The sequence below is a fragment of the Heterodontus francisci genome, chromosome 34 (assembly GCF_036365525.1).
Source record: "Heterodontus francisci isolate sHetFra1 chromosome 34, sHetFra1.hap1, whole genome shotgun sequence".
Classification (NCBI taxonomy): domain Eukaryota; kingdom Metazoa; phylum Chordata; class Chondrichthyes; order Heterodontiformes; family Heterodontidae; genus Heterodontus; species Heterodontus francisci.
The window spans coordinates 49,276,935-49,349,023 of record NC_090404.1 but is presented as its reverse complement, the minus strand read 5'-3'; the positions used below and the strand labels follow the sequence as shown (position 1 = coordinate 49,349,023).

The following is a 72,089-nucleotide window of genomic DNA, read 5'->3' as shown; positions in this document are numbered from 1 at the left end:
ATAAAAGGCTGTTAGCTAAATTTGAAGCACATTGAACTGAAAGCATTTTTTGCCCGGAGAGGAAATTGGCTGACAGGCAGGAGATACAGTGCAGGGATAATTTGTAGGTACTGTAATTGACAGTGTTGGACCAGTGCTGTCCTACAAGAATCTGTATTGGGACCTCAATAATTCACAGGATATATTCATGACTTAGATGATGCAACACCAGAGCCACGTATCCAAACGTGCCAATGACAGAAAGATAGGTTGTACTATGAGCACAGGAGTTGAGTAACATCATGAAGAGACACTGATCGATAAAACAAAATAATGAAACTGACAAACGGATTTTGATGTTGGCAAATGTGTGGTCACTCACTTTGACCTAAAGGGATAGAACAGGATGCTTTCTAAATGGAGAAAAGCTAGAAACAGCGGCAATCCAAGGAGATCTGGGGGTCCAGGTACACAGAGCAGTAAAATGGAATGACAGGGACAAAACGGCTAATGGAATGCTGCAATTAAAACAAAAAGTGCTGGAATATTCAACAGGTCTGGCAGCATCTGTGGAGAGAGAAGCTGGAATGGAATGCTGGCTTTTGTCTCCAGAGGACAAGGATACAATTGGGTAGAAATTATGTTTTAGCTATTCAAACGTCTGGTTGGATCACACTTAGGGTACTGTGAGATGTTCTGGGAAGGATATATTGACCTTGGAAGAAGTGCAGCATAGATTTACCAGAAAGATACCTGGGTTAAATTACGCTGAGTGATTATAAAAATTAGCGTATAGTTCCTTGAACTGTAAAGTTCTGATGCTAATTTTATCGAAGTGTTCAAGATATTAAGAGGAACAGGTAGGATAGATAGATACAGAGAAAATGTTCCGAAGGTTGGGAATGCTGGGATTAGGGGCCATAGTTTACAAATCAGAGCCAAATCATTTAGATGTGAATTTAGGAAACAAGTCTACACATGGTAGAAGTTTGCAACTCTGTTCTGCAAATGTTAACTGATTCTGAACCAATCATTAACTTTAGATTTGCCAGACATAGATTTTTGTTAATCATAGGCAGTAAGGAATATGGAGTAAAGGCAGGTATATGTAGTTAGATCAGAAATCAGGCATGATTTCATTGAATGACCTATAGGCTCGAGGGATTAACTTGTCGACTGATGTTCCTGTACTCCTATGTTCCTATGACTGTATTCACCATTGCACGACTGACCATTTTTCATTTCATTGAAATTTCAATTTCTTTTAATGCCTTTGCTTTCATTATGAACGTCTATATTTTGTTTCATTCAACTGAGACCATTGGTCTAGCACAGCTACTGGCATCAGTTCCCATCACTGCAGTATTAAATCTGAGACATTGGACCAAAAGAAACAAAGTCGGGCATGAGCCTCGAGCCTGTTTGGACATTCAATGAAACCATACCTGATCTGCTGATCCAACCCACACCCTACTCCTACAGCAAGTCTAATTTATTTTCTCTCTCTCCCACCTCTCTCTTACAGTTAATTGAGTGGCGCTGGTGATCCTGTCCCGAGGGAAGTGCGGTCTCTCCAGATGGATCACTCGGTATCTGCTGTCCATGGCTGTGACGGATTTGTTAGTAATGATCACTGCCGTGCTATTAAACCGGATTCCTGCTGTTTATATTCCAAAAAGCTTCTTGTCCATGACTCCACTGTGCCGTCTCATCATTACATTAATTTATGCATCCAGAGACAGCTCAGTTTGGTTGACGGTCACTTTTACCTTCGATCGATTTGTGGCCATTTGTTGCCACAAGTTGAAAACAAAATTCTGCACAGAGAAAGTGGCGGCCGTGATTATCGGAATGGTCTTTGAGCTTAGTTGTTTAATCAATATACCCTGGTGCTTTATACACGAACCAATATACATAATAAATAATGGCCCGTGGTATTGCAGACTGAAGCAAATCCGTTAAACTTCACCAATTTGGGCTGCTTTTCATTGGACTGACCGTATTTTAACTCCTTGTCTCCCATTCTTTCTGATTCTGTTTCTCGATGCTTTGACTGTCAGACACATTCTCGTGGCCAGTGGAGTCCGCAGAAGTTTCCGGGCCCAGATCAATGGAGAGAATCAGGGTGATCCAGAAATGCAAAACCGGAGAAAGTCCATCGTTTTACTCTTTGCCATCTCGGGCAGTTTCATACTGTTGAGGATGACGTATTTTGTCCAGTTCTTTTATGACAGGTTCACAAATGGTTATAAAATAAAAGGCTTCAGTGACCCCAAGTTTATTCTCCGAGAACATGCAAGCATGCTTCAACTTCTGAGCTGTTGCACAAACACATTTATTTATACAGTGACTCAGGGTAAATTCAGGGTAAAGTTGAAGCATATTTTGCAATATCCGCTGACTTGGATGAGGAAGTGGAAGGCTGGGTTAGCAAGTTTGCCGATGACACGAAGGTTGCTGCAGTTGTGGATAGTGTGGAAAGCTGTTGCAGGTTGCAACGGGATATTGACAGGATGCAGAGCTGGGCTGAGACGTGGCAGATGGAGTTCTACCTGGATAAGTGTGAAGTGATTCATTTTGGAAGGTCGAATTTGAATGCAGAATGCAGGCTTAAAGACAGGATTCTTGGTAGTGTGGAGGAACAGAGGGACCTTGGGGTCCATGTCCATAGATCGCTCAAAGTTGCCACCCAAGTTGATAGGGTTGTGAAGAAGGCGTATGGTGTGTTGGCTTTCATTGAGAGGGGGATTGAGTTTAAGAGCCGCAAGGTTATGCTGCAGCTCTATAAGGCCCTGGTTCGACCACACTTGGAATATTGTGTTCAGTTCTGGTCGCCTCATCATAGGAAGGATGTGGAAGCTTTAGAGAGTGTGAAGAGGTCATTTATCAGGATGCTGCCTGGACTGGAGGGCATGTCCTACGAAGAAAGATTGAGGGAGCGAGGGCTTTTCTCTTTGGAGCGAAGAAGGATGAGAGGTGACTTGATCGAGGGGTACAAGATGATGAGAGGCATAGATAGAGTGGATAGTCAGAGACTTTTTCCCAGAGTGGAAAGGGTTATCACCTGGGGGCATAATTTTAATGTGATTGGAGGAAGATTTCCGGGCGATGTCAGAGGTAGTTTCTTTACACAGATAGTGGTGGGTGCGTGGAATGCACTGCCAGCGGTGGCAGTAGAAGCAGATACATTAGGGGCATTTAAGCGACTCTTGGATAGGTACATGGATGATAGTAGAATGAAGGGTAGGTAGTTAGTTTGATCTCAGAGTAGGTTAAAGGTTCGGCACAACATCGTGGACCGAAGGGCCTGTACTGTGCTGTACTGTTCTATGTTCTATGCCAATGTTCTATGAATGTAACAGTAAAATTAGTTACATGATGAATATAATAAAGTCCAGAAATAATTATGTCCTTTCAGACTACTTTTAGCCTGCCTTACATTCAGAAAACAATGATTTCCACGACAATCTTACCAACAACCTGCTGTCAATGGATTAAATGTGAACAGGAGGCACGTTTTCGTTTTCTGGCCTGTCGAGAGAAATCGAGCGTCCCAATTTGCAGACAGACGACCTTCCTGCATCAAAGAGGAAATATCCCAATTGATCAACAGGTAAAGGTCCTTTACCAGAGTCAGAAAGAAATGTCTTACACCACCAATGGTGCAAACAGTGCAATTTACTGCTGAGCATCTGTCACTTGAGAAATGTTTTGCAGGCGTTGGCCTTATGTTTGTCCGTTGCATACGAGAATCTTCATGATCGCATCATATTCAAGTCTATCTCAGGCTATACCCCAGGATTATTGAATGAGTGTCATCAAACATTTTGTGGCAAGTATGTGTTTAATGTGGAAATATCGCTGCTAATTTTCTTCTGCTGATTTGATCATAGAGAGATGCAGCACTGAAACAGGCCATTTTGACCACCAAGTCTGTGCCAACCAACAACACCCATTTAAACTAGTCCTACATTAACCTCATAGTCCCTACCGACTCCCCACCCCCACCCCCCGTACTTATACGAGGGGCAATTTTCCTATCAACCTGCAAATCTCCAACTGTGGGAGGAAACCGACACACCCAGCGAAAACCCACACAGTCACAGGAACAACTTGTAAACTCCGCACAAGCAGTACCCAGAACCGAACCTGGGCCGCTAGAGTTGTGAGGTTGCTATGCTAACCACCGTACCACTGTGCCACTCAGTGCGACCCCACCCCCACCCCACCCCCTGTATCCTCTGCATCTTATTTGCTATGTCAGGGTTCATTTCTCTTGTATCTCTGGATAGCTCAACAACCCACAGGGCTGGAATTTATGGGCCCCCATGAGGCTTGCTCAGAGGTGGGCGGGGCCTATAAAATAGTTACATCTGGCGGGGAAGGAGGGCTGATCGTCACACATCTTCAAGCGATCTTGCTGCGGGTGGAATAGACCAAAAATGGCCTTCCCCCCATTGGTAAATTGAAGCCCATAAGTGGCATTGTACCAGTCATTTAACGGCCTTCCCCGCCGCCACTGAGAACGAACTAGCGGTTGGGACTGACTTTGCCTGCTGGAAGGTTACCCAGTAAATCAATGCGCTCTCCCTGTCGGCTTGGGGTGTGCCTTATCTGTGGACAATCTGTGGCCCACGCATGTCCCCAGCTGGGAAAAAGTGCAGCTCTCAGGACACTCCTCCCCCTGGGCTTTACGATCACCTCTCAAACCCAGCACCCTCCCCCTTGGCTGGATCCTTCCAGACTGGCCCCTGCGACCCCACGTCACTCAACTGAGGTATGAGGTTCCAGCGCTTGATCAAGGTCCAAGAACCAAAGCAATACCGGAAGTGGACACTGCTCCCTGTGACGTTGCCGATACTTCTGAGCTGCCAGCCCTGGGATTGGTCAGCTGCTCTTGAGGACTGGATCGTTCGTTTTCAAAGGGACGGGGATGCCAGCGTGGGACACTTAGGCTTGAAAACAATCTCGGATCACTGTTAAGGGGCAGGACGTGGCCGTGGGATGGTTCCTCCAGCGGTTCGGTATAGTTGTGGAAGCGCTGCCTCTTCCATAAAATCCAACCCATAGACTCTTAGAGTTATACAGCACAGGAACAGGCCCTTCAGCCCATCGTGTCTCTGCCAGCCATCAAGCACCTAACTATTCTAATCCCATTTATCAGCACTTGGCTCGTAGCCGTGTCTGCTATGACTTTTCAAGTGCTCATCTATACTTCTTAAATGTTGTGAGGTTTCCTGTCTCTACACCTCTTCAGGCAGTGCGTTCCAGATTCTAACCACCCTCTGGGTTAAACTTTTTCCCCTCAAATCCCTTCTAAAACTTCTGCTCCTTACCTTCAATCTATGCCCGCTGGTTATTGACACCTCTGCTAAGGGAAAATGTTTATTTCTGTCTGAGCTATCAATGCCCCTCATAATTTTGTATACCTCAATCATATTTCCCCTCAGCCTTCTCGGTCGAAGGAAAACAACGCCAGTTTTTTCAGTCTCATTTCATAGCTGAAATGCTCCAGCCCAGGCAACATATTCGTGAATCTGCTCTTCACCTTCCCCAGTGCAATCACATCCTTCCTATAGTGTGGTACCCAGGACTGTACACAGTACTCCAGCAGTGGCCTAACTAGCGTTTTATATCGCTCCATCATAATATCCCTGCTCTTATATTCTAATCCTCGGCTAATAAAGGCAAGTATGCCATTAACCTTCCTAACCACCTCATCAACCTGTTGTGCTGCCTTCAGTGATGTCGGAACAAGTACACCAAGGTCCCTCTGACGCTCTGTACTTCCCTGGGTTCGACCATCCATTGTATATTCCATTGTCTTGTTAGTCCTCCCAAAATGCATCACATCACTCTTCTCAGGATTAAATTCCATTTTCCACTGCTCCGCCCATCTTGGCAGCCCATCGAGATCGTCCTGAAATCTAAAGCTTTCCTCCTCACTCTTTAGCACACCACCAATTTTCATGTCATCTGCAAACTTAATGATCATACCACCTGTATTCACGTCTAAATCATTAATGTACAATTCAAACAGCAAGGATCCCAGCACCGATCCCTGCGCTACACCTCTGTTCACGAAAGCACTGCAATGCCCTGTTATTTAGCTTTATATGTGAGGTAAAGGTCTGCAAAGGAAACCGGACCGAGCCCAAATGCTGGAACCGGAAGCGCGACCCGATCCGAACCCGACACATGTCCTCCGATGCCGTCAGCGTCGGGACGGGTGGCAGGTCTTTACAGTGTACTGATGTACATGCCAGCTACGCGGCCCGACCCCGACGGGACCCGACTTTACTGGTCACAGGCTTCAAATCGCAAGTTGGGATTGATACAGGCTTCTGAGCAGGTAACGGGCACTGGGATCAGTTTGAGGCTCAGAAGAAAGCTAGAGCGAGATGGCAGACAGTGGGATTTGTTATAAATGGCTATGAGGAGAGGGCATGGTAATGAGATACTTTATGGATTTTAAAGGCCTATGGAGAGAGCATGGTGGCAGTCAGTTGATTTTTGAGATTGACACAAGACTGTGCAGAAAGGCTGCCAAAGTGATTTTCTTTGCATTGATGCCGATGGAGAGTGTGGAGTAGTGGAATTGGTTTGGGACTGGCACCGTGATATGAGAAAGAGCAGGGCAGCGTGATTAAACCTGGATTGGGAGAGAGCTACAGGGAGAGAAAAGGGCTGCGGAAATTGCTTTGCATGGATACAGGAATATGGGAGACAGTGGGTCTGTGGTCATTGTTTTGCATTTTTTCTATGAAACAAAAATAAATCCTGTTGTCCACTTTGGGATGTCCTGAGATCATACAGAAAAAGCTCGTTGTGGTAAATACTTGTTTTTCCAACTGAAGGATGATAGACAGAGGTGTTCCCAATGGTTAGGGCTCGGACTTGGATATTGGAAAACAGAGTAAAAGTTTGAAACATTCCCAAGACTTCCAAAACTTGGAGGTATGAAAAACAGTGAGGATGATACAAATAAACTGCAACAGGACATATATCGGTTAGCAGAACGGGCTAAGTGGCTGATTAAATTTAATACGGATAAATGTGAGGTAGTGCATTTTGACACATGGGATAGGCACTGTAGACTTCATGGCTCAGTTCCAAAAGTATGCAGGGACAGAAGGTCCTACGGTTTTATTTGCATAGATCTTTGAAGGTGGCAGGACATATTGAGGGAGTGGTTCGAAAAGCATATGGATCTTTGGCTTCATCAATAGAGGCATACAGGACAAAAGTAGAGAAGTTTTGCTGAACAATTCTACAGCTCTGGTTACTCCTTTAGCTATCCTATTAGCTGCAGCCCTTAAAAAGCTCTGCCATAATGATTTTCTTTACATAAATCTGTGTTGACTTTGTCCGCAATTATATTAGTATTATCTGAATGCCCTGATACCTGATTCCCAAAAATGGATTCCTGCATTCTCCCGAGAACTAATTGGTCTATAGTTTCCTGTTTCCTTTTTTCCTCTTTTTTGGACATGGTATTACATTTGCTTTCTTCCAGTTAGTAGGGCCCTTTATAAAATGTATGGAATTCCGGAAGGTCAGATCAAAAGCAATACAGGCAGCTGGACAAATCGACAGTACGGTTGGTAAAGTGTATGAGATCTTGGGCTTCATAGATAGGGGCAGTGTAGGCAAAAGCAGCGAAGTTATGCTGCACCTTTATAAAGCTCTAGTTAGGCTGCAACTGCAGAATTACACCCAGCTCTGTTCACCACCCTTTGGGAAGCATATGAGAGTCCTTGAGTGGGTGCAGAGATAATTTAACAGAAATATGCCAGGGATGGGGCGATTTTAGTTACAAGCTTATCATAGAAAATTTGCGGTTGATCCCCTTGGAATAAAAGAGATTGAGCGAAGATTTAATAGTGGAGTACAAGATTATGACAGGCTTCGCTAAGTTAGAAAAGGAAAACCGGTTCCCATAAACTAATAGTACAAGGTCCAGCGGACAAAGATTAAAGGCTTTGGGCAAGAGATGCAGGGGGATGTGAGGAAGAACGTCTTTTTTTTCACAGCGGGAGTTAATGGCTTCGAACTCGCTGCCCACAAGCGTGGTTGAAGCAGAGACAACCATTGACTTCAAAAGGAAATTAGATGGCTACCTAAAGGAAATAAACTTGCATGATGATTGAACAGGTGAGTGGGCCTGACCGTATAGGTCTGTGGAGAACTGACTTGGCCTCGAAATGTCTCTATGACTCTACTCTATGACCTGATGGATCCTTCGTATTGGTGGGAGACCAGTTGGACATTGATGGAGCGAAAGCCCTTCCTGTTCATGAAGGCTGCTTTGCAAGTGTCCTGATGGCAACATATGTACAGTTGATCAAACCATGCAGCGGGGAAATCCATCCATGGCGCCGAATCTTACAGCCCTCTCAGCCTGACTGTACAGATCATTGTTGACGACGATGAATTAGCTGGCCCTCCTGAACATGGCACTGGTGACCATCTTGATGACTCATTGAGTCATCTCCAGAAGATCCATGAAACTATCCTGAGGCATGAAAATTCAATGGTACGGTGACCTTCAGCACCACTGGTATAGGGTACCCACCATTGTCCATGAGCCTGGGCTCATCCTTCATCATGGTGAACAGCTCTGTGATGGGCTTCCTGGACGTCAGATTCTTTGGTGACACTGCTGCACTGACATGTGATAGTCATTGACTCTGGCACGATAGACCCCCTCTGGTGGTTACACCATTTTGATGACAGCAAGCTGTGACACTCTGTGCCCTCCTCCTACGTGCCCCACACGAGGGTGAGGCTCCTGATGGACTACAGGTTATTGCAGCTACTCTCTCTGTAGCAACTGCAACTTACAACTCTGATGCTTCTCCGCACCAGAGATTCCAAGCCCTTCTTCCCCAGACGCCCCAGGCCTCCCTAAACTTCCTACACTCCCAGGAGCGCCTCTTGAAGGTTAGCACTGTGAGACTGAAGCCATCATGCTTAAATATACTTTTGATCTTCTCCCAGCTATCCATGGCAGTGCCCACACTGTCCGACACTTCCCTTTGTACTAATGGCTGCCATCTGCAACTGGCCCTGACGTCCGTAACGCCTCATATTTCCTGACAACTGTCGAGGCTCTGAAGCCAATTAATCCCCGTGCAGCCCTTCCAAAATTCCATTTGGCCCATAACATTAACTAATTACCATATTTACCTCGATTTAATTAATTGCTTAATTACCTTGCCACCACCTTGAAGTGTCATACAGTCATACAGTCGTACAGCATAGACATAGGCCCTTCGGCCCACTGCGTCCATGCCGACCAGAATGCATATCTATACTGATCCCACCTGCCTGAATTAACTCCATATCCCTCTATGCCTTTCTCATTCAAGTACCTGTCCAGATGCCTCTTAAATGTTGCTACTGTTCCTGTCTCCACCACCTCCTCTGGCAGCTCATTCCAGATAGCCACTATTCTTTGTGTGAAAAATGTACCCCTTTGATCCCCTTTAAACCTCCTCCCTCTCACCTTAAATCTATGCCCTCCAGTTTTAGTCAACCCTACCATGGGAAAAACAGACTATCTACCCTATCTATGCCTCTCATAATCTTATATACCTTTATCATGACTCCTCTTTGCCTCCTTCGCTCCAGGGAAACCAGGCCCAGCATCTCCAATCTCTCTTCATAACTTTATAACTCAAGCCTCCAAACCAGGCAACATCCTTGTGAATCTTTTCTGAACCCTCTCGATCATACTCACATCTTTCCTGTAGTGCAGCGACCAGAACTGCACACAGTACTCCAAATGTGGCCCAACCAACGTTATGTACAACTGTAACATGACGTCCCAACTCTTGTACTCAATGTCTCGGCCAATGAAGGCAAGCATGCCATATGACTTATTCACCACCCTGTCTACCTGTGTTGCCACTTACAGGGAACTATGTACTTGCACCCCAAGGTCTCTCTGCTCAACAATACACCTCAGGGCCCTGCCATTCACTGTATCTGTCCTGCCCTGGATCATCTTCCCAAAATGCATCACTTCGCACTTGTCTGCGTGAAATTCCATTTGCCAATCCATTGCCCACTTTCCCGGTTGATCTATATCCTGTTGCAACCTTAGGCAACCTTCTTCACTGTCACTATACCACCAATTTTGGTGTCATCTGCAAACTTCCGAATCATGCCCCCTACATTCACATCCAAGTCATTAATATATATGACAAACAACAGAGGACCCAGCGCCAATCCCTGCAGCATACCACTTGCCACCGGCCTCCAATTTGAAAAACAAATCTCCACTGCGACCCTCTGCCTCCTGTCACCAAGCCAATTGTGTATCCAATTCTCTAGCTCACCCTAGATCCCATGTGTTCGAACCTGCCGGACCAGCCTACCATGCGGGACTTTGTCAAGGGCCTTTCAAAAGTCCATGTAGACACCGTCCGTTGCCCTGCCCTCGTCAATCCTCTTGGTCACCTCCTCAAAAAACTCAATCAAATTCGTGAGGCATGATTCCCCACGCACAAACCATGCTGACTCCCCTAATCAGCCCATGGCTTTCCAAATACATATAAATATTGTCTCTCAGAATCCCGTCCAATAACTTTCCCACCACTGATGTAAGGCTCACAGGCCTGTAGTTCCCTGGCATATCCCTGCTGCCCTGCTGAAATTAGGCACAACATTAGCTAACCTCTAATCTTCCAGGACCTCACCTGTGGCTAACGATGGTCCAAAACTCTTTGCCAGGGCCCCAGCAATGTCCTCCCTTGCTTCCCATAGCATCCAAGGATACACCTGGTCAGGCCCTGGGGATTTATCTACCTTAATGTGCTTCAAAACCTCCAACACCTCCTCCTTTGTAATGTTGATATGCTCCAGGATATCGGTGCTCCCTCACTTGAACCCATTAGCTTCCGTGACCTTCTCCAAGTTAAATACAGACGCGAAGGATTCATTTGAGACATCACCCATTTCCCTTCGCTCCACACATAGATTACCACACTGATACTTAACGGGATCTACTCTCTCCCGAGCTATCCTTTTACTCTTAATATACTTATAGAATCTTATAGGATTCCCCGTTATCTTTTCTGCCAGGGAAATCTCATGGCCCCTTTTCACCCTTCTAATTTCCTTCTTAAGTGTACTCCTACAACCGCTATACTTAGAGAGACTCGGTTGCTCCCAGCTGTCCATACCTGACATATGCCTTCTTCTTTGTCCTCAATATCCCTCGTCAGCCAAGGTTCCATAAACTTGCCAGCCTTGCCCATCAATATAACAGGAGCATGCCGGCCCTGAACTCTTCCTGTCTCACTTTTAAAAGTCTCCCACTTGCCAGACGTCCATTTCCCTATAGACAGCCTGTCACATTCAACTTTTGAGAGTTCCTGTCTGATGCCATTGAAATTAGCCTTCCCCCAATGTAGGACTTCAACTTGAGGATCAATCCTAACCTTTTCCACAGCTATAGAACATAGAACATTACAGCGCAGTACAGGCCCTTCGGCCCTCGATGTTGCGCCGACCTGTGAAACCATCTGACCTACACTATTCGATTTTCATCCATATGTCTATCCAATGACAACTTAAATGCCCTTAAAGTTGGCGAGTCTACTACTGTTGCAGGCAGGGCGTTCCACGCCCCTACTACTCTCTGAGGAAAGAAACTACCTCTCACATCTGTCCTATATCTATCACCCCTCAACGTAAAGCTATGTCCCCTCGTGTTTGCCATCACCATCCGAGGAAAAAGACTCTCACTATCCACCCTATCGAACCCTCTGATTATCTTATATGTCTCTATTAAGTCACCTCTCCTCCTCCTTCTCTCGAACGAAAACACCCTCAAGTCCCTCAGCCTTTCCTCGTAAGACCTTCCCTCCATACCAGGCAACATCCTAGTAAATCTCCTCTGCACCCTTTCCAAAGCTTCCACATCCTTCCTATAATGTGGTGACCAGAACTGCACGCAATACTCCAGGTGCGGCCGCACCAGAGTTTTGTACAGCTGCAGCATGACCTCGTGGCTCCGAAACTCGATCCCCCTACTAATAAAAGCTAACACACCATATGCCTTCTTAACAGCCCTATTAATCTGGGTGGCAACTTTCAGGGATTTATGTACCTGGACATCAAGATCTCTCTGCTCATCTACACTACCAAGAATCTTCCCATTAGTCCAGTACTCTGCATTCCTGTTACTCCTTCCAAAGTGAATCACCTCGCACTTTTCCGCATTAAACTCCATTTGCCATCTCTCAGCCAAGCTCTGCAGCCTATCTATGTCCCTCTGTACCCTACAACATCCTTCGGCACTATCCACAACTCCACCGACCTTCGTGTCATCCGCAAATTTACTAACCCACCCTTCTGCACCCTCATCCAGATCATTTATAAAAATGACAAACAGCAGTGGCCCCAAAACAGATCCTTGCGGTACGCTTGAAGCTAATAGAGTTATGGTCACTTTTGCCAAAGTTCTCCCCCACTGACACCTGCCCAGCTTCATTTCCTTAGAGGAGGTCGCGTGTAACCCCTTCTCTAGTTGGACCATCCCCATACTGCATCAGAAAACTATTCTGGACACACTTAACAAATTCTTCCCCATCTGATCCCTTAGCATTAGGGAGGTCCCATTCAATATTAGCAATGTTAAAATCACCTACTATTACAACCCTATAATTCCTACACCTATCTATGATTTCCTTACATATCTGCTCCTCCAATTCCCTCTGAATACTGGGGGCCTATAGTATAATCCCATCAAAGTGATCACCCCTTTCTTATTTCTAAATTCCAGCTGGATGGCCTCGCTGGACATTCCGGCCGGGATGTCCTCTCTAAGTCCTGCCGTGATATTCTCCATAATCAACTCCCCCTCCTCTCTTACCTCCACCACTGTCACTCCAGCAGCATCGGTAACCCGGAACATTGAGCTGCCAGTCCTGTCCATCCCTCAACCACGTTTCCATAATAGCTATAATATCGCACTCCCATGTACCGATCCATGCTCAGAGTTCATCTGCCTTATCTGTAAGCCTTCTTGGATTAAAGTAAATGAAGTTTAGCCGACAAGACCTTCCACGCTCTTCATCGGAGAGACTACTTCTTTGTCTCCCAGCCCCCTGCCAGACTAGTTTAAACCCTCCTGTGTATTACTATCAAACCTCCCCGAAACGATAGTTGTCCCCTTCCAGTTTAGATGCAACCTGTCCCTCTTGTACAGGTCACCTCTGCACCAGAAGAGATCACAATGATCCAAGTAGCTGAAGCCCTCCCGCTTACACTATCCCCTCAGCCACACATTCATTTGCCCTATCCTCATATTCCTACCCTAACTCGCACGTGGCACAGGGAGTAATCCTGAGATTAAAACCCGAGAGGTCTTGATTTTTAACCTTCTCCTAACTCCCTACATTCACTTTGCAGGACTTCATCCCTTTTCCTGGCTTTGTTGTTTGTACCAATATGGACCGCGACCTCTGGCTGCTCACCCTCCCTTTCAGAATGTCCTGCAGCCGCTCCGAGACATTCCTAACCCGAGCTCCAGGGAGGCAACATACCATCCTGGAGTAAAAACAAGAAATGCTGGAACCACTCAGCAGGTCTGGCAGCATCTGTGGAAAGAGAAGCAGAGTTAACGTTTCGGGTCACTGACCCTTCTTCGGAACTACTTCTGAAGAAGCGTCACTGACCCAACACGTTAACTCTGCTTCTCTTTCCACAGATGCTGCCAGGCCTGCTGAGTGGTTCCAGCATTTCTTGTTTTTATTTCAGATTTCAAGCATCCGCAGTATTTTGCTTTTATTATACCACCCTGGAGTCTCGTTTGCGGCCACAGAAGCGCCTATTTGCATGCCTTATGATAGAATTCCCTATCACTATATCTCTTACACCCCTTTTCTTCCCCGCTGTGCCACAGAACCCTGCGTGCTGTCACGAACTTGGCTGTTGCTGCTTTCTCCTGATAGGTCATCCCCTCAACAGTTTCCAAAGTGGTATATCTGTTTTGGACTGGGATGGCCACAGGGGACTCCTGCACTACCTGCCTGCGCCGACTGACCGTTTGGTGGTCAGCCATCACTTTTCTGTGATACTGATTTTCTTTCTATACCAGACGCCCTTCAGAAATTATGGAACTAAGGTCAAGACAACAGTTTTGAAGCTTTCCATCATTATTTTATTGGACGTCCCACCGCCTGGACCGTCTGCCACTCGGTAAGAAAATTCAGTCCCAAACTTCCGTTTTTCTCAGCATTAAATGTATTCAATGATGGAGAATCCACAACCATCTGATGTAAAGAATTGCAAAGATTAAGAACCCCTGGGTGAAGGAATGTCTCCTCATCTCAGTCCAAAATGATTAACCCCTTATTCTGCGACTTCCCCCATGTGTTTTAGATACTCTAGGTAGGGGAAACAATCTCTCACTGTCCACTTTCTCAAGCCCCTTAAGAGTCTTGCATGTGTCATTGAAATCACATCTCATTCTTCTAAACTCCAGGGAAAAGAGACCTAATTTAGTCAGCCTTTGATTCTAGATCAATCCCTCATCCTAAGGAACTAATGCAGTTAACCTTTGGTATACCGTCTGCAATACGAGTATATATTTCCTTTCATCTGGAGATAAATACTGCGCACAGTTCTCTAGGTATGGTCTTAGCAAGGTCCTGTACACTTGTAACAACGTCTTTTTATTCTTGTATTCTAATCTCAAACAATAAAGGTTATCATGCCATTTGCCTTCCTTCATTCTAACGTTGTGTGTTTTTGGTACAACATTTACAAGTTTCCCACCTTTAAAAACTATTCTGCTTTTCTATTTTTACTACCAAAGTGAACAACCTCTCATATCGCAACACTATACTTCATCTTTCACCTTGTCGCGCGCTCATTTAACCTGTTTATATCTATTTGAAGCCTCTTTATGCCCTCCTCACAGCTTGTATTCTCACCTAGCATTGTGAGAATAGCATCCTTAGATAGATTGGTTATTTTCTCTGGATGGGTAATCTCGACACGGGGTTACATTTTCAGCACAAGTGGCCGACCACTTGAGTGAAATTCCTTCACTCTCAATCTATTGAATTCTTCACTTAATAAGGTGATGGATGCTGCATCGTTTAACATATTTAAGACTGAATTTGACAGACGTTTGGTCTCTCAGAAAATCATGGGACATGGGGAGCGCGCAGAAAAGTGGAGTTGAGGCCGAAGATGAGCCATGCTCATATTGAATACTGCAGCAGGCTCTACAGGCCACATAGTCGACTCTTGCTCAAATTTCTTATGTTCTTACGTTCTTATGTTTATTGTGCAAGATCTTTGTATTAGCAGCCGATTGGAAGCAACCTTGGAACATCGATGGATACCAAACTGCAACCCAATGCTGTGCCCACATACCATCCAAGAAAAGGGGGAGCAGAACCGGGTGGAACTTGCTGCTGACCTATCTCAAGATTGACAACACAGTCTGACTTGCTCAAGAATGTTCAGAAAAAAAACTGATAGGAAGACTGGTATAAGCGGTTTTGGATCAAAACAAATACGTTTAAAGGCTTAAAACAACAGTTAAAACTGCTGTGAGAAAGAAACAAGCTGCATACTCTAGTTTAAAGAAAAAGGCAATTGGATTTTGTTTTCTGTTTCTGACCGTTGGGGAAGTATCATGCGAATGAAAGACTGAAATAGTCTGAATTCTGCTTTCTTTTCAGTGTCAGCATGGTTTTCTATTCTGTTCAACCTATTGTAATTATTAATGTGTATTGCTTTAGGTTTGTTGATTTCTCTTTATGTATATTGTTTTTCGAGTAAATAAGTCATATTTTTGGTATTGAACGGTTTAAAATTGTGGACTGGATTTTATTCCAGTGATAGGAGTCTCAGCGGTAGGCTGGAAGGCAACGGGACTCCCCGGTTCCACTCCCTCTGAGACCCTTGGGCCCCAAATTTATGCCCAGCCCAGAGCAGACGAGGAGCCTGAGGGGCTGGCGGGCAACATTCCTGTCACCTGCCTGCCCCCACTGTTATTTTACCAGTGGTGGCGGATTGGAAGGCAGCCTGCTCACCCTTAAGCCATTTCAGGCCAGTAGAGGGTCATTTACTGCGCACGTCGACACCAGACGAGGCCGCCTAGCATTGCCTCCTGGTCTCCTTGCGGGATGGGGGGGCACTCCTGATAGGGCACCCTGTGCCCAATGGGGGAACAGCGCAGGCTACCCCACTGCCTTACGTTACAATTATCACCTGCCTGCTGGGAATAGCCGATTGCCGTTGATCCCACTTAGTTTCTCGGAGGCTGAAGTCCATGATCCTTCTCTCTTTGGGTTCCCGCCCAGCAGTGGTCACTTGTCCCGGTGTCGCTGCTGGAACTGAGTAGCCTCTGGCACTCTGATTGGTCGGCTGCTCTTGGAGGAGCTACTTCATACCTCAGTGGGGCGAAACATCAAACTGCGTTAATTCAGAGATTGAGCCATGCCGAATAGCAGCATGGCCTGCATGCTGGGTCAAGCTGGCCTCACGGCCGCTTGCCAGCCAGTGGGTGTGGCCACCTACTCCACCTTAAATTCCAGCTGGAGGGTTCAGTGGCATTGTGTTTGACAGGCCATTGTTTCCAGGCCCGCCGAAAGGTCGGTGGGGGGCGTTTGTGAAGAAGTGTCTTCTTGGCGGGGGCAGTTATGGCTCCCTGCAGGCCCTCTACAGCTATGGATTCATACCTCCAAATGAGCCTCCCCAATCCCCACCCCACTTTACCTGACAGCATCTCCCAACAGCAGCAGACGCCTCCCCATTCAACAAAATTGAGGTGGAGAATGGAAGCAACCCGTAAGTGCCCATTCATTAGGCACTTAAGGACTTTAATTGGCCTGGGATGGGAAGACGAGAATGTGGCCGTCCCCGCCTAGTAAACATAGCAGGGAGCCAGCGTGGCATCAGAAACAGAGTCCCCTGACATTTCGTTTGCCCCCACCTCTCTGTCCACTTCTATGGGCAAGGCAGAATCCTGTGCCGTTGTCTTCCTTGGGCTTGAGACCTTGTAATGGAGCACAACATTTGCCAATTTTCGTTTACATTTCATTACAGGGATCAATATTTCCAACATGCATTGAAGCATGAATGGGTGGAGATGATTGTTGCATGTGTTCATTTCAATTTAGGATATCACAACCAATGTTGTGGAAAAATTGGATTGAATTTTGCATTGAAGAATTTAGTATGGAAGCTTCTCAGCTCATAGGCTGGAGGACGAACCATCCTCCTAAACTTTGGTCTACGTGTTGAAGCTTTAGTTTCACTGTAAATTCTAACCTTTTCTTCAGTTATTTTCAGTATTATAACAATAATTTCGAAAGGCGCCTGATGAAAGACCAAAAACAGTTATGATATCTTAGCATGAATAGAAGATTGGCAAAATAAAAGGAAACAGAGGCCAGAATTAAAGGGTCATTTTGAGATGGAAACGCAGGCTGTCGCGGGATGGGGGTGTGGGGGCGGTACGGGGGCTGGTGATGCGGGGGTGCATAAAATAGGGAGGGAAGACGGTGGAAAAGAAGTCTGCCCTCTCGTTGCCCGTTCTGGATTTTACTGTCCATGGCCATCACAGACGGTGGGCTTCGCACATCTACAATACCGGAAGGTAAATAAGGTAATAATGGGTCCAGTAGACTGCAATTTTATTTCATGTAACCGATTCCACGAATGGTGCGTGGACACTACGGGCCTGTAGGGCCTCACCTGATTAAAGGTGGCGGCAAGGGGGCGGGACATCTGTCGAAGCTTCCCTCGGAATCCAGCCGGCTGGATTTTACTCGGGAGATGGGGATCCTGACGGCACGCTGGAAGATGTCTGAAGACCTCGCCTTGGCCCTCCACCTGAACACGATTGCAATTCCACAGAGGGCAGTCACTTACCTGCCCACTGTCGAGGACACCATCCCTGAAGGATGAACTTCCACTTCCAGAGATGACGTATAATTGGAGGGTGGTTACTACAGCTCTTCAGAAAGAGAAGGCCTGTGGACTCAAGTGAGTGGGGTTGGGGTCGCAGTAGCCAGTCAAGCTTACCCCTGCAATGGGGTGAGGGGGATGCTGGTGAAGTTGGTGGTGTCCTGCCTGGTTGTTGCTATCACTGCTGGGGGGTTGGTGCGGTGGGGAGGGGGCGCCTCTGTGGGCCTTGGAATTTTCGAAATGAGGGAACCCACCAACTCCACTAGTAGGACTTTCACACATGGCAGCGTTTCCACTCGGCGGCAGAACCCTCCTTCTTCCACATGACGGCAGTGGAGGTGGGAAGAGGCCCTAACTGGGTACTTGGGGCCTCAATTTGCCAGGGACTGGACGTCTCCAGCGCAGGGATGAATCCTTGAGAACAAGAGCTACTCACTGAGGACATGGCTAGTGACACCTCCGAGGAATCCATGCACGAAATCAGAGGAGAGGTACAATCCCTGCTATAGGTCAAGACGAGGGATCATCAAGCTGGTCACTGATCTCTTGAAGATGTGATTTAGGTGCCTAGATCGATCCAGTGGAGATCTTCAATGTGCCCCAGCGAAGTCCTCGCATAATTTGGTGGCTTGCTGTGCACTTCTCCAAATGAAGCCACAGATGGGAGAGGCATTGACCAGTGAAGATATTGTGGGACACGATGAGAATGTGAAGAAGAATGATGCCCAGAGAGTGTCAGATGAAGGCCCCCAAGAAAAGCGCCATGAGATACACGCAATGCATTTAAATTTCATTTGTGCCTTACCACCTTCTGGAATAGCACCAATGAAGCCTCACAAATTTAAGCAGCCCTGTTGTCACCTCAGTCCTCTGCACTGCAGCGCCCAGGAGAACTGTGCAAAATGACAAGGACAAAGCTTTGCTCGCTTGGGGCATAGTCCCTCACTTCCATCCCATTGGGAGTTAGGGTTGAAATGAATTCCTTCCTTATTCCATTTAACACCACATACAACCCTATCCATATTAAATTCACATTCAACTGTGAACCCCTAAATGCATCTTCTAAAATATTTTCCAGGTGCTCTATTTGGTTCTCCCCATATGCTGTCAGCTGCGGTGGAGGCAGGCAGCTGACCTTGCTGGCCCCTGGCTTGGGATGAACTTGGCAGCCATTCTCTGGCTGCTTGAGACTGCAGGCCTCTGGCATACTGACAGGTGCAGGGACATCCCTCTGTTCTCGGAGATGATAAAGGTGAGGAGCTTTGGAGGTACTGTCCACTCCAGGAGTATCCTGAGAGGAGACCCAACATGCCTCAGCCAGCCACTCTGCCTCATCTTATAGGGCAGACATGTACCTTCCTAGTGACCTGACAGGGACGTTTGCCTGGTGGAGACTCCCGGTGACTCATCCACTCTCACCTGCCATTGCTACATGGAGTTAATTAACAATGTGATGTTGTAAGTTCTGCGTGCAGTTCTGGCAGCATCTGCTTGGTCTGCTGGATTGGCTTTCCATGACGGTCGCCAATCGCTGAATGCAGAAAACTAGATGCACAGCTGGCAGAGACAGTGCTGCATCCAAGGCCTGGATGAACTCCTCCATCGCCCATGCTTGGGTACACAAAGCCTGTGGCATCTCTGCCAAATGTTGCCTAAGCTATTGCTGAAGCTGCGGTATATCCCATGTTGCCAGCGAATCTGGAGGCATGTCATCAGCCTGGGGTCTTGTCTCATCTTGAGTTGCACGAGAAGGTCGAGACATTAAAGAGTTAATTTCCGGTTATCGCGACACGACAGCGACACTTTCTGAGCAGCTCCATTGATGCAGTGGTAACTGGCTGAGTGGTATGGTTCCGTTGCAGCAAAGGCACGCTTGTGCCCCAGGAAATGCTCACTCCCTTTCTTCGGTAAGCGCCCGTCTCGCCATGAACTATGGAGCAGCGCTTTGCTGCTTTGCCAGCTTGATGGCCTCCTCCTCCACCACGCTCTTTCCAATTGTATTCTGTCTTCTCCTGCGGCCACAATGATGAACAATGTTAGTCTCCAAGTGGAAACCGATATTGGTCATCGACAAGCAGCAGATGATGCGGGAACGCATATGCCTCTCGAGACACTGTGTGGGTTGATACAATGAGTGACGTGTGCCTGTTACAGAGATGTCGCCAAGCCTCAGGCAGCATGTCGTGCTGCCCTTCCCCAATGCACATAACTGGCTGGTTTACACCAAACGTTCCCTCTCAATCCGCCACGAGCAATGCCGAGACGATTCAGAATCTTTGGGATATTCACAGATGAGCGCATTCACCCGCTTCCTGCACTGGCTCCACGTTCTGGGAGCGACCTCCTGGCTGCTGAACTCTCTGCCACCCCGCCTCTAGCCAGCCTTACGTAGTCAGCCAGGCAGGTCAACTCCTTCCATCCTTGGGAAGAGGACCTCATGCCTTTCCCTTGCATCCAGGAGGAGAACATGTATGCAGGCATCACGAAAACGTGAGGCCGCCCAATCCCGTCCTTCAGCCACGGTCGCTGCAGGCTCACGTTCAATTCCTTACCTCTCAAGCATGATAAGCTCTAGAGTGGCATCTGGGACATCAGAGGCAGTAGAACGCGTCCAGTCGCGACAGAGTCAGGAGGATGTGTCCAGTGGCGGCAGAACGGATGCATCAGCTGCAGAGGCAACAGAAAGGATCCTGGAGCAACAGACGCAGCAAAACGGGTACTGGGGCATCTGAGGCACCCGAAAGGGCCCGGTGCCTGCGGAGGCAGCAGGATGGGTCATGGGGAAGCAGCGGCAGCAGACGGATTCCTGTGACAGCAGAGGCAGCAAATAAAAAAGGTCCTGGAGCCGCTGACGCAGCAGAAGGCTTCCAGAGGCAGGAGAGGCAGCAGCATACGTCATGGGGAAGATGTCAGCTGCCACTGCAGGCATCTGGCACTTGAGTGCACTGAACAAAGAACAAAGAACAGTACAGCACAGGAACAGGCAATTCGGCACTCCAAGCCTGCGCCGATCTTGATGCCTGCCTAAACTAACACCTGCTGCACTTCAGGGGCCCATATCCCTCTATTCCTTTCCTATTCATTTATTTGTCAAGATGTCTATGAAACCTCGCTCACGTATCTGCTTCCACCAGTTCCCCTGGCAGCAAGTTCCAGGTACTCACCACCCTCTGTGTAAAAAGCTTGCCTCGCACATCCGCTCTGAACTTTGCCCCTCGCAACTTAAACTTATGTCCCCTCGTTACTGACTCTATCACCCTGGGAAAAAGCTTCTGACTATCCACTCTGTCCATGCCGCTCATAACTTTGTAAAACTCTATCATGTCGCCCCTCCACCTCCATCGTTCCGGTGAAAACAATCCGAGTTTTTCCAACCTCTCCTCATAGCTAATGCCCTCCAGACCGGGCAACATCCTGGTAAACCTCCTCTGTACCCTCTCCAAAGCCTCCACGTCCTTCTGGTAGTGTGGCGACCAGAATTGCATGCAGTATTCTAAGTGTGGCCTAAATAAGGTTCTGGACAGCTGCAACATGACTTGCCAATTCTTATACTCTATGCCACGACCGATGAAGGCAAGCATTCCGTTTGCCTTTTTGACTACCTTATCCACCTGCGTTGCCACTTTCAGTGACCTTTGGACCTGTACGCCCTGATCTCTCTGTCTGTCAATACTCATAAGGGTTCTGCCATTTACTGTATACCTCCCAACTGCATTAGACCTTCCAAAATGCATTACCTCACATTTGTCCGGATTAAACTCCATCTGCCATTTCTCCGCCCAAGTCTCCAACCGATCTATATCCTGCTGTATCCTCTGACAATCCTCATCATTATCCGCAACTCCACCAACCTTTGTGTCGTCTGCAAACTTACTAATCTGGCCAGCTACATTTTCCTCCAAATCATTTATATATAGTACAAACAGCAAAGGTCCCAGCACTGATCTCTGTGGAACACCACGAGTCACATTCCTCCATTGAGAAAAACACACATCCACTGATAACCTCTGTCTTCTATGACCGAGCCAGTTCTGTATCCATCTTGCCAGCTCACCTCTGGTCCTGTGTGACTTCACCTTTTGTACCACCCATGTGGGACCGTGTCAAAGGCTTTACTAGAGTCCATATAGATAGCATCCGCTGCCCTTCCTTCATCAATCATCTTCGTCACTTCCTCAAAAAACTCAATCAAATTAGTAAGGCACGACCTCCCCTTCACAAAACCATGCTGTCTCTCGCTAATAAGTTTGTTTGTTTCCAAATGGGAGTAAATCCTGTCCCGAATTATCCTCTCTCATAGTTTCCTTACCACTGACGTAAGGCTCACCAGCCTATAATTTCCTGGATTATCCTTGCCACCCTTCTTAAACAAAGGAACAACACTGGCTATTCTCCAGTCCTCTGGGACCTCACCTGTAGGCAATAAGGATGCAAAGATTTCTGTCAAGGCCCCAGAAATTTATTCGCTCACCTCCCTCAGTATTCTGGGGTAGATCCCATCAGGCCCTGGGGACTTATCTACATTAATGCTTTGCAAGACACCCAACGCCTCCTCCTTTTTGATAATGATATGACTGAGACAATCTGCGCTCCCTTCCCTAGGCTCATCATCCACCAAGTCCTTCTCTGTGGTGAATACTGATGCAACGTACTCATTTAGCAACTCGCCCATTTCCTCTGGCTCCACACATAAATTCCCATCTCTGTCCTTGAGTGGGCCAACCCTTTCCCTTTTACCCTCTTGCTCTTTATATACGTATAAAAAGCCTTGGGTTTTGCCTTAATCCTGTTTGCCAATGACGTTTTATGACCCATTTTAGCCCTCCTAACTCCTTGCTTAAGTTCCTTTTTGCTGTCTTAATATTCCTCAAGTGCTTCACCCGTTCCGAGCCTTCCAGCCCTGACAAATGCTTCCTTTTTCTTTTTGACTAGGCTCACGATATCCCGCGTTATCCAAGCTTCCCGAAACTTGCCCAACTTGTCTTGCTTCCTCACAGGAACATGCTGGTCCTGGATTCTATTCAGCGGACGTTTGAAAGACTCCCACATGTCAGATGTTGATTTACCTTCAAACAGCCGCCCCCAATCTAAATTCTTCAATTCCTGCCGAATATTGTTATAATTAGCCTTCCCCAATTTAGCAACTTCACCCGAGGACTACTCTTATCCTAATCCACAGGCACCTTACAACTTATGGAATTGTGGTCCCCCATTGAAATTTGGACCACCTGGCCGGGTTCATTCCCCACTACCAGGTCCAGAATGGTCCCATCCCTGGTTGGACTATCTACATACTGTTTCAAGAAGCCCTCCTGGATGCTCCTCACAAATTCTTCCCCATCCAAGCCCCGAGCACTAAGTGAGTCCCAGTCAATATCGGGGAAGTTAAAATCACCCACCACCACAACCCTGTTACCTTTACATCTTTCCAAAATCTGTCTACATATCTGCTCCTCTACCTCCCGCTGGTTGTTGGGAGGCCTGTAGTAAATCCCCAACATCGTGACTGCACCCTTCCTATTCCTGTGCTCCACCCATATTGCCTCGCTGCATGACCCCACTGAGGTGTCCTCCCGCAGTACAGCTGTGATAGTCTCCTTAACCAGTAATGCAACTCCCCCACCCATTTTACATCCCCTCTCTATCCCGCCTGAAGCTTCTCAAGCCGGGAACATTTTTCTGCCAATCCTGCCCTTCCCTCAACCAAGTCTCTGTAATTGCAACAACATCATATTTCCAAGTGCTAATCCAAGCTCTAAGTTCATCTGCCTTACCTGTTATACATCTCGCATTGAAACAAATACACTGACCTTCCGTCTCCCTTTCTTTAATTGGCCACCCGCTGCACGAGGTGGTCGGCCAGCTCCATTTTGCTCACGCGATGACGGCACCTGCTTCCTGTGCTTCGGATGCCATCTGCCTATCCTGCCCCTGGGAGACCGCTTGGCGATGCTATGAAGATGGGCCCTCCAACTCCTGTACAAATCCGCACCCACCTCCCACCGCAACCCGTTGCAATACTTTGTGCTCCGTGTCTGTCATCCCGCATCAGGTGGGTACATAAAATCCAGGTGGCTCTGCAAAGAGATGTCGTTAGGTTAATTGAACTGGGAAAACATTGGCAGGCTCAGTATAATGCGGGAAAATGTGAGGTGAACCACTTTGGTTGGAAGAACAGAAAATAAGATTAATATTTAAATGGAAGGAGATTACAGAATACTGCAGTACAGAGGGACCTGGGCATTCTTTACTTGAATCACAAAAAAGTCAGCATGCAGGCACAACAAATAATAAGGAAGACCAATGGCCTTTCTTGCAAAGGGGATGCCATAAGAAAATTATAATAACAAAAGCAAAGTGCTGCAGAAGCTCGAAATCTGAAACAAAAAGAGAAATCTCTGGAAATACTCCGCAGGCCAGGCAGCATCTGATGGTAGAGAAGCAGAGTTAATGTTTCTGATTTGTGACCTTTCATCAGAACTGGCAAAGGTTGCAAATGTGATAGGTTTCAAGCAATTAAAGCAGGGGTGTAGGGAAGAGATGTGTGATCGAGCAGAGAGCAAGAGAGATTAAATGACAAAGGTGTCACGGAACAAAGGGATCGTTCTTGGCTCTGTTGGAAGACAACATATTAGTCCAGAGAGAGTGTTAATGGCAAAATAATGAACAGCTCTGTCCAAAAGCACAACATGAAAAACCAAGTTTAAAGCAGGCACATGGTTAATAACATAAAATGAAATAAAGTACAGTAATAAAAAGATCAGTCATGCTCTGAAATTGTTGATCTCAATGTGAAGTCCAGAAGGCGATCGAGTGCATAATTGGAAGGCGAGGTGCTGCTTCTCGAGTTTGCGTTGACGTTCACTGGAACAAGCCAAGGACAGAAATGTGGGCATGGGAGCAGGGTGATGAGTTGAAATGGCAAAGAACCGGAAGCTTGGGGCATGCTTGTAGACTGAGTGGAGATGCTCTACAAAGCAGTCACGCAATTTGTTTGGTCCCCCCAATGTAGAAGCGACCACATTGCAAACAGCAAATAGAGTTTATTATACTGGAGGAAGTGCAAGTAAATCGCTGATTCACCTGGAAGGAGTGTTTGCGGCCTTTCAAGGTGAGGAGAGAGGAGGTATAAGGGCAGGTATTAAACATCCTGCAATAGCATGGAAAGGTGCAGTGGGAAGGCGATGAGGTTTCTGAGGAAATGGAGGAGTGGATCAGGGTGTCACGGAATAAATTATCCCTTTGGAATGCAGACTGGAGAAGGTAGGGGGATATTTGTTTGGTCGTAGCATCACGCTGGAGCTGGTGGAAATGGTGGAGGATGATCCTTTGGATGTGTAGGCTGGTGGAGTAAAAGTAAAGGTAAGAGGAAGACTTTGAAAGGTAGGGGAAGGGCTGATGACAGAGTTGTGGGAAATGGGTCAGGCACAATTGATGGCCCTGTCAGTCTCATTGGGGATGGGGGTGGCGGGGGTATAGGACGAGGGGGGAATCCTCTTTTGAGGCAAATGACGACATACCAGAAGTGCTAAAATAAAAGCAAAATCCTGCAGATGCTGGAAGTCTGAAATAAAAACAAGAAATGCTGGAAGTACTCAGCAGGTCTGGCTATATCTGTGCAGGCAGAAGCATAGTTAAAGTTTCAGGCCAGTAATGCTTCATCAGAACCAGTTGTGGAAGATTGCACCATCTGAACAAATACATTGGACACAGAGAAACTGGAAGAGTGGAAGAACGGAGTCCTTTCAGGAAACAGGGTGTGAGGAAGTGTAGTCAAGCTGTCCATGGAGTCAGTGGGCTTACAATGAGCATTAGTGGGCAGCCTATCCCCACAGAAGTGGAGGAAGGGAAGCGGATTGTAGGAGATAGATTATGGAAATGTGAGGGAAGGGTGGAAACTCAAAGCAAAGTTGATTACGTTTTCCAGTCCGGGGCCAGAGCGAAAAACAGCACTGATATAATCATCAACGTACCAGAAAAAGAGTTGAGGAAGGGTGCCTGAGTAGGACTGGAACATGGAATGTTCGATATATCCCACAAAAAGGACAGGCATAGTGAGTACCCATGTGGGTACTAATATCAACAGCTTTTATTGGAAGAAAGTGATTTGGAGTTGTTGATGTTTTTCAATGAGCAAACAAGTTCAGAGGCAGAAGGGGATGCTGATGGATGGGGACTGATTATGCCTCTGTTTCTGGAAGAAGCAAAGAACTCTCAGACCGCCCTGGTGCTGGATGGAGGTACAGAGAGAATGAATGTCCCGAGAAAATCTTAAGCTTTTCTACAACTGTACAGTGCATTGGTAAGACCACACCTAGAGAACTGTGTACAGTTTTGATCACTTTATTTAAAATAATTTGCTTGCATTGGAGATAGTTCAGGAAAGGTACACCAGTTTGATTCATGGGATGAAGGGTGTATTCGCTAAAGGGTATAATGTGTCATTTTAATATTGTCCAGAAGCAATTCTATACATTTCATTGCATAAAAATGGTAAATTCGACGATACTAATCTGTCTGTTCAATGTCTGCAATTTAAATTAATGTTAATGTAACCAAATCTATTTGTTTAGTGACTGTACCTAATGTAACTGGTGATGTTAGCGAAGTTGTTTGTTCAGTGACTGTAGCTCGGATGAATGGTGATGTTATCTAATTGTGCCTCTGGGGGTTTAACATCGGGTATATTAGGGGATCCTTTGAATGGCGAACGGAGTGCATGTGGGATCCCAAACAGACATCACTGCTTCTCAGAAAAAAATGCATGCCCCACCCAAAGGCCTCGTGTATGCCATTTACTACACTGCCCTTGCAGTTTTTGCAATTCCAGGTAAGTATTGCAGCAGATTATGCATTGTCTAATTGAAAATTAGCCTTTCTTGCAAGGGGCTGGAGTACTAAAGCTCGGGTTAGATCACATCTAAAGCATTGCTTTCAGTTCTGGGCACTGCGCCCAAGGAAAGATTTATTGATCTTGGAGGGCCTGCAGCGAAGAAGCACTAGAATGACAACGGAGCTTTGAGGGTTAAAGTATTAGAACAGGTTAAATAAACGTGGTTTGTATTCCTAAGTGCGGAACGTTTCAGCGAATTTTATGGTAATCGAAGGATTTGATAGAGTAGATAGAGAGAGACTTTCATCTGTTGGGTGAGTCCATAACATAAGGGAAGAATCTTGCAATTATAACAAAGCCATTCAGGAAAGAAATGAGGAAACACTTCTTCAAACGTTGGCTAGTGTAAATATGGCACTCTGCCTCCCTGCGATCTGTTGAGACTAGGCCACTTGAAAATGTTAAAACTCTTATTGCTAGATTTTTCTTAAGGAACCGAGAAGGGAAAATTGAAAAAGAATGCATTTCAGCCTTGATTCATTTGAATGGTGGACGAGACAGGAGGGATAGCTAACTTCTGCACATATTTTCCTAACCTGTTTAGCACTTGTGAAACAAACAGTGAACTCCAACAGGCGTTATATTGCGTAAAATGTAGAAATACTGTCCATCTGTAAAAGGACAATTCCACCATTAAATTGCAGAGCCCTCAGGGATCATGGGTGGAAGGTGGGGACGTCCTTTTGGCATTTCAAATTTGAACAGATCCTGAGAAAATAAACGGACCAACATCAAAAGACATGGGCGTAGGAATGACATGGAATTAAGTTTTTGCATCAACATTTAGTTTATATGGGATTTGATAACAAATTAAATACGTTTCTGAGAATCCTGAATTATGTCAATCTTGGAAGAATTTCTCAAATGCATTAATTTTTGGCGGTTTTGATTAAGTAATTCATACATTCGTAATTGGTGAATTAAGTTAATACGTAATTAAATTGTGACATGGTTTTAAGGAAGGAACTTAGGAAGATAAGTTCTAGCTCAAAGTCTTGCTATTCATTCAGACTAATGAAACACCTGAATTGTTGGAAGTGGGATGGGCACCAGCGTAAAGAGTAGAAAAGAAGAATACGGTGCATCTGGATTGTGAGTGTCGGATACTACGAGAGAAGGAAATAGAAAAGAATAAGAAAGACTATGAGGAATGCAAAGACAAGTTTACAATTCATATATGTAAATGCGCAAAGTATGGTGAAAAAGGTTGGTGAGCGATAAGAACAAACAGTCACGTGGGAATATGATGTAGTGGCTAAACGGATACGTGACATAAAATGGTGAGGAGTGGGCTCTGAATAGTCAAGGATTCAATTGTTTCAAAGGATCGGGAAAGAACAAAACGGGAGGGATGTAGCAGTGCTGATTAGTCGCGTTGAAACAGATGCTGGCCTTGAGGGGGCAGTAACAGAATCCATTTGGTTCGCGTTGAGAAGCAAAATGAGGGATGATCACGCTACTGGGGATATTATATTGGTCTATACATAGAGAGAGATGGATGAGGAAATCTGTTGGGAAATCACAGAGACGTGCAAGAAATACAGAGTGCTGAAAGTTGGCACTTTAATTAGCACAATATCGATTGGGATAATAGTTGAATAAATGTTAAGGAGGGGGAGGAACTTCTGAAATATGTTTAGGAGAACTTGACCAGTATGTTCTCTGTCCAAAGAGGAAGAGGGCATTGCCGGATCCGTCGTTGGAGAATGAAGCCGGCTAAGTGGATTAAATGTATCTGGGGGACATTAGGGTAAGAGTGATCAAAATGTTTAGATTAGGAATGGAGAAGAACAAGGCACAATCACAAGTTGAAATTCTAACTTGAAAGAGGGCTAACTTCGATGGGATGAGAGGGAATCCAGGGAAGGTAAAATGGAACCAAAAGGTGACAGGAAAAAGATGTAACGGGCAATAGGTGCTTTTACGGAGGACATGCTTCAGCTACAGGATTTCTGCATTCCAACAAAGGCAGTGAGGTAAAGAAATCAAAGCTTGGGCGTCTTGGATGCCGAATGAGTTAAAGAATATAATGAAATAGAAGATGGTATATGATGCATGTCAGATGAATTCTTCAAGGAATAATCGGATCAAGTGCAGTAAGTTGAGAAAGAAAATGAAGAGGTAATGGATGGGGTAACAACTTATACACTGGAACGGCTGACTATGCTTTGAATGGATAAATCACTTGGCCCTGATGGCTTGCATCACAGTTTACCACAGGAAGTGGGCTGGAGACAGCGGCAGGGATTCCCATAATTGTCTAACCTTCCCTAGATATATTGTGCACTGTACCCAACTCGAGGGTAGAAGGCACCTATTCATTGGAACGAGTTATACCTCAATAGGACCGGCTTTAATGTCCTCATGAGCAGGTTCACTCGTGTCGTTGGGGAGGGTTTATATGAAATTGGCAGGGAAATGCGTGCTACCATATAGAAATAGCAACGAGGGATAATGTGCACAATGTAAGAGTGTTGGACAACACTAGAAAAGGGAATCATTCCATTTTAGACAGCATCAGACTGAGCAGAGAGACAAGGAATGGAAAGATAGGATTACAATGTGTGTATGTTAATGCAGAAGTTGTGGTGAATAGGATCGGCGATCTACAAGCACAAAACGAAGTTTGGGATAATGATGCAGTGACAATTGCGAAAATATGGCTTGAAATGCAGAGATACTGGAAATCTGAAATAAAAAACAGGAAGTGCTGAAAATACTCAACAGGTCGAGTGACATCTGTGGAGAGAGAAGCAGGGATAATATTTCAGGTCTGTAAGGCAAGACAAGTTCTTTACACAGAGGGTGGTGAGTGCCTGGAACCTGCTGCCAGGGGAGGTGGCGGAAGCAGGTACGATAGCGACGTTTAAGAGACATCTTGACAAATACATGAATAGGATGGGAATAGCGAGATATGGTCCCCGGAAGTGCAGTGCAGAAGGTTTTAGCTTTGGCAGGCATCAAGATCGGCGCAGGCTTGGAGGGCTGAATGTCGTGTTCCTGTGCTGTACTGTTCTTTGTTCTTTGTTTAACCTTTCATCAGAACAGGCAAGGGTGAGAAATATAAGAAGTTTTAAGCAAAGCAAGTGGGGGTGGGGAAAAGAGTACAAAGGGGAAGGTGTGTGATAGGACATAGGGCCAGAGATATTAACTGACAAGGGGGACTTGAGGCAAAGGCAAAGAGCGTGCACTAATGGTGTGATGAAGGAGAAAGCATTCGTGCAGAGAGGATGTTAAGAATAGATTAATGAACAGCCTCGCCAAAAGCACAAACCTAAAAAATAAGAATGATGAAACAAGACAAAACAAAATAAAAATAAAAGAGGACCTGTCATGCTCTGAAATCATTGAACTCAATGTTAATACTGGTAGGCTGTCGTGTGCCAACTCGGTAAATATGGTGCTGTTCCTCGAGCCTGCGTTGATGTTCACTGGAACACGGCAGCAAGCCCAGGACAGAGTCTGGCATGAGAGCAGGAGAGTGTGTTGAAATGACAAGTGACCAGAAGCTCGAGGTTATCTTTATGGACTGAGTGGATGTGTTCCACCAAGTGGTCACTCAATCTATGTTTGGTCTCCCCATTGTAGACGTGACCGCAGTGTGCGCAGCGAATGCAGTATACTAAATTGAAAGATGCACATGCAAATCGCTGCTTCACGTGAAAGGACTGTTTGGGGCCTGGGATAGTGAGGAGGAAGAAGGTAAAAGGGCAGGCATCACACCTCCTGCGATTGCATGGCAAGTTGCCATGAGAAGGGGACCAGGTGGTGGGATAATGGTGGAGTGGACTAGGGAGTCGTGGAGGGAATGATTCCATCAGAATGCTGACAGGGGAGGGGAAGAAGCCTTTGGTGGCGTCATCACGCTGGAGGTGGCGGAAATGACGCAGGAAGATCCATCGGCTATGCAGGCAGGAGGGGTGGAAAGTGAGGTCAAGGCGAACCCTGTCGCAATCTAGCAAGGAGGGTAAGGAGAGAGAGAGAAATGCAGAAAGTGGGTTGGACACGGTTGACGCCCTGTCAACCACAGTGGGGCATGGTGGGGTGGGGGGGGGGGGGGTAGGGGGGGTTGTGGTGTCGGAGTTGCGGGGGAGAATCCTCGGTTGAGGATAAAGAAAGACATATCAGAAGCGCTGTTGTGGAAGGTTGAATCATCGGAGACTTCTACCCTTACCCCTTCCCTCCCTCTGTCCCATTTCCGTCACCTCTAGTGTGATGCCATCAGCAAATGCACCTTCCTCCTTCCTCCCCGTCAGCATTCTGAAGTGATTGCGCCCTCTGCGACATCTGGCCCGCTCCTCCAGTACCCCAACACCTTCCCACTGCACCTTTCAAAGCAATCGCAGCAGGTGTAATCCCTGCTCTTTTACCTCCTCTCACCTCCTGCTGTGCTGGGACCACTGTTGTTTGTGATATACATAAATGATTTGGAGGAAAGTATAGGTGGTCTGATTAGCAAGTTTGCAGACGACACTAAGATTGGTGGAGTAGCAGATAGTGAAGGGGACTGTCAGAGAATACAGCAGAATATAAATAGATTGGAGAGTTGGGCAGAGAAATGGCAGATGGAGTTCAATCAGGGCAAATGCGAGGTGATGCATTTTGGAAGTTCCAATTCAAGAGTGAATTATACAGTAAATGGAAAAGTCCTGGGGAAAATTGATGTACAGAGAGACTTGGGTGTTCAGGTCCATTGTTCCCTGAAGGTGGCAACGCAGGTCAATAGAGTGGTCAATTAGGCATACGGCATGCTTTCCTTCATCGGACGGAGTATTGAGTACAAGGGTTGGCAGGTCATGTTCCAGTTGTATAAGACTTTGGTTCGGCCACATTTGGAACACTGCGTGCAGTTCTGGTCGCCACATTACCAAAAGGATGGAGATGCTTTGGAGAGGGTGCAGAGGAGGTTCACCAGGATGTTGCCTGGTTTGGAGGGCGCTAGCTATGAAGAGAGGTTGAGCAGATTAGGATTATTTTCAATAGAAAGACGGAGGTTGAGGGGGGACCTGATTGAGGGGTACAAAATCATGAGAGGCAGAGACAGGGTGGATAGCAAGAAGCGTTTTCCCAGAGTGGGGGATTCAATTACCAGGGTCACGAGTTCAAATTGAGAGGGGAAAAGTTTAGGGGGGATATGCGTGGAAAGTTCTTTAAGCAGAGGGTGGTGGGTGCCTGGAACGCGTTGCCAGCGGAGGTGGTAGACGCGGGCACGATAGCCTCTTTAATGATGTATCCAGACAGATACATGAATGGGCAGGAAGCAAAGAGATACAGACCCTTAGAAAATAGGCGACATGTTTAGACAGAGGATCTGGATCAGCGCAGGCTTGGAGGTCCGTAGGACCTGTTCCTATGCTGTAATTTTCTTTGTTCTCTTTGTTCTTTGTTCTCACTATCCAAGGCCCCAAACACTTATTTCAGGTGAAACAGCAACTTACTCGCACTTCTTTCAATTTAGTATAACATATTCGTTGCTCACAATGCTGTCTGCTGGACATTAGGGATATCAAACAGAGATTTGGTGACCGCTTTGAGAAATACCCCAGCACATTCCAAAAACATGACCCCGAGCTTCCAGTCGTTTGCCATTTCAACACGTTCGTTTATAATGCATGTCAAGCGAATTCTTCAAGTGAGAACCATGCCTTATAAAGTACGTAGAGAGGGGTGGTGAAGATGAAAATAGGAATGACGAAGAGAGAATAGGAGAATAGAATGGCAATCAACATAAAAGGCAATCCAAAAATCGTCTACTGGCATGACAATAGCCAGCGTGTCGTAAGAGGTGGAGTGGGCTCGCGTACTTAATGGGTATTTTGCATTGGTATTTACTAAGGAAGATGAATCTAACAAAATATCGGTAGAAGCGGAGACAGTAAGGCAATGACCAGGGTAAATATTGATTTGCAGTAGTACAGGAAAGACTGCTGAGGGTAGATAGGTCATCTGGTCCGGATGCATCTCAGGTTGTTAAATGAAGTCGAGAGAGCAGAAGGGCTTGTCGTAATCTTTCATTCTTCTTTAGATATGGGAGGTGCCAAAGGATCAGTGAGTGTTAAATATGTCACCCTTAATCATGAAAGGGTGTAAGGATGGTTGTAGCAACTGCAGGACAGTGAGTATAACATCAGTGGTGGCAAGATTCCAGAAAAAAATAATCAAGAGAAATCTTGGAGAGTTTGAGATAATATAGGATAGCCACCATGGATTTGTAAAAAGGCAGGTCATGCTTGACAGATCTAATTGAATATTTTGATGAAGGGAATGCATTGGATGCTGTTTGGATTTTATGAAAGCGTTTGAAAAGTGCCACATAAAAGGCTGGTTCAAGAACTTGAGGCTCATTGGCTAGAAGGGTAAGGGACCAATGTGATGAAAATTTGTCTTCAGGAAATAACACTGAGAATCGTGATAGTTGGTTGTTTTTCAGACAGTAGTATGATCGAGAGCGGTGTTCCTCAAGGGCCAATGATAAGGCAACATTTTCTGATACTTTATAGAAATGGCTTGGATCTTGCAATACAGAGTAGAATTGCAAAATATGCCAGTTATGACAAATTTGAAGCAGTGGAAAATATTGAAGATTCTAAGAACTGCCCAAAGCAGGGCTCGCAGAATGGGCAGACATGTGGTGGATGGAATTTAATACAGATAAGGGTGAGGTGATGTAATGTGGCAGAAGGACTGTGGTCAGGCAATGTAAGCTCAATGGCGCAGTTCTAAAGAGTGCGCAGGAACAGACGGACCTGGGAGTGCATGTGCATCCATCTTTGAAGCTGGTAGGACATGTTGCGAAAGTGGTTAGCAAACCGTATGTGATCTTGGGATTCATAAATAGAAGCATATAGTAGAAAATGAGGGACGTTTTGCCAAACCTTTATAAAGCTCTGGTTAAGGCCAAACTAGCGTATTGCATCGAGTTCTGATCACTGCATTTTGTGAAGGATGTGAGAGTCCTAGTGCGGGTGAAAAGGAGATTTTCCAGAATGGGACCAGTCTGGGAAATTTTAGTTGCTATCCTAGTTTTGAAAAGCTGTGATTGTTCTCCCTGGACCAAAGCAGAGTTTGGGGATAGTGGCCATAATACAGTTAGGTTTAGCATACTCATTGGAAAAGACAAAGATAAAACAGAAGTGGTGCAGTGCTCAGCACCACAGCTCAAGGGACCTGGGTTCGATTCTGGGTACTGCCTGTGTGGAGTTTGCAAGTTCTCCCTGTGACCATGTGGGTTTTCGCTGGGTGCTCCGGTTTCCTCCCACAGCCAAAGACTTGCAGGTTATAGGTGAATTGGCCATTGTAAATTGCCACTACTGTAGGTCGGTGGTAGGGAATATGGGATTACTGTAGGGTTAGTACAAATGGGTGGTTGTTGGTCGGCACAGACTCGGTGGACCAAAGGGCCTTTTTCAGTGCTGTGTCTCTAAATAAATAAATAAATTGCGGGGAAGGCAAAGTTTATGAAACTGAACCTGGCAATGTGGCCTGGATACAGCTTCCTGAAGGAAAATCAGTGGCAAACCACTATGAGGCATTCAAGACCGAGATTCTACTGGCTCAGTGTAGGCATGTTCCCACATAGATTAAGGGTGATACTACCCAATCTAGAGACCCCTCGTTGTCTGAAAGCTTACAGGGTAAGTTAAAGCAGAAAAAGAAAGCTTATTACGATCACAAATATCTTAATACGTTCGAAAGCCCAGTGGAGTGTAGAAAGTGCAGGGTATATTATAAAGGACATTAGTAAAAACAAAGAATTGACATGAACAATTACTGGCAGGTAAAATCAAGGAAAACCCGTAGATGTTTTAACACTAGATTAAGAACCGGAGGATAACTAAGCAAAGGGTAGGGCCTGTCAGAGATGTCCAGGGGAATTTACATGTGGATGCAGAAGATGTGGGAAGAGTTTTGAATGAGTTTTTTGTCTCTGTCATCACGAAGGAAAGTGTTGATGCAGATATTATAGTTAAAGAGGAGAGGTGCGAAATATTAGATACGATAAGCATAATGAGAGAGAAAGTGCTTGAGGGTCTGGCATCCCCGAAAGTGGATACAACGCTAGGAACGGATGGATTGCATCCCAGGTTGTTAAAGAATGCCAGGGAGGAAATGACGGATGTGCTGGGGATCATCTTCAAATCCTCCCTAGATACAGGTGAGGTAGCAGATGTTTGGAGGACTGCGAGCTTTCCATCATTCTTCAAAAAGGGTACGAGGGATAAGACAGGCAATTATAGGAAGCCAATCTGACCTCTGTGGTGGGTAAATTGTTAGAATCTATTCTGATGGATAGGATAAAATGTCACTTAGAAAGGCACAGATTAATCAGTATCAGCAGCATGGATTTGTTAGGAGAAGGTCATGACTTACTAGCTTACTTGAGTTTATTGAGGAAGTGACAAGGAGGGTGGATGAGGGTAGTGAAGTGGATGTGGTTTACATGAATTTTCGTAAGGCATTTACATTAGATTAGATTAGAGATACAGCACTGAAACAGGCCCTTCGGCCCACCGAGTCTGTGCCGACCATCAACCACCCAGTTATTGTAATCCTACACTCATCCCATATTCCTACCAAACATCCCCACCTGACCCTATATTTTCCCGACCACCTACCTATTCTAGTGACAATTTATAAAGGGCAATTTACCTTCCAACATGCAAGTCTTTTGGCTTGTGGGAGGAAACCGGAGCACCTGGAGAAAAGTCACGCAGACACAGGGAGAACTTGCAAACTCCACGGGGCAGTACCCAGAATCGAACCCGGGTCCCTGGAGCTGTGAGGCTGCGGTGCTAACCACTGCGCCACTGTGCCGCATGGCAGAAGGTCCAGCATGGCAGATGATCCTGCATGGCAGATTGGTCAGTAAAAGGAAAACCCATGGAATAAATGGGGATGTGGTAGGTTGGATCCAGAATTGGCTAAGTGAAAGAAAACAAAGGGTAATACTCGATGGATGTTTTTTTTAATGGAATGCGGTTTCCAGTGGTGTTACAAAGGGCTCAGTGTTGAGTCCCTTGCCGTGTGTGGTATATATTAATGATTTGGACTTAAATATGGATGATATGATTGGGAAATTTGATAATGACGCAAAAATCGTTCGTGTAGTTAATAGTGAGGGGAAAAGCCATCGACTCAAGAATGATATCAATGGCAAATGGAATTCAATCCAAAGAAGTGTGAGGTAATGCATTTGGGAATGACAAATAAAGCGAGGGAATATACAATAAAGGTGAGGATATTGAGCTGGGCAGAAGAAGTGTGAGACCTTGGAGTGCTTGTCCACAGTTCTCGGAAGGTGGCAGAATCGCTGGATAGCGTGGTGAAGAAGGCATAAGTATTGCTTTCCTTTATTGGGAGAGGTATAGCGTGCTGGAATTGTATAGAGCGTTGGTAAGGCCATTGTCGGAGTATTGCGTGCAGTTCTGGTCACCACATTAACGAAGGGACATAATTACTGTGGAGAGAGTACAGAGGAGATTTATAAGAATGTTGCCAAGGGAATGTTGCTCGGGCTTGAAGGTTTCAGCTTTGAGGGAATATTGGATAGGCGAGGGTTGTTTCCCTGGAACTGAGGAGGCAGAGGGGTTACTTGAATGAATGAGGTGTACAAAATTATGAGGGACCTAGACAGAGTGGACAGGAATAACGTGGTTCCCCTAGTGGAGAAATCAATTACCAGGTGACACAGATTTCTGGTGATTCGTAGCAGGATTACAGGGGACATGAGGAAACCCTTTTTACCCAGAGGGTGGTGGGTGTCTGTAATTTACTGCCAGGATTGGTAGTGGAGGCAGAAACACTCAATTCCTTTAAAAGGTAACTGGACATGCACCTGAAGTGCTGTAAGCTGCAAGGTTCTGGACCAGGTTCTGGAAGGTGGGATTAGATTGGGCAGCTCGTCTGTTCGGCCGAAGCAGACTGCATGGGCTGATTGACCTTTTTCTGTGCAGTAATTTTATCTATGGTTCTCTGGCTCTATGACTTGATGACGCAAATTCCCTCCTTCTCTGTTGCAAAAGAGCTAATGATTCTATTGTTAGAAACGGTTGTTGTGCCAGAAGATTGGAGAGTGGCAAATATGAAACGCTTATGCAAGAAAGGAAATAATGACATTCCTGGTACTTACAGGCAAGTATGCTTGACATCAGTAATGGGAAGGTTTTTAGAAGCGATAACCAGGGGGAAAATCAATAGACAATTCGAGAGGTTTGGCTTAATAGGGAGAGCCAGCAAGATGTTTTCAGAGGCATATCATACTTGACGAATCTCGTTGAGTTATTTTGATGAAATAACAAAAGTGTGATGAAGTGAGTGCAATGGATGCGGTCTATTTGGATTTTAAGAAAGCATTTGACAAAGTACCACATGAAAGGCAGAAAACAAAATTGAAGCTCATGGAGTATGAGGGTCAGTGTCAGTATGGATAAAAAAAATAGCTAAAGGACAGAAAGCAGCGATTTGTTGAAAATTGCTGTTTTTCACACTAAATGATGATAGAAACTGGTCGTCCCCAAAGTTCAGTGCTGGAACCTCTGCTTTCTTGTTAGATACGTAAATGACGTACCTATTGGAATACAGATTACAATTTCAATGTTTACCGATGATACCACATTCAGAGGTTTGGCACACAGTGCAGAAGATAGCAATTAACTGCATCAGGACATAAGTAGGCTAGCAGAATGGGCCGAAAAGTGGCAGATGGAATTTAATGCAGAAAAATGTGAGGTGATGCATTTTGGCAAAAGTGGCAGGGAGATGCAACATAGACTTAATGGCACAGTTAGAAAGAATATGCAAGGACAAAGGAACCTCGAGTTCATGTGCATAGATCTCTAAAAGTGGCAGGGCACAATGAGAGAGAAGTTTGCAAGACAGGTGCAATCTTGGGCTTCAGAAATAGAGGTATTGAGTACAAAAGCAGGGACCTTATGCTGAACCTATAAAAGTCTCAGGCTAGGCTATAACTAGAGTATTGTTTCCAGTTTTGGTTACCACACTTTAGGAAGAATGTGAGAGTTCCTGAGGCGGTGCAGAGGAGAGTTACCAGAATGGTTCCAGGCAGAAGCTGGGGTTGTACTTCTTGGAGAAAGGGAGATTGCTTGCTGAAAAGGTAGAAGTGTACAAGATTATGACAGCTTTAGATGGGGAAGAGAAAGAAAAGTTGTTCACATTAGCTGCTGGTATACGACTAAGGGGAACAGATTTAAGGTAATGGGCAAATATAGTTGCAGGGAGTTGTGAGGACTTTTTTATGCAAGAGTGGCAATGACCTGGAACTTGTTGCCCACAACTTGTTGCGGAGATGATGAATGATTTCAAAAGGACGTTGGATGGATACTTGAAGAAAATAATCTTACAGGACTACAGGTTCGAGCAGGATTTTGTGGCTGGTAAGATTGAGCTACAGAGAGAAAGTATGGACTTGATAAGACACCGTGGTTCATCAAAGATCGGTTTCCCATGGGCATCCATCTTTGACTTCTGATTCCATCCATTTGGTTTAGCTCTCTCTGCTCCTTCCATGCGTTCGATTTATATCAGTTCCTTTCCAAACAAGCGACTACAGTTCTTTTATTCCAGAACCTGCACTCATCCCAAATGCTATTTCTGATCATTTCACTCGTCATGGTCCTTGAAGTTTCTAATTCTAATGTTTTGGCCTAACCTTGTTTGTGGATTGAAACATCTCGTATAGCCCTTTGATTGCCACTTCAGATTAAAGGACGATTCCTTTCCATCAGATTACTGGCTCACTTTGACTCAATCATGGATTTGGAAGCCCAAATCTCAATGAAGTCCGCAAGATTACTCTTCCCGGTATAACTCATTTTCCGCTGTCCCAGTGACCGAAGATGTTCTTTTAAGTGCTCTCATACCTAATATTGTACATTTATTTCATGCTGCACTACCTTTGTTCAATTGATCAGGACTCAGTCCACGTTGACACTGGGAAGTATTGAAGGAGTAATGCATTGCAGATACTATGGTTTTCACATGAGACGTTAAGCCAATAGTATGATTTGTTAATTGGGATGGAAGTTAAGCATTACATTGAAGAACATCTAGAAGATTTCCTGGTGTTTCGCACAATATTATTTTCTCGACTGATATAGTTAGTTCAAGACCGATGGGTTTATTTTCTCCCGACTCTTGATGTGGTCTGGTTCATAAAGACTGTCTGCTGTGTCTAACAAAGTGAAACGGTTCACATCTATTGTGTAAACATTCAGACGGCAAAGCAAATACAAAGCTACACACACGTTTTTCATTGCTGCATTTTCCTATTAAATATATTCTGATTTTTATTCAATTTGTGCCTGTGTCGATTGAGTGTTTTAATTCATTATCTTAAATTTGTATGTATTACTTTGCGATTTATTCCATTTTTCACTTGGGAATCAAATATTTTCACGTGTTTGACATTTCCATTTATTTTAATGTTGTTTATTTTCAAATGATATTTAATACTTTCTTTGAGGTCTCTGACCTATATTAATCTCTATTGCATTAAGTATCAGAGCTGTGAACTGCATGTAACTCTGAAAAATGTATTTCCTCTACTGTGAGTGTATTCTGTAGCTTCTTCTCTGTCTCCCTCTCTTGCAGTTAATTTAGTGGCAATTGTGATCCTGTCCCGAGGAAGATGTGGTCTCTCCAGATGTATCACTCGGTACCTGTTGTCCATGGCAGTGACGGATCTCTTGGTCATTATAACAGCAGTGTTATTGAATAGGATTCCAGCTATTTACTTTCCAGGTAGCTTCCTTTCCATAACTCCAGTGTGCAGTCTCAGCATTATGATAATTTATGCATCCAGGGACAGCTCTGTCTGGTTAACTGTCACTTTCACCTTTGATCGATTTGTGGCCATTTGTTGCCAGAAGCTGAAAGCAAAATATTGCAATGAGAAAATGGCGTCTGTGGTTATAGGAATGGTTTGTGTGCTCAGTTGTTTAATCAATATCCCCTGGTATTTTATACATGAACCCATGTACATAATTGACAATGTCCCCTGGTATTGCAGGAAAAAGGATATCCGTTATACGTCACTTGTATGGACAGCTTTTGATTGGACTGACCGTATTTTAACTCCTTCTCTCCCATTCTTTCTAATCCTGCTACTCAATGCTTTGACCGTCAGACACATTCTGGCGGCCAATAGAGCCCGCAGGAGACTTCGGGTTTGCAGTAATGGAGAGAATCAGAGTGACCCAGAGATGGAGAGCCGGAGAAAGTCCATCACTTTACTCTTTGCCATCTCGGGTAGTTTCATCTCGCTTTGGACGACATACGTTCTCCAATTCTTTTTTGAGAGATTCATAAAGGATTATGAAATCAAAGGTTTCAGTGACCCCAAATATATCTTCCTAGAAAGCGCAAATATGCTTCAGCTGCTGAGTTGTTGCACAAACACGTTTATTTACGCAGTGACTCAGAGAAAATTCAGGGGAGAAATAAGTAACATGGTGCAATATCCACTGAAGCTGATAAGAAATTTATGTAAACAATGAAAAGAACAAATTAAAAAGCTATTTCTCCCTTACATGAATAAACCTATCCTAATTTACATTTGGAAAACAAAAATCATTTGCCCGATGGCTAAGGATAAATGTGAGGTGGAAACATTTTTCTGTTTAGTGACATGAATGAAAAAATCTGACTTTTATTAGTGTAAAGACATTGTTGAAACAATAAAATGAGCGGAATAGTGATGTGCAACAGGGTTTCTGACCTAAAAACTAATTTAAAGACAGGTGAACACTCTCTACCAGAGAGACAAACATTCCAATTTACTGTTAGGTGACGGTGTTGTATCAGAGGCACAAATATCCGAATTTACTGGCAGGTGACCTTCCTGTACCATATAATCACAGAATCATAGACGGTTTAAGGCACAGTGCCTGTGCCAGCCGAAAGAAAAAACGATCCACCTATTCTAATCCCACTTGACTGCATTTGGTCCGTTGCCCTTCAGATTACGGCACTTGAGGTGCATATCCAGTCTCCTCCTCAATGAGTTAAGGGTTTCTGCCTCAACTATCCATTCAGGCAGTGCGTACCAGATCTCCAACACCCTTTGGAGGAAGAAAGTTTTCCCTCATCTCCCCTCGAATTTATCTACCAATCACTTTAATCCATGCATCCTTATCATTGACCGATCTGCCCCTTCACTTCGACTTTATCCAGGCCCCTAAAAATCTTTCCTCATAGCTGCATGTTTCCAGTCCTGGTAAATCTCCTCTGTACCCTCTCTAATGCAATTACATCCTTTCTGACCTTTGTGACCAGAACTGTACACAAAACTCAAGTTGTGGCCGAACCAATGAGTTGTACAGTTCCAGCAGAACCCCCCTGCTGTTATATTCTGTACCTCGGCTCAGAAAGGGAAGGATTCCATGTGCCTTCTCAACCACCTTATGGCCTTGTCCTGTTAACTTCAGGGATCTGTGGAAATTCACTTCAAGGTCTCTCACTTCCTCTACACTTCTCAGTATTTTCCCATTTTTCGTGTATACTTCTGCCTTGTGTGACCGCCCCAAATGCATCACCTCACACTTCTCCAGGTTGAATTCCATTTGCCACATTTTTGTTCATCTGACCAGATCATCGATATCTTCTGGAAGCTTACAGCTGATCTCCTTGCTATCGACCACACGGCTAATCCTTGTACCGTCTTTTACGTTAGAAACAAACATCCCAATTTACTGACAGGTGACCTTCATGTACCAGAGACAAAAACATCCCAATTTACTGACAGGTGATCTTCTTTTACCGGAGAGACAGACATCCCAGTTTACTGATGGCTGACCTTCCTGATCCAGAGACGGGAACATTCCAATTTATTGAATATGAACTTCCTTCCGAGTAAAACAAACATCCCAATTTACTGACACATGCCATTACTGCACCAAAGACCATGTTTAATGTGTCCATACTGTGTCAATCTTACAAGCATTGCAATTACTGACCGGTGGAAAACAATTTCCAGTCAATTGGTAAGAGTTAAGCAGGTTCTGGGCCTTCATGTTCATTGAAAAACATGAATCTTCATGAGAGTGTAAACGCTAATTCTGCCCTGATTAGCCCATATTTCCTCTACGAAAGTGGATAGTCGTTATTTTACTTTTGTGTATCAACTGGTTGCTGTTTGTTAAATCCGAAATAAAGTTCACAATGTTCCATTACTGATTTATGCCTGTGCACATTTTCTGGAATTTAAGAGCCCATTGTTCTGTGTAGCCTCATAGTCCATGATTCCTCTGATTGCGATCAGTTTGGGATTGCTATAACGATATTGGGAGGGAACAGTGAAGTTAGGACACTTTATTATTAATTCCGATCTTTGGATAAAGTTTGGGGCCGGGAGTTGATCTTGGGATTAACACGAGGTTATGGGGAGGTAGCAGGGCATTTGGATTAAAGAAAGACTGCAGAGAGTACGATCTGTGGGAATAACTTTGGATAACTATGGGGAGAGAGCATGGTGGTGAGATTAATTTTGGATTGATATAGGGCTGTGGGGAGAATGGGGCAGTGAAACTAGTTTGGGGCCTAGTACAAGACTATAGGGAAGCAGTTCAGTGGCATTAAGTTGTAATGAGACAGGGTTACCAGGAAAGAACGCTGGAGCAGGAATATGTTTGGATTAATGCAGTGCTTTGGGGACTGAGCTTAGCAATAGCAATTTTCTTTGATTTATCTATCAGTCCAAACCAGATCCCACATTCACTTTCGGATATCCTGAGGACTTGCAAGCACTATATAAATATAAATTAATTCTGGTTTTCGTTGTCAATTGGCTGGCGCAGGAGGGTCGAATTTTGTACTTCTGTAAATTTAAGTCACTCTATGGCTAATGCATATTGATTTGAAATGAGACGGCACTATACTTTTAATTTAATGAAGTTATCCTTCTCGACACAGTTAGATTATCAATACATGAGTCCTTGGTTGGTCAGCAAAAGGGTGGGAGAAAAATAACTGATGCTAAGGTCAATTTATGTTCCAGATCAGTCCTTCATCCTCTGTGATAAGCGAACAATTCAACATAATTTAAACCAATGCTGCACTTTACTACACGTAATTGAATGTTTGTGAAAGAAAAACAAAACTTGCATTTACATAGTGCCCTTCCTGACATCAGGGCGTCTCAAGATGCCTTATGGCCTATGACATATGTTTCAAGTGTAGTAAATGCGGCCGCCTAACCTGTACCCAATAATCTGACACACGCAACAATGTGATGTTGCCTGATTAGAAGTTTTCCTGACGTTGCTTGAGGAATAAATATTACCCAGAACATTGTTTTTGACTGAGTTTCTTTTTAACTAATGAATCAACACATCAATGATAAATTTAAGTCCTTGTTTTAGATTAAGATTCTCCAAGTGGCATGAATGCAAAGAACTGGGAGTACAACTTGTTCCTAGATGGTGACGCTAAAAGGGCAATGTCAGATGGGTCACCAGTTGTACACAGCACATGAATATTTCATTCCACTGACCGTTTACCTTCAGAGATGAATTTCGACCACTGAACATTTAATCAACTGAACTAAGTACATAGTCCATTTTAAGTGACAGGAAGATTAAACTAAATGTTGTCCTGTAGCTTATCTCCGCCGCTGTTTAGAGTCATAGAATAATTCCAGCACAAAAGAAGGCCATCGAGTTTATGTCGGCTGTCTATAGAGAAATCCACTCCGTCTCACTCTGCCGCTTGATCCCTGGAGCCTTGTAAGTTTATTTCCCTCAAGTGACATTACCGAGAAGATTTACAAGGTTGTTGCCAGCAACGTAAAATTGCAGCTATCAGGAAAGATTGGATAGGTGCCTGAGGGAAGATTAGATTGAGGTGTGCAAGGTTGTGAAGGGGCCTGGATAGAGTAAATGGGAAGGACCTATTTCCCTTAGCAGAGGGGTCAGTGACGAGGAAACATAAATTTAAAGCGTTTGGTAGAAGTATTAAAAGGGAGATGATGATAAAGGACTGCAAAGGAAACCCGACCTAGCCCGAATGCCAGACACAGAAGTGCTACCCAACCTGACCCGAATCGAACACATGTCGTCATGTCCAGTCGGGGTCGAGTCGGGTAGCGGACCTTTACATCAGTACATGAGACTGCTACTCGACCCGACCCCGACGGGACTGGATAACCTGTGTCGGGTTCCGGTCGGGTCGGGATGCACTTCCGGGTCCGGCATTCAAGCTCTGTCGGGTTTCCTTTGCAGACCTTTACTTCACATAGAAAGCTATCGAACAGGGCATTGCAGTGCGTTAGATGAGGATTTGTTTTCACCCAGCGAGTGGCAGGGGTTTGTAACTCACTGCCTGAAATGATAGCAGTGGCAGAAACCTCAACTTAGTTAAAAGATATTCACTTGAATGCCGTAACCTCCAGGGATTCCTCTGCTGAACACAAACCGTTCCAAGTGCCTATTGATTTTTTTTCCAAAAGCGTACATATCACTGATGTGAAACTTGCCAAACTGTAATTACTGAGAATGTCCTTACAACATCTCATGAATAACTTTGTCTTATCTGCCACTCCCCAATCCTCCGTCCCCCCTCCCCCTTTGTATCTTGGGAAGATTAGAAGCTAATGGGAATCCCTTCTGCTAACCTTCACCATAACTTCCTGCAGCAACCTGGGATGTAAGCCATTCGGACCAGGTGGCTCTCCACTCTAAGCGTAGCCAGCTTTCCCAGTACATCGTGAATATCAATTTTCACCCTTTCCTTTTTCCCTCCCATCTCTGCTTCTACAGATAGTTTAACAGCATCTTCTTCTGTAACACCGATACAAAGTACTTACTAAGTATTCCAGTATAGTGTTGCGTCTCTAAGCTTTCTGCCCCTAATCAGATCAAACCCATATCTTACGATCCACTTACCATTTACTTTGTAAGATTGCATTCCCACTTATGTTAACTGCCATTCTATCCTCATATACTGTTTTTGTCAGTCTTAGTTTCCTTTTCATTTCGCCTCTTACCTCATTGTTTTTGGTTTAACTTCCGCTTGATGAATTCACCTGATTTGCATTATGCAACCTTTTTTGTTTCATCATATTTTATATCTCCCACGTCATCCACGAATCCTTGAATTTGGTTACCCTTGATTTCACTCTTGTTAGAATGTCGCTCCTGTACCTAAATCATTTCCCCATTAAGGTTCACGCAATGTTCCATTACAGGTTTTCCTGTCAATCGTTGGTTCCACTTAACCTTGGCTGCATCCCCTCTCATTTCACTTAAGTTATCCCTCTTCCAATTTAGAATTCTGCTTTAGTATTTGTCTTGCTCTTCTCCATTATTGGACTGAAGCTTACAATTCGATAATTACGCTTACCAGAGACACTTGGTCCACTTAGCCCACCTCATTCCCCAGAACCAGATGCAGCAATGCCTCCCGCATAGTTGGACCGAGAACATATTTTTCAAGGAATATATCCTGAAAACATTTCAGAAGTTCATTTCCCTCCTTATCCTTGAAGCTAACGCTGCCCCAATCCATATTTGGATCACTGAAGTCACCCAATGTCACCACTCTATCATTCTTGCAGATATCTGTGATTTCCCTGCAAATTTGCTCATAGCTCTCCCATTATTGGGAGACATATGGAATGCCCCAAGCGGCGTGTTACTTCCAAGATATCCTTTTTTTAATGCTACAGTGTCTTCAAGAATCACGAAGAACATCACCTCCCTTTTCCTTTCCTCATCTTTTTTCTGAACACTTTGTATTTTTAAATATTAAGCACCCAGTCCCCGTCCTTTTTAAGCTGCATGTCTGTTCTTGCCACCACATCAATGTGTGCCTGTGTCTCACCAACATTATTCACTATATTTTGTGCATTTTCATTCATGCAGTCCAAACTGTCTGTATTTCTTGGAGTTCTTCACAGTGTATTCCTATCTATTATGAGACTGCTTCCTTCCCCAGTCCTTTCCAACATTCTGCCTCCCCTATGCATCTTATCCCTCTTTTGCACATCGATATAGGTGCCCAACCCCTTATCAATTAATTTTGAACACTCTCCAACAAGAGTGGTGAAATTCCCTGCGAGGACATTGGTCCCAGTCCTGTTGAAGTTCAACCTACTCACTTTCACTAGGTGACCCCAGAACAGGTCTCAATGCCCCGAGAATCTGAAGCCCCCCTTCTGCACAGTACCTCAAGCCATGTATTTATTGTTCCTCGCGAGAACATGGAGTAATGCAGAGATTAATGTTTTCGATGTTCTTTGCGCCTGTAAATCTTACCAAATGACCTCAATAACTGTACATTACATTGGCACCGATGTGGACCACCATGACTGTCTCACTCCTTTCAACTGCATGATATACTGCACCCTCTTCATAATATCCTTTAACTTTGCCCCAGTGAGGCAGTACCCGATGCGGGACTCAGTGTGGTCAATACAGAAGTGCCTTTCTGTTCACCTAACTATGGAATCTCCTATAAGGACTGTCTTCTAGTCTTTGCTGCCCCTCCTGGGAATGCCTTTCCCTTTGGTGTCATGGTCTGGACTGCAGTTCTTCGAAGTGTTGGAGCACACTGCCGTCTCCAATGCTGTGTATTGCTTTGGGAATACTCTTACTTGCTGTGATACTTCAACTGATTGATTCATATGAAAGAAAATGCTCCTCGTAGTTTGAACGAATGCCCTTGTTTGGAGAGAGAAAAAGGAAAATGTTCACCATTCGAGCACTTACCAATTACCAATACACACAATTTCTTCCTTTTTTGTCAATGCGTTCAGTGCACTCCAAACCTCTTTTGCAGAATAGCTCTGCTGCTGCTGCTTATCTTCAGCCTGCTGTGCCACCACTGTTTATCCCCGTGCCCATCTCGCTATCTGCCCACTCTTGCTGCTCTCCAGGGCCTGCTCTGACTCTGATTTTTACTTGTCTCATGTTTCACACTGCTCTTCCTCTCCCTGCTCGTTTCGGGCCTCTCGTTCTCTCCAAACTAGAAGCGGTTTGAGCTGTGATGGCACTTTGTAATTTTTCTCCTTTGCCATTTACAGACAGACAAGCCACTGTTTTTGTACCAAGCTGCTCTCAGTCTCACCCCTTTCTCCTTCTGCATTCTCGCCATCGCCTTTTTCACAAACGGTTCTCCCCCAGAAACATTTAAGATCATTACATTTATGCAATAACATTTCAGTTAACCACATTATGGAATAAAATGATGTCAGCACAAGCGAATCATCTGATTGGTAAGTAGCTGGTGAGTCTTTATTTAAGTAGCATATTCAATCGTGTTACGACCGCGACTGAAGGAGTTTACTGCCGTTGTCAAGTTCCAAGAACAGTAAAGCACAGGAACAGGTCATTCGGCCCTCCAAGCCTGCGCCGATCTTGCTGCCTGCCTAAACTAACACTTTCTGCACTTCCGGGGCCCATATCCCTCTATTCCCTTCCTATTCATGTATTTGTCAAGATGACTCTTAAAAGTCGCTATCGTATCTGCATCCACCACCTCCCCTGGCAGCAAGTTCCAGGCACTCACCACCCTCTGTGTAAAAACCTTGCCTCGCACATCCCCTCTAAACTGTTCTTCTCGCACCTTAAACCTATGTTCTCTAGTAATGGACTCTTCCACCCTGGGAAAAGGCTTCTGACTATCCACTTTGTCCATGCCGCTCATAACTTTGTAAACCTCTATCATGTCGCCCCTCCACCTCCGTCGTTCCAGTGAAAACAATCCGAGTTTCTCCAACCTCTCCTCGTAGCTAATGCTCTCCAGAGCAGGCAACATCCTGGTAAACCTCTTCTGTACCCTCTCCAAAGCCTCCACGTCCTTCTGGTAATGTGGTGACCAGAATTGCACGCAATATTCTAAGTGTGGCCTAACTAAGGTTCTGTGCAGCTGCAACATGCCTTGCCAATTATTATACTCTATGCCCCGACCGATGAAGGCAAGCATTCCATATGCCTTCTTGACAACCTTATCCACCTGCGTTGCCACTTTCAGTGACTTGTGGACCTGTACGCCCAGATCTCTCTGCCTGTCAATACTCCGAAGGCTTCTGCCATTTACTGTATACCTCCCACCTGCATTAGACCTTCCAAAATGCATTACCTCACATTTGTTCGGATTGAACTCCATCTGCCATTTCTCTCCCCAAGTCTCCAACCGATCGATATCCTGCTGTATCCTCTGACCATCCTCATCATTATCGGCAACTCCACCAACCTTTGTGTCATCCACAAACTTACTAATCAGACCAGCTACATTTTCCTCCAAACCATTTATATGTACTACAAACAGCAAAGGTCCCAGCACTGATCCCTGCGGAACACCACTAGTCACATTCCTCCATTCAGAAAAACATTCCAGTTCTCCACTGGTCACAACCTATATTTAAATGATTACCTCGTTACCGATACGACCAATTATATACTCTATTTTTATTTCAGTATAAAATCTGCCAGGCAGATTTCTTTAATAAACAACAAAATTATTAATTTATTGTAAAGCAAGGCTTATTCAGTAAAGGTGCAGAGCATTAACAGATACTGCGATATGAAAGTTCCCATTTAAATTAACCCAACGCACACACACCAATTAAAGAAAAAAGTTTTCTCTGCAGAGAGCTCTTTACATAAAAGAAACAAAGATACTTTGGCGAAATCCCTGTCAATTCTTGAAGAAAATGGAGAGGATATAGTGTCATAGATTTACACAGCACATAAACTGGCCCTTCGGCCCATCGTGTCCATGCCGACCATCAATCATCTGACTATTCTAATCCCATTTTTCAACACTTGGCCCATAGCCTTGTATGCTATGGCGTTTCAAGTGCTCATCTATGTACTTCGTAAATGTTGTGAGGGCTCCTGCCTCTACCACCCCGTCAGGCTGTGCGTTCCAGATTCCAACCACCCTCTGGGTGGAAAATCTTTTCCTCAAATCCCGTGTTAAACTCTTGCCCTTTACCTTATATCTATGCCCCTGGTTATTGAACCCTCCGCCAGGGAAAAATGTTTCTTCCGATCTCACCTATCAATTCCCCTCATACTTTTGCATACCTCAATCAGGTTCCCCCTCAGCCTTCTCTGTTACAAGGAAAACAAACTTCGCCCTTTCAGTCTCTCTTCATAGCTGAAATGCTCCAGCCCAGGCAACATCCATGTGAGTCTCCTCTGCACCCTGTTCAGTACAATCACGTCCTTTCTGTAGATATGGAATTATACCAGTTGTCCCTTTATTCTGGCATCCCAAATACATGTAGACGGCTGTCACTGGGATATTTTTAGTGCAGTTCTCTTCAGCCACGTCGAAGATTAGTCTGTCAGGCTTTCCAGGGGAGATGCAGCATCAATTTCTCCAGTCCCCGCTCTGGATTCTCAGGGTTTCTTAGAAAGTTGAAAAAATGCTGATCTGGGTTCCTCTCTCAGTAGAATGCAATCCCAACTTACACAACACTATCTCCATAACGGAACCGACTCGACCACCTTAAATATTGACTTGTCACGTTACTTTAGACAACTGCTCTAGTCAGAAAGGCTCTTGTTGTGCATTTAGCTTGAGGCGTTTGATTCCGGTAAGGGTTTTTTTAAAAACATAATTTCCAAGTCCTTCTTGTGACTTAAAAAAAAAATAAAAAAACAATATCCTGCATCGATGGAATGCATTCAGTCCAAAATCCATCTCCACAATCTTGAAACACAATTCCTCAAAAACTATTTAAAAATTGAAGTACTTTAATAACAATAGTCAGATAAACACTGTTACTTGCTGTGATACGTGGTGCATCTGCGAGTCTGAGAGTTTCTTGGATAGCCTGGTTATAGTTATGAACACCCTACATTTTCAGGCCATGTGGGCAGAAACGTAATCGATGAGCAGCAGGCAGTCAAGAAGGATCAAGCAGCTGGTGCAGGAATCCCCTGAGTACATCTCACTCTTCAACCAATATTCCATTCTCAATACTGCTGAGAGTGATGGTTCTCCTGGGGTATGCAGCCAGAAGCTATTTCACAGCACCATGATTGGGTCAGCTGTACAGCAGGGTAGGGGAAAGATTGGAAACACAATAGTGATGCGGGATTCTATAATAATTGGAACAGTTGAGTATTTCTGTGGCAGGAGACGTAAAGCCACGATGATTTGTTGCCTCCCGAGTGCCAGGGTCAAGGATGTGACTGAGAGGCTGGAGAGTAATATGAAAGGGTGGATGAACAGCCTTATGAACAGTTCTTATCAAAAGACACTGACCTGAAACCCTAACTCTGGTTCTCTCTCTAAAGATGCTGCCAGACTTGCTGAGTATTTGCAGAATTTCTTGATTTTATTACAGCTTTTCAGCATCTGCAGTATATTACTTTTATTTATACACATTACTCGTTGTCTCTTCATCTAAGTCATTAAGATAGACTGTTAATATTGAAGGCCCCAGCACTGATCCATGCGGGACTCCACCATCTACTGTCTGCCAGGCTTGAAAATTCTCCTTGAATGCCAACTCAATGCTTCCTGGCGGTTAACCAATCCTCTATCCACGAAAACATATTACCCCCAGCTCCATGAGCCCTTACCTTGCCACTTAACCTTTTGTGAGTTACATCCCCAAAGAACTATAATACATTTGTGAACAGGATTTCCCTTTAGTAAAGCAACGTTGACTTGTTACAATCATACCGTACTTTTCTAAATGCGTTGTTAAGACTTTCTTAATAATAGATTCCAGGATTTTCCGAATGACTGATACTACGCAAACTGGTCCATAGCGCCCTGTTTTATTTCCCCCTTTTTTCTTAAAAAAGCTGTGTAATATTTGCTAACTTCTAATCTGATGGGACCGTTCCCGGATCTAATGAATTTTGGAACATCATAGCGTGTGCATCTACTATATCTGCAGCTATCTCTTATAGAAACCGAGGGTATAGGCCATCAGGTCTTGGTAGTTTGTTATATTTCATTCATTAAATTTCTCCAGTACCTTTTCTCTGCTGAAATAAATTTTCTTAATTTCCTATCTCTTTTCAGCACCTAGGTTACTGTTTATTTCCAGAATTAAACTTGTGTCTTCTACTATGTAGAGAGACACACAATATTTGTTCAACACTTCTGCCATTTCCTCATGTACAAGTCATCTTCTCAATTACTCCTGGCAATTTCATTGTCCCACTTGATATGAAAATTAAATTCCCCCACAATTGTGACATTGCCTTTGTTACAAGCACCAATAATGTATCTTTAATGCTCTGTCCAATGGTATGGCTACTGTTAGGGGACCTATAAACTACTTGCGATGTTTGTTTTTTATTTTCACCCATACTGATTCTACTTCACGTGCTTTTGAGTCCAGATACGTTGTCACTCATGCCCTAATGTCATCCTTTACCATCAGTGCTTCCCCTACTTCTTTGCTATTTTGTCTGTCTTTCCAAATTATTGTGTACCCTGGAATTTTTATTTCTCAGCTTTGATCGCCATGTAAACATGTTTCTGTAATGGTACAAAATGTAAATCATTTTCCTCTGTTTGTGCAACTAGTTCATCGACATTATTAGAGATGCCTCATGCATTCAGGTACTGAACTTGATTTTTTTTGCTGTTGCTTGTGTTCACGTCAGTTACCTGGTCTGATGATGTACAACTGTTGTTAAACTCTTTGTCCCTTCCTGTCCTATTCTGCTTACCTTTACCAAAAAATGCTATAATGTTCCGATGCCTTTGCCTTTCCATTTGGATTTCTAACTTACACCTCTCCCGAGCCCTCCACACACTCTGATAGTTCACAACCTCCAGTCTTAACTGCCGGCTCACTATTGAGTTTGTACCATTTTTCCTTCCTGTTACACCCTGTTCATCGTGGTCTTTATTGTTATTTTTCTGTCTTGCCTTCCTCTTTATATTATCACATACTCCCTCACTTGATCCAATGATACTTTGATTACTGTAGATGCGTGCAATGCTGGAAAAAAAAAAGGTTTGGTGAGCAGCAAGAGCATAGGGCCGCATGGTAATAATTGAAACCTCGGTCAAATAAAAGAATGGACTGGGTAGCAATTCATACTGGATAAAATATAGGAGAGGAAACGAAAGAGTAAGAGCAGCAGTATTGATTAAGGGGATCATTGCAGTGCTGAGAGGGAAGATTTCCTCGAGGGTTCAAGGACAGAATATATTTGGTTTGGAGTAAGAAACAATAGAGGTACATAACGTTGCTGGGTATATTCTCTTGGCCAGCAACTAGTGAGAAATAAATCGAGGAAAAAGATGGCAAGGAAATTTACAGAGATGTGCAAGAATGAATGAATAAATAGTCATTTGGTCGTACAGAACTTGAGAATTTCTGAAAATAGAGACATGTTGTCGAAGCTTTTCGTCTTGCACTCATCAGGAAAATACGCAAGCATAGCCAGTGTCGGGGGAAACAACATCTTCTGCTGCATGAGAAGAGAGTACTGATTAGTTGGTAAGTGAACACTCATTGGTAGAGTCGTTGCCATGGAGAATGCAACAGTTTCCGGTGACTGACAGCTAACTGCCAAGCTGTGTTTGAAATTTAAACCAGGCAGCTTGACTATGATAGGGCAAGGCATTGCCCTGAGGAATGAACCAGCGAATGGTGTCACTTATTTTGTTCAGCTGAAACAGGAACACTGTGTGTACATGTTATTTCTGTCTGCAAAGAACAGGATCCTGTGTATTAATTTATGTAGCTTCAATTACGCGCAGATGCACCACAATACTAACCCGACTGATAATCTTTAATTGTTATTCTTGCATTAAATGTTTATTCTTATCTTTGTACTGATTAGTGAAAAACGAAAAGCTTCCACAACATGCCTCGATTTTCAGCAATTCTCAATTATAGAGTAGTTGTCATGGAGGACTTTACTTCTTCGAACGTTGACATTAATAGCAATGGCAGAGATAGGCAGAAGTGCTTTCAGGAGAATTTTCTACATCTGTATGTTTCCAGTCAAACGAGGAAGGAGGCTTTGCTGGATCTGGTTCTGAAGAATGATTTTGGTTCAAATGGACCAAGTGTCACAGGGAGACATTTAGAGGACTGTGATTAGAGTATCATGAAGTTTAGATTAGCTACGGAAACGGACGAGGAGAAATCCAGAGTAAAGTTGATAAATTAGGGGAGGGCCAATTTGAAAAGGGTAGGAAGGGATCTGGCCAGGTAATTTTGGATCAAACGATTGGTCAGCCAAACTGTAAACGAGCAAAGTTCTGCAATAAAAGAAGCAATTCAAATGAATGCTCTGTACATGTAACAGAGGAGATAATTGAAACACTGGGTGGGCTAGAAATTGATTTTAAAAAGAGGTATTAGAGGGTCTGGTTGCACTTAAAATTGAAAAATCGCCAGGACCGAATGAGATGCATACAAGATACTGAGGAATGTAAGGGTGGAAATTGCAGAGGCACTGAAAACAATCTTCCAATCCTCCATAGTTGCAGGGGTATTGCCAGAGGACTGCAGAACAGCAAATGTTGCACCCTTTTTAAAAAGAAAAGGCTCTAAGTATGAGCCAAGCAACGACAGGCCAGTCAGTGTAACCTCGGTGTGGGAAACGTTTAGGTATGGTAATTCGGAACAAAACTAACATTCACTCGGACAAACGTGGATTAGCTAAGAAAGTCAGCACGTAATTGTTAAGGGCATATCCTGTTTAACTAACTTATTAACTTGCAAGAGACATTTGGTAAAGTTCCTTCAACCAGGTTTGTCAGCACTGTTGGAACCCATGGAATATAAGGGACAGTAACAATTTGGATAGGAAATTGGCTTTTGACAGGAAAGAAAGAGTATTTTTTTCAGACTGGAACAAGAGATCGAGTTGGGTTTCCCAGAGGTCGGTGTTAGGATTTCTGCTTGTCCTGATATCTTCTGCCTAACCATCTTTATGTGGATGACTCCTAAATGTCCTCGAAATCCACTCACTTGTATCAAACTTCTACAAAGTCGATTAGGAATGAAAACGGATTGACCCACCCAACATAGACTGAGGCAAAAATGACAATGGCAGACCCAGCCCTGTCGACACTGCAAAGTCCTCCTTACTAACATGCGGGAGTGAGCTCCACAGTTGGGAGATCTGCCCCATAGACTATTCAAACAACAGCCTGCCATAGGCATACTCACGAAATCATTACTTGCAAACAATATTTATACAGAAATACAGCACTGAAATAGGCCCCTTGATCCACCGAGTCCAACAACCACCCATTTATCCCAACCCCACAGTAATCCCATATGACGTCCACCTACTTACACCAGGGTAAATTTACAACGGCCAATTTACCTATCACCTGTAAGTCATTGGCTGTGGGAAGAAACCGGAGCACCCGCCGAAAACCCAACCAATCACAGGGAGAACTTGCAAACTCCACACCGGCAATACCCAGAATCGAACTCGGGTCCCGATAGCTGTGAGGCTGCGGTGCTAACCACTGCGCCACTGTGCAGCCCATAGCCCAAACGCTGCCATCACCTTCCCCTGGTATGTCCTGCTTTACCAGCAGGACAGGCATAGCAGAGGTGACAACACAGTGGTAAACAGTCGGGAGGGAGTTGTTTTGGCAGTCCTCAACATCGACCATGAAGTCTCATGGCATCAGGCCAAACATGGGCAAGGAAACCTCATGCTGATTACCGCCTACTGCCCCTCGACACGACTGATGAATCATTATCCCTCCCGGTTGAACACCACTTGGAGGAAGCACTAAGGGTGCAGTATGTACTCTGGCTGGGGCACATCAATGTCCATCACCAAGAGCGGCTTGTTAGCACCACTGCTGACCAAGCTGGCTGAGTCAAAGAACAAAGAACAAAGAATAGTACAGCCCAGGAACAGGTCATTCGGCCCTCCAAGCCTGCTCCGATCTTGATGCCTGCCTAAACTAAAATCTACTGCACTTCTGGGTACCGTATCCCTCTATTCCCATCCTATTCATGTATTTTTCAGGATGCCTCTTAAACGTCGCTATCGTACCTGTTTCCACCACCTCTCCCAGCAGCAAGTTCCAGTCCTAAATGAAATATGCGCTGGACTGGGTCTGTGGCAGGTGATGAGGGAAATATCAAGAGGGACAATATATTTGACCTCATCCTCACCAATCTACCTGCCATAGATGAATATGTCCATGACATTATTTGTAGGAGTGACCATTGCACAGTGCTTGTGGGGACAAAGTCACGTCTTCACATTGAGGATCATATCCGTCAGGTCGTGTGGCGCTACCACCGTGCTAATTGGGATAGACTGTGAACAGATCTAGCAGCTCCAAACTGGGCATCCTTGAGGGGCTGTGTGCCATCAGCAGCAGCAGAATTGTATTCAACCACAATCTGTACACTCATGGCCCGGCATATCCCCCACTCTGCCATTACCATCACGCCGGGGAATGAACCCTGGTAAAATGAAGAGTGCAGAAGGGCATGCCAGGAGAAGCAGCAGCCATATCACAAAATGAGGATTCAATGTGGCTAAGCTGCAACACAATACTACTTGCGTGCCAAACTGCGTAAGCAGCATGTGATAGACAGAGCTAAGCGATCCCACAACCAACGGATCAGATCTAAGCTCTGCAGTCTTGCCACATCAAGTCCATAATGGCGGCGGCAATTAAGCAAGTAACTGGAGGTGGTGGCACCAAACATATCCCCATCCACAATGATGGGCGAGCCCAGCACATCAGTGCAAAATATGAGGCTGAAGCATTTGCAACTATCTTCAGTCAGATGTACCGAGTTGATCATATATTTCTGCCTCCTCCTGAAGTCCCCAGCATCACAGTCACGTAGTGGTTAGCACTGCAGCCTCACAGCTCCAACGACCCGGGTTCAATTCTGGGTACTGCCTGTGTGGAGTTTGCAAGTTCTCCCTGTGTCTGCGTGGGTTTCCTCCCACATGCCAAAAGGACTTGCAAGTTGATAGGTAAATTGGCCATTATAAATTTCCCCTTGTATAGGTAGGTGGTAGGGAATTGTGGGGATGTGGTATGAACATGGAATCAGTGGTTGATCAGTGGTTGATCAGTGGTTGATCAGTGGTTGATGGTCGGCACAGACTCGGTGGGCCGAAGGGCCTGTTTCAGTGCTGCATCTCTGACTAACTCATCACAGATGTCAGTCTTCAGCCAATTTGATTCACTCAACATGATGTCAAGAAACGACTGAAGGCACTGGATACTGCAAGGGCCATGGGCCCTGACAACATTCCGGCAATACCACTGAAGACCTGTGCTCCAGAAATTGTCGAAACCCTCGCCAAGCTGCTCCATTATAGCTGCAACACTGGCATATAATCGGCAATGTGGAACATTACCAAGGTATGTCCTGTACAAAAAGCACGCAAATGCAAACTGACCAATTACCGCCCCATCAGTCTACTCCTGGTCATCAGTAAAGTGATGGAAGGTGTCATTGGCAGTACCATCAAGCAGCACTTGCTCAGCAATAATCTGCTCACTGACATTCAGTTTGTGTTCAACCAGGGCCACTCAGCTCCTGACCTCATTGCAGCCTTGCATCAAACATGGGCAAAAGAGCTGAACTCAAGGGGTGAGGTGAGAATGACTGCCCTTCACATCAAGGCATCATTTGACCTAGTATGGCATCAAGGAGCCCTACCAAAACTGGGATAAATGGGAATCAGGGGGAAAACTCCCTGCTGGTTGGAGTCAGAACTAGCGGAAGGGAAGATTATTGTGGGTATTGGGGGTCAATTATCTCAGCTGCAGGACATCACTGCAGGAGTTCCTCAGGGCAGTACCCGAGGCCCAGCCATCTTCAGCTACTGCAACAATCACCTTCCTTCAATCATAAGGTCAGAAGTGGGAATAATTGTTGATGATTGCACAATGTTCAGCACCAGTCACAACTCCTCCGATATTGGAGCAGTCCATGGAGAAATGCAACAAGACCTGGACAATATCCATGATTGGGCTGATACGTGGCGACTACTATTCACGCCACACGAGTGCCAGGCAATGTCCATCGACAACAAGAGAGAATCTAACCATTTCCCCTTGACATTGAATAGCATTATGGTCGCTGAATCCCCTACTATCAACATGCTGGGAGTTACCATTAACCAGAAAAAGAGCTGGAGTAGCCAAAGAAATACCATGGCTACAAGAGCCTGTTTGAGGCCAAAAGACTTGCAGGTTGGTAGGTAAATTGGCCAATATAAATTGCCCCCAGTATAGGTAAGTGGTAGGGAAATATAGGGACAGGTGCGGATGTGCTAGGAATATGGGATTAGTGTAGGATTAGTATAAATGGGGGGTTGATGGTCGGCACAGACTCGGTGGGCCGAAGGGCCTGTTTCAGTGCTGTATCTCTAAAAAAAAATCCTGCGGCAAGTAACTCACCTCCTGACTCCCAATGCCTGCCCACCATCTAAAAGGCAGAAGTCAGGAGTTTGATGGAATACTCTCCACTTGTCTGGATGGGTGAAGCTCGAACAGTACTCAAGATTTTCAATACCATCCAGGAAAAAGCAGCCTGCTGGATTGGCACTACAGTGACAACCCTCAACATGCATTCCCTTCACCATTGATGCATGGCGGCAGCAGTGTGCACCATCTACAAAATGCACTGCAGCAGCTCCTTGGACAGCACCTTCCAAACCCACGACATCTACCAACTAGAAGGACAAGGGCAGTAAATGAATGGGAACCTCAGGCTCTGCAAGTTCTGCTCCAAGCCACACTGTCCGACTTGGAACTGTATCGCCGTTTCTTCACTGTTGCAAGGGTCAAAATCCTGGAACGCCCTTCCTAACATCACTTTTATTGCACCTACAAACCAAGGACTGCCGCAGTTCAAGAAGGAGGCTCAACACCACCTTCCTAATGGCAATTAAGGATAAGCAATAACTGCTGGCCTATCTAGTGACGCCCATATGCCACGTATGATTAAAAATATTCGATAGTTATCTGAAGAGTAAAAGAAATCTGCAAGGCCATAGGGAAAATATGAGGAAGTGGGACTGGGTGAGATCTCCATGCAGGGAGCCGATATGGACACAAATGGCCTCCTCTGTGTTTTAACCATTCAATGATTCTTTCGACCCTGCTGCGACCAGTCTCGCCCTTGTGTACCTCTCTACACTTGGGCTTGATCTTTGCTAATGCGCCAGGATGAACGTGAGACAAACAAACAAATAGGCAATGCATGGCTGGATCTCGTTGTACCGCCCCTCCTATTACCTGATCTTTACAAGAGGGAAAAATATTTTCAGCTAACTGAAGGCCAAGGAATAAATAACCACAGGCAGCTCAAAGACACGTTGCAGATACCACACAGAATTATGTGTTCCCACATTAGAGCTTCACCAGTGGCATGTGGTCATGCATTACACTCTCTAATGCCTTTGATTCATTCGGCAGCCACATGAAGAGTTGCACAATGCGAAGAGATACCGAACAGTTTATTCCCCAGGGAATGAAAGAATGAGTGATTTAATGATGCTTCAAATGGGATAATAAACGGATATCACAACAGCTTACACATGATACCGTGCTTTCACCTTTCCTTTCCTAACACAGTGAATGCAAAACATTTTAGTGAGGCATCTCTAATGTGAGATGGTGTGTGTTTTTGAAACCACATTCATGAATAGCTTGAATATATTGGAGGTGATGTGACCTTAATCCAATGCCACGAGGACACAGATGAGCAGATAGGTGGCTATGTGCAGGTTATATTCTGCCTGGATAACAAATGTCATACTTCATTTCTCAAGAATGCTTATAATGCAAGTGCTGAGGAAAAACTGATAATTTAACACACATGTTGCCCAGAGCCCGTAAATGTGGGGAAATCAAACCTACAGGTGCCAGGTTTTGAGAGGTTCGTATCAGCCATAGTGCCACGATAATAGACTGTTTTTCACCTATAGTTTGGTAGGCACCTGAAATAGAGAAGTGGTCAACAGTTAATGTTAGATCGAGGACTTCTGTCCAAGCCCCTTCACACCTCCCCAAACCAATATCCCGGAATTCCCGGGATAGGTGTCTTCAGATAGACATTCTTCCAGACTATAGAGTGTGGTCGCAATCTCCTCCCTTGTTTAATATTTGTGCGAGAATGAGAACAGCAGACAAAACTTCCTGCAGCCTAATAACATTTGCCATAACTTATCAGTACTTTTCTTCGCTTGCTTGATTAGCAATTCAGCAGCTTTATTTAACATTTACATTAATTAAATTGATCAATGGCATTATCGAGTGAAATCTTTAGCGTTTTACTCAAATCCTGCGTGAATAATGTGACCTGAATTGCCGCAAATCTGAGCCTTAATAGCTAAATAAATTACCATTTGCTAATAAAATTACTGAACATGTAAAATCTGAACAAACGCTTTCAGTGGCAAAACATCATTTATTGACAATAGGCCAACTCTCACTTAGTGAACGCATTGTTTATTGTTAGTTCACCAGCTGTCATTTACTAAACGCATGATTTATTTTCAATAAACAATCTGTCACTTCCGAAATACATTATTCATTGTCAGCAAAGCAGTGTTCACTTACTAAATGCATTGCTTATTCCCATTGGACAGGCTGTCACTTACTAAATACATTATCTACTGTCAAAAGACGATCAATCACTTTCTAAGCACATTTCTATTCTCAATAACCCGGTCCTCACTTATTAAACAAATTATCTATTGTCAGTGGGTGAGGGGATAGACGATATATACTTAAAGTTGGTATGCCAGCAAGATTGGATGAGATGCATCCAAGGATGCTGAGGGAATTAATGGTGCAAAGTGAGGAGGCTCTGACAAAACTCCTTAGATACAGGGGTGGTGCCAGAGGCTTATAGAATTTAAAATGCTATACTCTAGTTCAAGAAAAGATGTCAGGATGAGCCTAGCAAGTGCAAGCCAGTCAGTTTAACCTCAGGGCTGGGAGAGCTTTTAGAAACAATAATTCAGAACAAAATCAACAGTCACTTGGACAAATGTGGACTGATTAATTAAGGAAAGCACAGATTTGTTAAGGACAAATCATATTTAAATAACTTGCTTGAGTATTTTGATGAGAAAACAGGCAGGGATAATAAGGGTAATGGGGTTTATGTGGTGCCCATGGAATTCCAAAAGGCCATTGGTAAAGTGCCAAATAACCCGCTGGTTGGCAAAGTGAGAGCCCATGGAATAGTGACAGCAGGGAGATCAAAGTGGCTGAATGCTAAATAATAGGGAATAATGGTGAACTGCTGTTTTTTTGGACTGGGGGAAGGTATACAGTGGAATTCACCGGGAGTATGTGTCAGGACCCCTGCTTTTCCTGATGTATGACTTTGACTGGGGTGTGCAGGACACAATTAAAAAACTTTCGATGACACAAAATATGGAAGAATTGTGAAGTGTGAGAACGATTATGATAAACTTCAAGAGGATATATACAGGCTTGTAGAATGGACAGACAAGTCGCAGATAAAATCTGAAGTGATTCAATTTGGTAGGAAGAACATGAAGTGGAAGAGCGGAGGGGTCTGGGGGTATATGTGTGCAAGTCATTGAAGGTGGCAGGGCAGGTTGCGAACACAGTTAATGAAACATACGGCATTTGACCTTTATAATTTGTGGCATAGATTAAAAAAGCACGGAATTTATGATCAATCTGTATAAAACACTGGCTCGGCCTCATCTAGAGTGTTGTATCCCCCCCTAAGCGCCACACTGTAGGAAGTTTACAAAGGCATTCGAGTGGTTAGAGAAAAGATTCACGAGATTGTTTCAGGGATGAGGATCTTCATTTACCTGGACAGAATGAAGAAGCTAGTGCTGTTATCCTCAGAGAAGAGATTGAAAGGGGATTTGATAGAGGTATTCAAAATCATGAGGTGTCTTGACAGAGTAGATAGGGAGAAATTGTTTGCATTAGCAGAAGGAAGGAAAACTTGAGAATACCGATTTCAGCGGATTGGTAAAATAAGCAAACACAATATAACAAACATTTCTTATCTAAAAACAAAATACTGTGAATGCTGGCTGTTCTGAAGAAGGATCACTGACCTGAAACGTTAACTCTGCTTCTCTCGCCACAGATGCTGCCAGACCTGCTGAGTATTTCCAGGGTTTCTTGTCTTTATAACAAAAAAATCTTCCTCGTGTGTAATTAGGAATAGGAATGCACTGCCTCAGAGTGTGTTGGAGGCAAATTCAATTGTCGCTTTCAATTGAGAATCGGACAATTACCGGAAGAGAAATTAATCATGGCTACGAGGGAAACGGACGGCAGTGGGACTCGGTGTGTTGTTCATGCTGAGAGCCAGCATGGATAGGATGGATTGAATGGTCTCCTGCTGTGTTGTAAGCATTCTATAAATCAATGGGTGCATGGATATCAGGAGTCGCATCACGCAAGAAATCATAGATTTCCAAGAAACAATGCAACGAGGGTATCCATGTTGGCAATCCGTTTACTGATTCAATAGCAGGTTTCAATGACAGAATCGCTGTGAGCGTATCTGCATTGGAATTCGGTCTAGATTTCTAAGACAGGTTTATAAGTACAGCATTAGGAGTACCTGCATTGGACGTCGATCTAGAAATGTATGAGCAGTTGGATTGGAATTCACTCTCGCAGCGTAAAAGAACGTTTGACTATTTAATGAGCTGAACCATTACAGTAAAAGGATATTATGGCACAATCTTCAGCTCCTCTCCGAATTTTGTCTGGGCCACTGCACAAATAGATGCATTGTTGCAGCAACTCAGGAGCTGAAGCATAAATCCGTATTCTTGTAACAACCTTGTAGACGTGTAGGAATAAGGCCTAAAATATAAATTCGGTTACATGCTCAATACAAGAGATGCACAAACCGTACCAAGATAAAATTCCTGGATATAACACAAAGTAAAACAATGGATTTATTTCACTTCTCCTTCTCTGGGTCACTGGGACTGTCCATTGGGAATTTCGCCGCTGCTTTGGGCTCTGTGTCTCCTTCAGAGTCTGCTCGTCACTAAATGATGGTTAAAACATTCCTAGCATCATAGGTTAATGGAAGGGTGACAGCACAGAAGTAGGCCATTTTGGATTGCTATGTTATTGCTGGCTCTCTGAAAAAAACCGCTCTCCAGTCCTTTCCCCGCAGCACTATAATTTTCTTTTCTCTTCAGATAACTGCCCAAATCCCTTTGGAAAGCCACTATTTAATCTGCTTCTACCACACTCTCAGGCAGTACATTCCAGATCTCAACCAATCCAGTGTAAAATATGTATGCTTTCACATGTCGCCGTTGGCTCGTTTGCTGTTCACCTTATATTGGTGTCCTCTGGTCCTGAACCCTTCCACCAAAGGGAACAGTTTATTTCTGCCCCTCATGATTTTGAACATCTTTATCAAATCTTCTTGCAACCTTCTTTTCTCTAAGGAGAACATCCAAGTATACTGCAATCTAACAACAAAGCTGAAGTGTCTCATTCTCTTTCTCTCTGAGAGGGCATCAAAGCTGCGTCTCATTCAGTCCAAACTCAACAACCAGTTTTCCAATCCATTGGTTCCTTCAGTCGTGATCCAGCACACACACTTTCCATCCACTGGTTCAGGCGGTCCTAACCCAACACCTGCATGTCACATCAATTGTCGTAGAATCATGGAGACATAACGGCATAGAAGGAAGCCATTCGGACCATAGAGCCGATTCCAGCTCTCTGTAAAGCAATCCAGTTAGTCCCATTCCACTGTTGTATCCCCATAGCCCTACATATTTATTCCTTGCAAATGCCCATCCAATTTCATTTTGAGATCGTTCATCTTCTCCTTTTCCACTACCAAATAAGCAGCAAATAACAGGTCATTATCACTTGCTGCGCAAAGTTATTCCTCAGATCCCGCTGTATCTCCTGTTGAAAACTTCAAATGTATTTCTCCTTCTCCTTGTACCATTAGCTAATGAAAACTGATTTTGCTTGTTTACCTTAACTGAAGCTATCCGAAATACAAAGAGGACAACTCCAACTTTTGCAATCTAACCTTGTAGCTAAAATCCCTCATCCCTCACAACGTTCTGATAAATGTACTCCACACCCTATCCAGGACTCTCACATCCTTCCAAAAGGGTGGTGACCAGAACTGGGTGCAATCCTCCCCTGTGCCCCAAACAGAGCTTTAGACCGGTTCAGGATAATTTCCCTGCTTTTGTAGTCAATATTGCTATTTACGAAGCCCAAGATTCTAAATGCTTGATAACTATTCACTCAGTATGCTGCACCTGACCTGTGCACATGAACATCCAGGTCCTCAGTCTGAAGAAGTATCTAGCAATTTTTTGTTCTCCAGTCCTTTGACATCACTCTTGTATCCCAGCAACCACGTTGTTTACCATAGTTTAGGGAAAGGCAGATGAGTGGGACTAATTCGATTGCTCTTTGAAAGACACGCTAGCGACTCGATGGGTCGAATAGCCTGCTTCTATGCTGTACTTTTCTGTGATTCAAATCTGATAATGTTCAGAAACCGCTTTATTTTCACTTGGTTTGCTGATTGGTACGTGGATTCCCTAAACCTTTGTTGAGATTCGAGCTGGCATGAGAACAGAAACCGTGGGATAATGGACTGGCTGGAAGACAATGTTCCTTGCTATATTTAGGCCTGAGCCCTCACTGTATGTTTGAGAAGCCTGTGTCCCAATGGAATTTATTTGCAGAGCCCTGTCCATCCATCTCCTGCTGCAGCATCTCATGACCGGTTCTCTCCGGTTTCACAGGCTCAACAGTGCCCAACAATGATCCTCTTCTGCACGTGGCACGTTGTGTTCATGTTATAATGCGTGGGAACAATTCACCCCGCACTAAATTCTCACAGCAGCCAATGGGTTTCTGATCTGGAAGACAGTTTCTCCGATCAGATTATGATTCAAGCCAGGAAAAGAAGAATGTAACTAAAATCAACTTAAACCCGAAAAACCACGGTGATTCCGGGGACACAAATGGGGCATGAAGTCACACTCAGTGGAAATGGACCTACTCAGCAATGCCAGGGTCTTCTTTGATCCCTGGAGGACAGGCCCTAGTTCCTGTAGCAGACAGACCTGTCTCTGTAAAGTACACCGTCAGCGGCCAGCTCACAAGACACATAATGCTTGTTTTCAATTCTCAGCTGTCTTCATGCTGGCTCCTGCACTGCAAACATACTTCATTCTCTCGATATATAATACCACCACTGATAGCACAAATTCTCTGTAGCATGTGATAAAGCACAATCACCCAATTTTAAACTCAGTTCCATCAGAACAGATGAAAGATCAACGACCTCAAACATGAAATCCGTTTTTCTTTCCACAAAAGCTGCCTGATTGCCGAAGCGTTTCCAGAATTTCCTGTTCTTGTTTCAATATTCTCCTACTAGAGTTACCAAATGCGAAGAATGGTCATGTTTGGTGCGTGTTTGACACCAATACAAAGCCTGCAGGGAGGCTTGTGCCAAATACGGTGATCACCCAATCAATTGCAACAGGCACTGTTTGGCATTTCTGCTTGTGCCTCTCTTATTCCTCGAGGAGTGAGCATGTTTTAGCTTCATATTCCATCATTTTTGCAGGTGACATCGAGTTGATTAAAATATGAGACAAAAATCAACATTTGATGTGGGGGAATATTTTACCATTTGTCATTAAATGTGGTAGATGTTTGGGGTTTTATAATTAGCTTCAGATATTTATAAAACATGGACGAGGGCCTGCTCTGGCTTCCTAAGTAGATGTGCATTCGCAGATCATGTAACAGACAGAATTTGAACTGTTGATTGTTAAATACACAATGTTTCCCTTCCCTGGAGCAGGAAATTTGTCATTGGTGAAATCAAGTTCAGTCAAAGTTTTGTTCTGATATCAGAGCCACGGTCAAGTGTTCTGCTAAGATTTGGTGTCGGAAATAATGGACACCCGAAGGAGACAGCAGAGGAGAACAAGCGGGTGCTCCTTTGTTATCTCTTGCCCCACCCCCAGTTTACTTGCTTGTAACCTTTGACATTTCTAATATTTGCCAATTCCGAAGAAGGGTCACTGACCTGAAACGTTAACTCTGCTTCTCTCATACAGATGCTGCCAGATCTTCTGAGTATTTCCTGCATTTCTTGTTTTTATTACAAGGTTACCAATAGTTATGTTATTAAGATAGGGAATGCTTATAAGGCTAGAATTTGTGCAGAACAATATCTTGAAAGGCTGGAGGGCTCAAGAAGATTTCAGAGATATGGAGCAGTGAGGGTATGGAGGGTTTTGAAAAACTGGATGAGAATTTTAATTAACTACAGAATGGGCATGTTATGTAGATGAGTTTGAGGTGGTGTAATTTGGGAGGAAAAACGGATAGGTCACACACTTCTCGGAAAAGAAGATTTGAAATGGATAAAGGGATGATGGAATATTGGGGCATAAAAATATAAATCGCTGAAGATTGCAAACAAAGCATTGGGGTTCATTTCTAAAGGACTGAATTGAAAAGCCGAGAAATAACGTGAAAGCTGCATCGAAATTTGCTTAATTCATCCTTGCAGTACTGAAAATAATTCTGATCTCCATATTAGAAAAACAATGTTTCCGCACTGGAGGAGGCACAAGAGATATTTACTTGAATTATACCAGAACTAAGAGGTTCTTCCACAAGACAGATTACAAAGGCTGGCGCTTTTTCCCCTTGTAAAAAGAAGATTGAGGTATGAGTTGATCTTTAAGATTATTCCAGGGTTTGTGATGTAACGTGGAGAAATTGTTTTCACTTGCTGCTGGCATCGTAACGAGGGACCATAAATGTCGGAAAGTCAATATTAAATCTATAGGGAACTCGGAAGAGTGTTGTTTTACATCCAGATAATGATGTCAACGCGCAATTAACTTCTACATGAGGTGAATAAGAGATATAGATAAGGTGAAGATGGATAAGTACTGATAATGAAAAGAAGGATATAGTAATAGGATAAGATGAAGAAGGGCTGGAGGCGGCTATTGACGAGCATAAACAAATTACATATACCTGTTGGGCCAAATGGCTATAAATACTTTGTAGCCACTTGTAGTTATTTAACTTATATTATTTATTTACTTAAGGAACTTCAGATACATGGATAGGTTGGAGAAGCTGGGGCTGTCCTCCTTTGAGAAGAGAATATTAAGAGGAGATTTGATAGAGAAGTTCAGAATTATGCGCGGTCTGGACAGAGTAGATAGGGAGAAACTGTTCCCGTTGCTGGAATGATCGACAACCAGAGGACACTGATTTAAGGTGATCAGAAAAAGAAGCAAATCTGACAAGAGGAAAATCCTTTTCTGCAGCAAATAGTTAGGATCTGGAAAGCTCTGCATAGTAATGCAATGAAGGCAGATTTAATCGAAGCCTTTGAAAGAATTGGATAATCATCCAAATAGAAAGAAATAGCAGCGCTATGAGGAAAAGGAGGAGGCGTGAAACTGGGTGATTTGTTCTTGCAATGAGCCAACTTGAACACGATGGACTGGATGGCCTAGTTCTGTGCTGTAACTATTCTATTATTCTGTGTCTCCATTCCTGCCCAATTTATTTAATTTCATTAGTTGTTCTCTCACTGACGTTAGTTGGTGTTTATTTACTGTCTTACGCTTTCATTGAAAATGTGTTGCCCAATCACTGTAACTGAGCGCTTACCTTCAGCTACTGCAGAGATCATATGAAAAAGTATTCGAAAACTGACGTGACAAGTGACTGAGAAAATGACATGACGAAGTCGTGAGAAGACCATATGGATAGAAATTATGCAAATTATTTGAATCGGTAGTGGCAGATCACATGATGAGGTTCTTGGGAGATCACATGGTGAGAGACATGGTCTGCAGACATTGTGCCATTGCTGAAAAGAGAGTGTGAGGATTAAGCCAAATAATTATAGGCCAGTCAGTCTGACTTCGGTGGTGGGCAAATTGTTACAATCAATTCTGAGAGATCGGATAAGCTGTAACGTAGAAAGACACGGATTAATCAGGGATAGTCAGCATGGATTTGTTGAGGGAAGGTCGTGCCTTACTAACTTAATTGAAATGTTGAGGATGATGCAAGGAGGATTGATGAGGGTAGTGTAGTGGCAGACTTGTCAAAAAAGTTGAAGCCCATGGGATTCAGCGGAATGTGGTGAGTTGGATCCAAAATTGTGTCAGTGACAGGAAGAAAAGGGTAATGGTTGACGGATGCTTTTGTGAATGGAAAGCGGTTGCAGTGGGGTTCCCCAGTGCTCAGTGTTGGGCCCCTTGTTTTTTGTGGTATATAGAACATAGAACATTACAGCGCAGTACAGGCCCTTCGGCCCTCGATGTTGTGCTGACCTGTGAAATCATCTGACCTAAACTATTCCATTTTCATCCATATGTCTATCCAATGACCACTTAAATGCCCTAAAAGCTACGAGTCTACTACTGTTGCAGGCAGGGCGTTCCACGCCACTACTACTCTCTGAGTAAAGAAACTACCTCTGACATCTGTCCTATATCTATCACCCCTCAACTTAAAGCTATGTACACTCGTGTTTGTCATCACCATCCGAGGAAAAAGACTCTCACTATCCACCCTATCTAACCCTCTGATTATCTTATATGTCTCTATTAAGTCACCTCTCCTCCTCCTTCTCTCCAACGAAAACAACCTCAAGTCCCTCAGCGTTTCCTCTTAAGACCTTCCCTCAATACCAGACAACATCCTAGTAAATCCCCTCTGTACCCTTTCCAAAGCTTCCACATCCTTCCTATAATGCGGTGACCAGAACTGCACGCAATACTCCAGTTGCGGCCGCACCAGAGCTTTGTACAGCTGCAGCATGACCTCGTGGCTCCGAAACTCGATCCCCCTACTAATAAAAGCTAACACGCCATATGCCTTCTTAACAGCCCTATTAACCTGGATGGCAACTTTCAGGGATTTATGTACCTGGACACCAAGTTCTCTCTGCTCATCGACACTACCAAGAATCTTCCCATTAGCCCAGTACTCTGCATTCCTGTTACTCCTTCCAAAGTGAATCACCTCACACTTTTCCGCATTAATTACCATTTGCCATCTCTCAGCCCAGCTCTGCAGCCTATCTATGTCCCTATGTAACCTACAACATCCTTCAGCACTACCTACAACTCCACCGACGTTCGTGTCATCCGCAAATTTACTAACCCACCCTTCTACACACTCATCCAGGTCATTTATAAAAATGACGAACAGCAGTGGCCCCAAAACAGATCCTTGCGGTACACCACGAGTAACTAAACTCCAGGATGAACATTTGCCATCAACCACCACCCGCTGTCTTCTTTCAGCGAGCCAATTTCTGATCCAAAGCTCTAAATCACCTTCAACCCCATACTTCCGTATTTTCTGCAATAGCCTACCGTGTGGAACCTTATCGAACGCCTTACTGAAATCCATATACACCACATCCACGGCTTTACCCGCATCACCTGCTTGGTCACCTTCTCAAAAAACCCAATAAGGTTTATGAGGCACGACCTACCCTTCACAAAACCGTGCTGACTATCCCTAATGAACTTATTATTTTCAAGATGATTATATATCCTATCTCTTATAACCTTTTCCAACATTTTACATGCAACCGAAGTAAGGCTCGCAGGTCCATAATTACCTGGGCTGTCTCTACTCCCCTTCTTGAACAAGGGGACAATATTTGCCACTGTGAGGGCGGCACAGTGGCGCAGTGGTTAGCACCGCAGCCTCACAGCTCCAGGGACCCGGGTTCGATTCCGGGTACTGCCTGTGTGGAGTTTGCAAGTTCTCCCTGTGTCTGCGTGGGTTTTCTCCGGGTGCTCCGGTTTCCTCCCACAAGCCAAAAGACTTGCAGGTTGATAGGTAAATTGGCCATTATAAAAAAAAAAATTGTCACTAGTATAGGTAGGTGGTAGGGATATATAGGGACAGGTGGGGATGTTTGGTGGGAATATGGGATTAGTGTAGGATTAGTATAAATGGGTGGTTGATGTTCGGCACAGACTCGGTGGGCCAAAGGGCCTGTTTCAGTGCTGTATCTCTAATCTAATCTAATCTAATCTAATTTGCTATCCTCCAGTCTTCCGCCACTATTCCTGTCGACAATGACGACATAAAAATCAAGGACAAAGGCTCTGCAATCTCCCCCCTGGCTTCCCAGAGAATCCTAGGATAAATCCCATCTGGCCCAGGGGTCTTATCTATTTTCACACTTTCCAAAATTGCTAACACCTCCTCCTTGTGAACCTCAATCCCATATAGCCTAGTAGTCTGTATCTCAGTATTCTCCTCAACAACATTTTCATTCTCTACTGTAAATACTGACGAAAAATATTCATTTAACGCTTCCGCTATCTCCTCTGATTCCACACACAACTTCCCACTACTATCCTTGATTGGCCCCAATCTAACTCTAGTCATTCTTTTATTCCTAATATACCTATGGAAAGCCTTAGGGTTTTCCTTGATCCTATCCACCAATGACTTCTCGTGTCCTCTCCTCGCTCTTCTAAGCTCTCCCTTTAGATCCTTCCTGGCTAGCTTGTAACTCTCAAGCGCCCTAACTGAGCCTTCACGTCTCATCCTAACATAAGCCTTCTTCTTCCTCTTGACAAGCGCTTCAACATCTTTAGTAAACCATGGCTCCCTCGCTCGACAACTTCCTCCCTGCCTGACAGGTACATACTTATCAATGACACGCAGTAGCTCCTCCTTGAATAAGCTCCACATTTCGATTGTGCCCATCGCCTGCAGTTTCCTTCCCCATCCTACGCATCCAAAATCTTGCCTAATCGCATCATAATTTCCTTTCCCCAGCTATAATTCTTGCCCTGCTGTATATACCTGTCCCTGCCCATCGCTAAGGTTAACCTAACCGAATTGTGATCACTATCACCAAAGTGCTCACCTACATCTAAATCTAATACCTGGCCGGTTTCAATACCCAGTACCAAATCCAATGTGGCATCGCCCCTGGTTGGCCTGTCTACATACTGTGTCAGAAAAACCTCCTGCACACACTGGACAAAAACTGACCCATCTATTTGGACTTAAATGTGGGAGGCATGATTGGGAAATGTGCAGATGACACAGAAATTGGTTGTGTAATTGTTAGTGAAGAGGGCAGCTGTAGACTGCAAATGATATTATCAATGGTTTGGTTAAGTGGGCAAAAAAGTGGAAAATGGAATTCAATCCGGAGACGTGCGAGGTAATGCACTGAAGGAGAAGAAGAAAAATCAAGAGAATACACAATAAACAGGAGGACATTGAGAGGGGTAGAGGAGTGAGAGCCCTTGGAGTGCATTTCCACAGGTCCCTGAAGGTGGCTGGACAGGTAGATAAAGTGGTAAAGAAGACAACTGGAATGCTTTCATTTATTGGCCGAGGTACAGATTACAAAAGCAGGGATGTAATGCTGAAACTGTGTAAAACACTGGTTCGGCTACAGCTGGATTATTGCTTTCAGTTCTGGTCACCACATTACAGGAAGGATACAATTGCTGTGGAGATAGTACAGAGGAGATTTACAAGAATGTTGCCAAAGCTTAAAACTACAGCTATGAGGAAAGATTGGATCGGCTAGGGTTGTTTTTCTGAGAAAAGATGAGACTGAGTGGAGACTTAGTTATGTGTGTGAGATTATGAGGGACCTTGTTAGAGAAGACATAAAGGACCTGCTTCCCCCTGTGCAGAAGAAAATTAACAGGGGATACAGATTTAAGGGGATTGGTAGAATGATTGGAGAGGTCATGAGGTAAACCTTTTCATGGTTCGTGTCTGGAATTCGCTGCTCGGATCCGTGGAGGGGGCAGAAACCCTCAAACTCATTTAAAAGGTACCTGGATCTGCGCCTGAAATGTTGGAATCTACAAGGCTCGGACCAGGTGATGTAAGGTGGGATTAGAGTGGGTAGTTAGTTTTTTCAGCCAACGCCGACACGATTGGCTGAATGTTCTCTTTCTGTGCTGTAACCTTTCTATGGTTGTATGAGATGCTGGGAGATCACACAGTGAGGCACCGGGGAGATGACATGGAGATTTACTGGAATAATCAAATAGAGAGATACATTGTTAGTGCATGCAAGTTACTCGGGAGATCAGATGATGAGATACTGGGAGATCACATGGCATAGTAATGGGGAGCATACAAGATGATGTACAGGAGAAATCACTCAAGAATGTGGTTGAGAAGTTATATGGCTTAAAAGTATGAAGGAGTATGACAGAGATGCTGCTACACGGTTAATATCTAGGCACTTGTACTCAGCAGGCAGGTGGGAGTTTCTCACAGTGAATTTCCATGACTCTGTGGTCACCAAAAGGATGGGACTCTCTCACAACAAATATTCATGCCCCTGTGGTGACTGCCAGGTGAGATGATTCACAGTAATGCCCAGGTAAATGCAGTCACCGTGCAGGTAGGACAGTCAAACTGAGAATAGACAAACACACATCACGTCCTAATCAGATAATCCCTCTACGCTGCTGATGCTACACTAGTCGCTCAAACAGAAACTCAGCTACGAAGACCCATGTCTCTCTCATTCCTGTAATTTGTTCTCCTTGACTATAAGCATCAGGAAAACAGTAGTCATGGGACAAGATGTTGCATCTCTGCCCCTGAGCACATTAAATAAAAGCCCACTGAAAGTGGTTTGCAGATTCTGCCTCTTTGGGTCCACGGTGATAAACAATCTGACCCTTGCTGCAGAGCTCAATACATTCATAGGGAAAGCAGCTACCACCTTTGGCTGATTTGCAAAATGATCATGGACTAACACCAAGCTGACTCTTAGGACGAAGCTGATAGTTTATAGCGCATGTGTTCTCAGCACCTTGCTTTATGGCTGAGAAATATGGCCAACTTATAGCTACTAAGATACGAAGCTCAATCATTTCCATCTTCACTGTCTGCAGCAGATTATATCCTGGCGGGATAAAATCATAAATGCGACAGTCCTCTCAAAGATAGAACTCCCATGTGTGTTGGCACTAATCAAACAGAGGCAGCTGTGGTGGATCGGATGCGTCTATAGGTTGGGAGACAATTGCATACCTAAGGAACCTGTAGGTGAAGTAGCTAGGGCCAGACGACCAGTGGGGTGACCAAAGTTCCGCTTCAAGTATGCTTTCAAGCGTGACATAAAGGTGCTAAATATCCACTATCGTCTCTGGGACTCAGTAGCTGGTGAAAGAAGGAACTGACAACATATCCTGTGGACTGGAGTGCTCTACATGACGACCAGCTACTATAGAAACATGGCAACAGGTGCCAAAGCAAACCTTCACAGCTTCACTTGGCAGCTTCACGT

The 72,089-nt window shown here is 44.4% G+C and overlaps 1 protein-coding gene across 1 annotated transcript; it reads left to right on the top strand.

Annotated features, from left to right (window-relative positions):
- The first annotated feature begins 26,679 nt into the window (after positions 1–26,679).
- LOC137348892 (probable G-protein coupled receptor 139) lies at positions 26,680–40,326 on the top strand. The gene is made up of 2 exons (XM_068014123.1): positions 26,680–26,749; positions 39,422–40,326. Exons 1-2 carry the CDS (start codon positions 26,680–26,682, stop codon positions 40,324–40,326), a joined length of 975 nt encoding a protein of 324 aa, XP_067870224.1.
- The last annotated feature ends 31,763 nt before the right edge of the window (positions 40,327–72,089 follow it).

Coding starts and splice junctions, on each gene's coding strand:
- LOC137348892 (XM_068014123.1), top strand. CDS start 26,680: ATGCATGCCCCACCCAAAGGCCTCGTGTATGCCATTTACTACACTGCC. Junction 26,750..39,421: donor TGCAGTTTTTGCAATTCCAG/GTAAGTATTGCA, acceptor CCTCTCTTGCAG/TTAATTTAGTGGCAATTGTG.